We start from the raw sequence: 72,089 nt of genomic DNA, 5'->3' as shown, positions 1-72,089 counted from the left end.
AACAATATTTTCTAGGGACAGTGGATTAGTTGCTGCTGTTTTAAGAGGATTTGTGAGGTTTGGTTATTTTCTGAAGAATAGCTGAGAAAATTCCAACCATTTTTCTGAAGGAAATGTGTTAGTAATAATATTAGTATTTAACACAATTTCTTAGAAGGCACTTACCAAAACCAATCACTGAATAATTCTTCTTATCCTTCACCTGCTAAATACAATTAAAAAAGCTTGTGTATAATTTCTTACTATTGAGGGTGGGGGGGGAAACAACTAAATTTTAAGTTCCCATTTCCTTTTTTTTTTTTAAAGAAACCATAGCTTTGAATAATTCAAGATCAAAGAAGCACTTCTATTTAATTTGTCCCATGGCACTTGGTGGGCAATACCTGTAATCTAAAGGTTATTTTATTGCCCAGAGTACAGTTAAAATTCAATTTTCAAACTCCCAGTTCCTTTAGCAATATTAACTTGCCCTTGTCAGTTTCCCATTAAAGAAATGTCTGTGACTCAAAATGATTTGTGGTCAACTCATGTCAGGAAATTGTCACGAGGTATATGAAGAGACCATTAATCCATAGCACATTTTTAAATTTTATACCCAAATACTGTGAACTAGATGTAAGTCAAGATTAGTAATATTTCTATTCTATTTTACTCTATTGTAGAAAACGGATAAATATAATATTAAATATGGTGCATTATTGGTATTAATTTTTACTGTCATAGGACAGAATTTAAATAATGTTTTAATAACTAACAGCATTTTGAAAGGGTGCGCGCGGAGCTCCGCGCCTGGCCGGTGGCCCTGAACACGCCATGCGGGACCCCGCTAGGCTCGGGGGCTGCTGCAGGCGCTGTGCAGGACGCCGCGCCGGCCCGGGCGCGCGCGGTTTTGGACCCCAGGCAAGGCCGCGGCAGGAGAAAGGAGAGAAAGGGGGAGCCTTGCCAGCGAGCACTGCACCCCCGTGGAAGATGAGAGCACAGCTTCGGAGCACACAGAGGTTTGCCGTTCCAGGTTTGGGGAGGGAGGGAGAGGGGGAGGGGGACGGAGCAGAGGGATGGGTGTTGAGCTGGCCATGGGGGTCCTTCGACTGGCGGGTGGGAGAGCAGGGCTGTCCCGTATGAAACATCACATCACATGTGAGCAGTGCACCTGGAATTTGTGGTAACACAGTGGGGGAAGGATAAGGTCTGGGTGGACAGAGGGTTCTTTTGATTGATGGGGGTCCCGGCCAGGCTGGGGCCTTGTAAGGTACCTCAGCCCTGGACAGGTACGGGGGCCAGAACGGTTGGTCAGTTTGTTTGTTTGTTTGTTTGTTTGTTTGTTTGTTTGTCTATTTATTTCTTTCGTTTTGGCTCTCCTGCGGCTACTGCCCAGGTTTGGCATGTTCTGGATATATTTGCTTTGCTCTGTTACAACCTGAAAGAGTGGGCAGGACAAAGGGTTGTTACTGGAAATAAAAGACTTGCCCAAATCGTTCTAACAGGAACGTAGCCTATGTACCCCTGTGTGGTTGCGAGCTATGCTGGCGAGGGTTCATGCCTTCGGTAGGGTCGCCCATGCCAGACAGGTCAAAACCATAGGACCAGATAAACTACATCCCTGGGCAGGATGAGCTCATTAGCCTTCTGGCAGTCATCCTAGGAGAAGGACAACTCTCATCCCAAACCCGGGCAGATGGAGCTCGCTTAGCCCTGGAAGGCCATCCATCTCAGAGAAGGTCACTCTAATCAAACCTACGTCCTGAGGACCTCGCTGCCACCGTCCAAGCTTGCTCGGCCCTGGCAGATGAACCTCAGGATTAAAGGGTGGGTTCAGTTCCGCGCATACTGCATCTCACCTAAAAAATCCATTGCGCAGGCTTGAAGGCTTTACCCACATGCAAAAAGTCCTGTAGCGATGGGCGAGGGTCGAAACGGTAGGTGAAAGATGCACTGGGAGCCGCAGACTCAACCCTGCATACAGGCGGTTCAGGATATTGGTCATTTGAGACTGACGGAGATGAGAGTCTCTTGGGGCAGCACCCTGAACGACCAAGCAGCCTTTTCAAGGACAGCACTGCTTGCTCCACTCGGAGAGGGGCCTAGAAAAGGTGGCCTAAACAAAGCTCATCTCCACCTTCACCCGGTTGGTTAACCGCAGACCGACGGGCATCTTCTTCCAATGCGGTCGCACAAAGAGCAAAAGTCAAAGGCATGCACCTGCCTCCAAAGGTGTACTCAAATTAAATCTAGCATGTTGGAACATCAGAACCATGCTCGATTCTGCCAATAGTGGTCGTCCTGAGCGACGTTCTGCCCTAATTGCCCATGAACTGGGTCGTCTCAACATCGACATTGCTGCTCTCAGTGAAGTTCGCCTTCACGAGGAAGGTAGCCTCAGAGAACATGGTGCCGGTTACACACTCTTCTGGTCAGGTAAGCCCAGAACCGAAAAACATCTCTCAGGTGTCGGCTTCATGATCAAAAACTCCATTGTCCCTAAACTCGAAAATCTGCCGACAGGTCACTCTGACCGCATTATCTCCCTACGCCTTCCACTAAACAACAAGCAACACGTTGTCATCTTCAGTATATATGCCCCAACTCTCCAAGCTGACCCTGCTGAAAAAGATAAATTTTACACTGACCTGCGCTGTCTTACCCAAAAGGTGCCCGCAGATGATAAGATCATTATCCTTGGTGATTTCAACGCCAGAGTAGGTAAGAATTTTGAAGCCTGGAAAGGAGTATTAGGCAAGCATGGTGTTGGAAACTGCAACGATAATGGTCGACTTCTGCTAGAATTCTGTGCGGAGCAACAGTTCACCATCACCAATACTATCTTTCAGCAGAAAAATAGTCTGAAGACAACCTGGATGCACCCCAGGTCTAAGCATTGGCACCTCATTGATTATGTCTTGGTGCGACAGAGAGATGTCCGCGATGTCCTCCATACCCGCGTGATGCCCAGCGCAGAATGTCAAACAGACCATCGGCTTGTGCGCTGTAAACTCAACCTTTATCTCAAATTCAAACCCAAGAGGGGCAGTATTCCAAGGAGAAGACTCCAAGTTAACGATCTCCAATCAGCCACAGTAAGAGAAAGATTCCAGGCAAACCTTCAAACTAAGCTTGATAACCATTCCACAGATTCTGCAGTTTCCTCTCCCGAAACAATTTGGCAGCATATTAAAAGTAGCATCCTGCAATCCTCTGAAGAATCCTTAGGGTTCTCCCTCAAGAAGAACAAGGACTGGTTTGATGAAAATAATCAAGAAATCCAGGAATTGTTGAGGAAGAAGAGAACCGCCCACCAAGCACATCTTGCACTGCCTTCCTGTCACGCTAGAAAAACAGCCTTTCGTCTTGCTTGCAGCAAGCTCCAACAGAAACTCCGTGACATCCAGAACAAATGGTGGACCGATCTAGCTGCAAAAACTCAACTATGTGCAGATACAGGGGATCACAAAGGATTCTATGAGGCCCTGAAAACAGCATACGGGCCTACATACCAAGTCCAAAGCCCACTACTCAGTGCAGATGGTCAAACGCTTCTGACAGATCAAACCTCCATTCTGAATAGATGGTCTGAACACTTTCAGACTCTTTTCAGTACCAACCGTGTAGTACAAGACTCAGCAATTCAGTCCATCACACAACAACCAGTGAAATACGAATTGGATACTGCCCCCACTCTAGGAGAAACCCTCAAGGCCATACAGCAGGTGAAAATCGGCAAGGCAGCTGGGGTTGATGGAATTCCACCTGAAGTCTGGAAACATGGGGGCCTTGCACTCCATGCTAAATTTCATGAGCTTGTGGTGCGCTGTTGGGAACTAGGCGAACTACCTTCAGACCTTCGTGATGCAGTCATCATCACCTTGTATAAGAAGAAAGGTACTAAATCAGACTGTTCAAATTACCGTGGTATTACTCTGCTCTCCATTGCTGGCAAAATCTTGGCAAGAATACTCCTGAACAGACTAATACCCGCTATAGCAGAAGAAATTCTACCTGAAAGTCAGTGTGGCTTCAGAGCCAACAGGAGCACCACAGACATGATATTTGTTCTCAGACAACTGCAAGAGAAGTGTAGGGAACAGAACAAAGGTCTCTATGTAACCTTTGTCGACCTCACCAAGGCTTTCGATACTGTGAGCAGAAAAGGTCTTTGGCAGATTTTGGAACGTTTAGGTTGTCCCCCCAAGTTCCTTAAAATGATCATCTCACTTCATGAGGATCAGCACGGCCAAGTCAGATATGGCAACACACTTTCTGAGCCCTTTCTAATAAAGAATGGTGTGAAACAAGGCTGCGTTCTCGCTCCTACCCTATTCACAGTCTTTTTCAGTATGATGCTTCAAAGGGCCTCGGCAGACCTTGATGATCAGGACGGTATCTACATTCGATATCGTACTGATGGAAGCCTATTCAACCTAAGGCGACTGAAGGCCCATACTAAGACCCTAAACCATCTTGTCCGGGAGCTGCTCTATGCTGATGACGCCGCCCTTGTTGCCCACACAGAAGCAGCTCTGCAGCGTTTAACATCCTGCTTTGCAGAGGCTGCTGAGCTCTTTGGGCTGGAAGTCAGCTTAAAGAAGACAGAAGTTCTCCATCAGCCTGCACCTCAGGAAGTCCCCCACCGTCCCCACATCACCATCGGCCAGTCAGAACTCAATTCAGTCCAACAGTTTAATTACCTAGGCAGCCTCATCTCCTCAGATGGTAAGATTGATGGGGAGATAGACAACAGGTTAGCGAAGGCATACAGTGCTTTTGGAAAACTCCATAAACGAGTTTGGCGTAATAAACACTTGAAGAAAAGCACCAAGATCAGTGTTTACAGAGCCATAGTGCTGTCTACTCTTTTATATGGTTCCGAATCATGGGTCATCTACCGCCACCACCTGCGTCTCCTAGAACGCTTCCATCAACGCTGCCTCCGTACAATCCTTAACATCCATTGGTCAGACTATGTGACCAATACATCTGTTCTCGAACAGGCAGCAATCACAAGTATTGAGGCCATGCTCCTGAGAACGCAACTGCGTTGGACAGGGCACATCTCTAGGATGAAGGACCACCGCCTCCCTAAGATCCTGCTCTATGGTGAACTTGCCACTGGCTGCCGCAAGAGAGGAGCTCCAAAGAAAAGATACAAGGACTCCCTGAAGCAACAACTCAGCCTCGGGCATATTGATCACCATAACTGGTCCACTCTGGCCTCTAATCGGGAGGCCTGGAGACACACCATTTATAACGCTGCTGATGCTTTTGAGAAGGCACGCAGGATCACTCTTGAGGAGAAAAGACAACGCAGAAAGAATCGAACCTTGCAGAATATACCATCTAAGGAGTCTTTCTGCTGTGTCTTTTGCAACCGGACTTGCCTTTCTCGTATTGGCCTTTTTAGCCACCAACGCGCTTGCATGAAAAATGGGTAGAGCCCTTCCCAAATCTTCGTTCGCGAAGCCTAGCCATGATGATGATTGCATTTTGAAAGGCAGAAGAACCTTAAATAAATCACTGAATTTAGTAATCTAAACTAAATTGCCATTAGAGAGTCTTGTGCTGTTAATGTTGAAGTTGACCTTAAGCTGAAATATCAGTGGCTGCTGCTAGCTATGTCCACAGCTACCAAACCAAAAATCATAGTATACTGGCTTATTTAAATTATAGACTGCTGTATGAAATAATTTTCTGCTATTGCTTTGTTAGATTAGGTGTCATTTCACTGTTTAGGAGGTGTGTCAAGGAACAGTGAAGGTTAAAACATGAAATCAAGCTGTGTCAATAAATATGCTTTTTATTCTTAATTTTCTCTCCAGCCCCCCTAATGTGCAAGACAAGTAAAAATCATCATGGATAGATCTGCAGGTATTGCACAGGTTAAACCTCACAAGTAGTTTAAAGAAGCCCTTAAAGGAAGAAAGTTTTAGGAAAGTTAATGATCTTCTGAAGCTGAATTAGCTGAGACAACTTTTTTGCATGATTAAAAAAACACATTGTCAGGAATAAGCTGATGCTGAATTTGCTCATCAGGTAAATGGGGTCCTGACTCTTCTCTCAGTTACTTTGGATCAGACCAGGAATGACTGTAGCTGCTCTGGAGATTTGAGGGTGAAGCAGGGACTGTCACCCTTTGGTACTCACTACATGCAGGTGAGTTGACCTAAAAGCAGTAGGGACTACGACTGGATCACTGACACCACTCCCAGTGATGCCAGGGGGCCCCAGAGCAGCTCACACCTGGTGGAGGTGGCTGTGGGAGGGCTGCTGTGCAGTTCAGGGGGTTGTCCTGACAAGGAGTTGTCACTGGCAGTGCAAACAAAAGGCATCGTTGCTCTCGTAATAGGTCATGAAAACTGACTGTCCAAGCTGAATTCATTCCTTCCATGACAAATCCAAGGAAAACTTAACCCTGATGATGGGACTGGGGTGGGCACAGAACTCATATCCGTAACACCCAGATGGTCACTCCAAAGAGGTGTGCAATGAGGTATTTGACAAAAAACAATCATCAGGTCAGTGGTGCCAGGTTATCTTCAAGCAGCCTTACTTGGAGCTTGCAGTCTAGGAATTGGGAACCTATAAATTAGGTAAACCTCTTGTGTGTTAGGTCTTCAACTTACCTGGAAAGCAAATTTTCCTCCAACGCATTTTGAAAATAAGCTTTTATATCGCAAAAGTGCTACTGAATTATCCTCCCTATTTAGAGTGACAATATGGATGTATTTTAATTTTGTTTTTGTATTATTCTTATAATATTTTTAAATATTATGACACTAAAAAATCTGAATTTTTGAATAGCTGAATGTCATACATGAGCATTAGATTTTTTTAAATAGGAGGTGCAGAGGTGAAAATCATGTCGTGAATTCAGTTAATTAGCAAAGAAGTCACTCTTTTCCTTGCTTATGAAGAGATAATTACATTACTAATGTACTGAGCCATACGATTTAGTAATAATATCCGTACCTCTTTCATACAATAGCTTCATCTGTAGATCACAAATCACTTTATAAAGGAAGTAAATATAATTATCCTAATTTTATGCCACTAACTCTGTAAAGAAGCAGAAAAACCTCATAAAGAAATATTGTGCTGCAATTTTACTTATTTATTATAAAATTAATGCTACTATCAATCTTGTATTTATAACCCGTTATAGTTTAAAACAGTGCTAAGGATCTTATGATAATTATTTAATAACCACAGAAACCAGAATTAAGGTTTAAATTTTTGAATACTTTGTTTCTCTATTCAAACCTATTACTACGTAATTATTTCAGCTGTACTCTCAAAGCTATTAGTTAAGGTTCTCATAAGATTTTTATCTGAATCTGAGGTTTCTGTGTAGGTAAATAGCTGATATTAAGAACAAGATGATAAGGCGAAGTAGAATGTAGACTATTCATCTCACTTTGAATTCCGGTATGTCAAAATGAAGACATTTCAAATTCTTTTTTTTTTCTAATTGAGAAATGCCACTCCTGCTATGTACCTGTTATCCTCTAGCCTCTATAAAGCACCTTTAAGTTTGTTTAGAGAGGAATACGCATTCCATTGTGAGATGATAAAGCCCCTCAAAAAGAATAAAGTTCCAAACTGTAACTGACATGAAATATTGTGCTAATAAATTGCTGATTCTTTTTTCTTTTTAAACCATTCAAAGTACAGTCTTCTGGGGATTTGCAAAAGATTAAATATTCTGCTTCAATTTCAAGCAAGCCAAAAGTAATTAGAATTATTTGCCTGACCAAATTATTTTCCTACCCCTTAGTTTTTCTCTCCTCCTCCTTCCTCATGATCTCAGTGCCAGGAATTTGATCTCACCTGTAAAACCAGTACTGCTGCAAAGGAAATCTCAGCTACTGAAACTAAACCGGATCAGCAGAAATACTCACTTATTTGAAAACTTGCATCATTTTCCAAGTAAATGAATTCTGTCACTGTTCAGTATCTGCTTCATCAAGGGCAATATTTCAGTAAAGCTTTATAATTGGTAGGGAGAGAAACCTTTACTTCATTTTGGAATCTAGACATCTTTTCTTTATTTTTTCTTTATCAACATTTAAATATAATTTTTAACTGACCAATATTTTGGCCAAGTATTTCCAGTAGGAATTGAGAACATAATGTAAAGGGGTTGATTAGAAAAGAGTGGTGCAATAGTGGATACAACAGTATATGCAACAGTGGGCAAATATAATCTCCAGTTCTGTTCCTTGAAAAGATTTGCAGTTTTAATATCACTGCTGACGGAATAATCTTAGTGAGCTGTTGCAATATTTTAAATCAATGTGTACTTCTGAGCTCGAGTGAATTCTTTAACTTTGGAGTTCCACTTAATTATGCATTTCCTTGATTTATGCTCTTGAATTCTCTAAATACTTGGTAGATAACTACACTGCTATTTAGCAACTTGCACATGTTTATAAAACACAGTTTAGTTGCAGTCTGTTTTTGCAAATCATGGTATGTGATGGTTAAATTTATCAGTTTGGAGATAGGAGTTTTTTGGTATCTTAGGAGAGAAACGAACTGATTAAGTGAATTTTTGAGATCAGATTCTTTGTTGTGATCTCCACTGTCAAACAACTGATCAAAGGAACTTGGCAGAAATGACGATGTAAACATAACCTGTTGTTTCTATGGCTCTGAAGGCAATAAGGCATACGGATAGCTTGCCTAAGGAAGATAGAGAATCCTCCTAAGTGGGGACTTTAAAGAACAGGATAAACAAAAATCTGTCCAAAACAAGACAAGTAGAATTCATGCAATGATTTCCTAGTGCTGCCTGTAATTCTGTGATGAAATGACTAGTAGATCATTACGAGTAGCTAAAAACCTAGTTGTTCAATAAGAGTAAAGCAGTTTTTGTCTAAAGACAGGGATATATTTATTTCTTCTATAAATTACAGTGAAATAAACTATACTTTCCTGGCAATATTAGTAATTAGTTTATTTTTTTAATTCCTACAGCAAAGAGCACTGTAGTTCTTTATCTCTTTGAACACTGAGCCCTAAATTTTATGCTCTAGTCAGAAGTAATACAGGCATTTGCAATTTTCCGTGAAGAAAAATTTCTTCTGTACTAGTTTGTTCTGCTGACATTTTGGTGGAAACTCTTCTGGCTTCATCGTGTCTTTCAGCATGAAAGACATGAATTGGTGCAGCTCATAATAGACAAGACAGAAAATTGCAGGAAAGTACAACCTTTATGGGAGTGTGTCCTCAATTTTTTTTCTCCTTCCTTTTGCCATCATGGCTGTGCTGGTGTGTTAGTCTGCACTTTACACAGACCAGCTCTCTGTGTATTGGTGGCTGCTCCACTGCATCCCACTGCCTGGGGCTAGGGGTCAAAAGGAGTAGAATTTCATGAGTGGATGCAGTAGGTCTGAGTGTAATGTGCTTGTTTAGCAGTTAAACTCTGCCCTTCAGTGTCTCTGTGCTATGTGATGCTGAATGGTGATTCCTGGTATCCAGAAGCTAGAAGGTGAACTAGAAGTAGTAAGAAATGGTCTCCTTCAGTGTATTTCTTACATGAGAAAATTAGCAACTCTACTTGTTAGCACACTGAAGCACTCATTCAGAATAGCTTTTACTGAAAATCTGTTTGAATTGTACCATAATATCCTTTAACTAATGTATGTAACCAAGGGTATTGTTAGCAATCATAAGAAAATATATGCAGCTCAGTTGCTATGTAGAAATTGAGAACTGAACCAGTGTATGGAACCTTTTTGTAATCCAAAGAGGTGACAGGAGATATATATCTCTCTATTATATGTAATATGAACACTATGAAGAAAGGAAGGAAATGGCTTCTTTTGTCTTTTAAAATACAATAGGCAGTAAAACTGGATGCTGGGAATGATTCAGTGCATGTGTTAGTGTGTGTGTGTGGGGGGAAGTCTGAAATTGTGAGCAGATTGACTGTTGTATGCACAGCAATTCCCTTCTGACAGATAGCCAGAATGCTAACAGTGGCAGGTATACGTGAAGAAATGTATGAAGAACAGGCAAAGAAAACATACCTGGATCTGATCCCTACAACCAGGCAAGCTTTGTGAGTTGCCTCCTATAATTAAAGCATTCACTGATTCAAATTTTTCTCCAACGGCTCTAGAATATTTTCTTTTGTTTTTAGTTAATCTTTTTCAACATCAATTTTGTGATTAATTTTAAATATATATCTTATAAAATATATCCGAGTATGAACTTTCAAGGCTCATGAATTGCTGAGCTAGAATTGGCAACACTGAAATACTGTTCTTTCACTTGGCCACAAAACCATTATATCCTAGTTGTCACCAGTTTAAAGAGATGATTTAAAAGCAGTCAATTGGCCTTTAAATGCCTTCAGAGATCCCACATAATTATACAGATGCCAAGCTCTACCCACAGGCAATCTGCAAAATTTCCTAGCACTCATAAATTGCCTTCATCTAGACTGAAAAAGGAACTATTATCCTTGTAAATGGATCTGATTTTAAAATGATCTGGATCTCATGATAAATCAGTATTAACTTCCCTTCTTTGTTAATATTTAATATAAGAAAATTGATGAAATATTTAAGATCTTAAAAGAATTTATCCATTAAGGTAATTTATTAAAAACGGAAGTCAACATTTCGTTGACTATTTATCATTTGAGAAGGAATTCTTGGGCAATGAGGAGGGCAGTAAAGACATTATGCCAAGCGTCTTCATTAGCTTTGTACAGAGCAGATGGGCTTTTCTATTACAACAGTGTCTGTGGAGAATGTTTTAAAACCTTCTGCAAGAATGCTTAGTCTGAATTTCCTATTTCTTGTTTTGTGTTGATCCTATTCTACTTGCTTGCTTTTTAGGATCCATGGGGGGGATGTTGCCACATTTACTGTTATTTTAGAAATATCTTCTCTTTTATCCGCAGGCTAAATGATCAATGGTTATCACTAATAGTAAAGAGAGTTTAAAGAATGCAAGTCTGTCACTGATTAGTAAATAGTGGAGCTCAGTCCTCATACCCAAAGCAGGCAGGACTGAAAAAGGGAACAGAGAAGGTATTTGGCACAGTTAGTAAGAAGTGCAGAAAAGGCTTCTGCACTAGTTTATAAATACAGAAGCACGTAAACACATGATTAGCCATTAGGCTAAAGAAGATTTCTCTGGTCCAGACTTTCACTTAAGAGCAAGATTTGAGCCTGAAGATTTACTGTGGTTTCAACCATGAGCCAGGGAATCTCAACACCCTGTCTTAACAGGCCAAAAAGAAACGTGTTCTTTTTTCTCTTTTCCTTAGAGTCTGTCTGCATGAGCCCTTGTCTTGGGATTGACAAAACTTATAGTTTTGGAAGAAATACAAGTAGTTTCATTGCAACTTTTCTATAATTTGCAGGAAGCAAAACTTTGGTATGTAACTTACTTTCCACCCCCTCCCCCCATCCCAACCATAGAAATAAAGACAATAGAACATTTTGTGTTTTGAGACTGATGGGTACTCATCCTGCCCCATGCCTCCAAAAATATAGGCATTCAAGACATGCAAGCAAGCTCCAAATCTTTTTCTGAGTTGACGTGGTCTTGTGAGTTATTGCTATAAAAAAGTGCTTCTGGAATAGCTATTTTGATTTCCTTGAGTTGCTTTGGCATAAAGGTATTCCTATTTCCTGGTCTTATGGATGGCAAATCATGTAGGCTGCCAGATCCAGGCACAATAGTGAAGATCACCCACTAACCTGCATTAGCTGGAGTCCCTCTGGCAGCCAAAGGGAACATAGGAAAACGTGGCTTCCAAGAGTTCAGGTGAATCTGCAGCACAGACAAAAATCATAGAAAACAGAGGGAATTACGTCATTTAAGATTGTTTTGAAGGACCTGAATGTTGATGATGTGTAATACTGTTACAGATTAGCATTTCTACAGTTGTCTCCCATGTGGATTGATTGCTTGATCCTATTCTTGTAAATAGTTAAGTTCAGCTTAAAATAACATTTTTTTGTCATTTCTTACATAAATTTATAGTTGCCTCTTTGGCTGCTGCCCCCAAGAACATCTGATTACCAGTGTTCACTGCAATCTCTGTGGGAATAAAATCACAGCTAACACTGTGCTCTGACTGAGCTCATTCTTTTGATTACTGTCTTTGGCTCCTGATTGCAAATGAGCTTTTAACAATACAACCATACAAAAGAAATTAGAAAAACGTCAGGGCCAGATCCATCAGTCCCTCCTGAGGACTGCAGGATTGACAGAAATACTCAGTACAGATGATGAAATGAGAAAAATAATAGCTCATCTTTGAGCTCTGAGCTCTTCCACTTAGCGGAGCTCACATTTACTAGAGTTGTTTGTTAAAGCATCTCTTATCTCTGGTCTGTCTCTTAAATGCAGTTTAATCACATTTATCTACTTAATATTTTAGAAAGAGTAGTTCTGAATCTTAGGGAAAAGTGATACGTTGACTTTTATTTGACAGTTTAGTATATTGCAAAGGACATTGCATTTCATGGAAAGCTGACCCAGGGATGTCAACAAGTGCCTCTGAGTGCTAATTTAATGCTTCAGAGCTTCTCTGTAAGTGAAACTTCTCTAGCATGGTTTTTTGATTCATCAACAGCAATTCCAGCCACGTCTCATCGAACTCCCTCTTCCCAAATCAAATTGCCTTGCAAGTCATTAGCATGTTTACTCGATTTTTTAAGTGTTGTAAATGACAGTGTGGTTTTCAGGTATTGCGAATCTCTCTATGCATCATTCTCAGAAAATGCCTTAATGTTCACTGACAGAACTGGGCTTCTGTCAAAATAGCTTCTCCCTTCTTACTTTCTTATTGCAAAACCCATTAATGTGGCATTTAGAGAACCTAGATGCAGGAAAGAGAAGTTCAATTCTTAAATAAATCCAAGAGCATTAAAATCCCTTCTTTCAACCCCTGAGAATACTATTCTAACAGACCTGGTCACATACCATAGAAAGGTATGTGACCTCTTCTCCCCTTTCAGTTGTCTTATGCAGAAAATCATTCAGTGGACTGAAAGTGTGGTCAGGTTAGATCCAAACATTACAGACCAGCAGTTGGGGCATTAACCTTGGAGGGCAGTCACTGGTTCCGGTTCCTTCTTTCAATACTTTTTTAGAAATTAAATGAAACATTCCTAGAACATTAGCAATAAACTAGTACTCTACTTCTAGAACAGTGTCCAAATCAGTGAGCTTTAGAGCCATGCTCATGCTTGCCATCACTTCCTGATTCCACACAAATACACAAAAAAGCGTATTTGTGTTTCCATAACTGGAAAACAATTAAATGGTGTAAGATGAACAGGTTAAATCCCTATTTATGTAATGTATGTGGTTTTGCATTAAGGCAGTTTAAATTCTTCTCAGCAATAGTTGCATTGCTTGTCTTCTATGGAGACAGGCTTTTGTGATATCAAAACACCTTTTCTTTGTATGATTCATTTTGCAGACAAGGAAGTTTTTTATTGAAGGTTGATAATTTCTGAAAGCACTTATTTTGAAAGTAACTTATTTTTAATGCCAGCTTCTCAGATTCAGCAGATCAGGATTTAGATAATAACCTTCTTTAATTGTCTTGCATGGGATTTGTGTGTTTTGAGGACTGGTACTTATTCACAGACACAGCCTTTAAGGGCATTTGGAGCTGCTGCAATTTTTGGTCAAAGTTGTAGACTTGGTAGACCCCTTCAACTAGAGAAATGTAGCTTTTTAATGTCAATCTAAGAAGTGGTCATACATTTTGAACAGAATACTTGATATATTTTTATTATCATTATTTGCTTAAATGAAGACATTTTCATCCAAAGAAGGTTGCTTGATAAACTTCTTTGCAACCATTGAAAAAGAGAATCATTTGGTACAATGTGTTCCATAGTCTCTGGAGGCAAAAAGATGATAAACATATCTGCAAAAGTAGGAGGACAGTCTCTTAAATAAGCTTTTTACATTTTGTCTGGACATTCCTGGAGTTTTTAACTCTCATTTTCTCCATTAATATTTTATCCTGATAATGTGCGTTATTTTGGTTTGTCCTGAGGCTAAAGTTGAATTATTATCACCTGGGCAAACCCCTCTATATAATTTAGAAATCTTTACAAAATCAAACTAATTGCAGGATGATAAAATAATTAAGCTCCTCAACATTTATTCACTTAGAATAATCTCAGATAATAAAATATAGTAAAATGAGTCATTTTGCTAAAATAATTTTCTTTTGCTGAGCATAAAAATATGAATGTAACTGCTTAGTATTGGAGTATCTCTAATGTAATAATGTAGATCACTGTAAATGAGCTTTGTTTTGAAAACTCATTGATTTACAGGCAGCATTTGAAGTCAGAGTTTCTGCAAAGAGCAGAGGTCTCTAAGATAAGCAGTCTGTTGCCTGTGAAAAATATGTTCAAGCTACATATGGCTTACTGTAGGTGTGTATGGTATCAGTAGGCCATATAGTGATTCACAATTTATACATGAGTACTAGTCATAATAATGAAGCACAAAAGGAAAACAAATTATTCAGTTGCAACCTTTTCCTATTAACTTTTATTGCTACTGTTAACAAATTATTCAGTCTAGCAGTACATATGCAAATAGAGGGGGGATTTAAAACTACACATACTCAGACGGATTATGATTGCTTAAGGAATTAGACTTCATCTGAGTTTCCCAAGCACGAAGGAGATGAAGTACTGTCCAAACGACTCTCTCAAGTTCAGGATTTCCTGGTCAAACACACTACAACTGAAGAATGGGTGACAGCCTCCCTGAAAGGGACTAGAATCACACTCCTCTGCACTGTCAAAGCAAAAGAGAAACCAGTTGCAGCTCCCTGGCTGTGGATTTCTATGTAGCGTGCAGGGGACCTCCAGCAAGTGGGCAGCCATTTCTGTGTAGTCCTGGTCAAACTGTATTTTTCTGGCAATTTTTCTTTCACAGCAAGTGCTGCTACTTGTTCATGCCAAAGGCTCCTCTGATTCTGTAAGTGAAGCATGCTGAGGTAATGCCTCGTAGGAGTTGTATTTTACTTTCCTCACATCTCAGGGTTTTTTATGGCCCACGTAGCTGACAAATGCTTAGACAAACATTACCAGATGTGTCTTGCTTCCTTCACCATGTGCAGGGAAATATAACATTCATAAAGACTTGGCACATCCAGAATGAGATCAGAAGGCACCCAACTGCATTACTCGGGAGGTACCACAGAACATTTCTTAATCCAAATGTTTGAACAAGCAGGAGTAACCTTAGGGAATCATGGGGAAGAGCTCTTGTTCCTTCCTGTCAGGCTTAGAACATATGTATTCTCCTTGCACTCAGACTATAGAGCAGATCTTACCTGTGCTGATGTGGTTGATAGGTGATGGTGAGGCTGCTGGTTTGCACCAGCCTAATCTGGAGCTGTGTTAGCCAGAAAGGAAGGTACAGTTTGCTCTGTCCTCTGCTGTGTCTTCTGAGAGGCGCTTGGGGTGTTGGAGTGTTTGGCCTGTTGGAGTGTTTGGCCTGGGTGTCAGAATAAGCTGCTTGGAAAAGAGTGTAAAAGGGAGATCTTGGCATTTGTGGAATGTTGTAAATTTTGTGATTTTTTTTTTTTTAATGTGCACTTTATGTATATTCTCTACTTTTTCCTCATGGAATAAGCAGTAAGTGCGACATTAGTTACTCTTACCTTTGTAACTTTCTCCCATGAACCATTCTCTCTATTTTTGCCTCTAATTTCCAGCAGTACAATTATTTTGTAAATGACTGGGATTTTTTACAATTGTATTTCTTTGCATGGTCTATCTTGGCTTTGCAGCGTAGCCCTAACATATTAAACAAGTGTATGCTCTAAGAACTGTGTCAGGTTGATGTGACTGCCTGACATAACCAATGTTTTTCTACATCGTACATGGGTCTGAGAGACAATCACGTAAATCCCTGTCACTGCCTCGCCAGTTACTCACCATTTTTACTTCCCAAAGCAGTGGTTAGTAAGGTTAACTGAACAGAGCAGGACAGAACTAGCATTTGGCATGTCTCAAATATTCCAACATTTTAATATACACTGTAAAAAATGATGAGTTGGAAACAAAAGGGTTCCTCAACTTTCAAAATCAAAGTTGTAGCATGTTACATACTTACAGTATTAATAGTATACATTCATCAGGTAGAAGCCAGAAATTTATTCTGCACTGAAAAGCCATGATTTGTCCACCTTAACCACATTGCAGCAGATTCAGATTGTGCCTGGAAGTGTTTTTCCATCAAAAGAGCCAGGATTATTTAAAAAAAACCCCACAACCTGATCCTCTTCTGAAAGCTGTCAGCATCAGAATAGCAACAGTTGGGCTCTTTCCATCTGTACTTTTTGTTGCTGGATTAATTTTAGATATGCTGCATATGGATTATGCACAAAACGTTGCTTTCCTGTTTTTGTTGTTGCTGCAATTAACTCCACAGTAAGAAACTCTTCTGGGGATTTCAGGGTCCAGCATGCCAGCCTGCTCTGGAAACAGGAAAGTAAGACACATACTGAAACCTAAAAAGTAGTTATATGTGCATTGAAAAAATGGTATCAATGGCTCTAAAGCTACCTGTGGCAGGGAACAAGGGAGGCAGAGCCACCAGCACAGATTCCACCAGCCGTGTGCTTTGTCTGGAGCTGGGCATTGTTCGTGATGTGCTGGGCATACCTTCCTTCAGCTGAGGAGCCCTTGAAGTTATCACACTCTGGAACTCAAATTAATTAAGATGCAAATAGCATATCTAATTTAATTTTTTATATTTTTACCCCTCAGATATTTTCTAGTGACATCATAGAAATAGCAACTGACGGTTATATGACAAAAATATATCCTCTGGTAACTGTCATCTAGTTTTTCTATGTAGATTTCCTCTATTTTACAGCTGCTGGTTGTTTAAATGGTAATGCTGGGTCTATTGCCATTTACATTAGTCAATAATTCCTGAAAATTCAGCTAACACAGGGAAATAGGACTTCCGTTTTCTTTTATTGAAAAAGTTGAAATCCTGCTTCAGAAAGAAAAGCACCCTTTGGTTATAATATTCACATAAAGTAATGTAAATAAAGCCAAAGAACAAAATGTAGCCTTTTTAAACTTGGAACTCTTTCTAGTATTGCACCATTCTTGTAAAATATGTACCAAAATAAATACTACTTTTTTTTAAAGCACTTAATTAAAATTTTTAAGCATGGACCTTTTTATTTTTAAAATAAGGTTTTATTGAATATATCATGAATAAACAGTTTAAAATGGTTGTTTAATTAGTGGACTAACATTAGTGTTAAAAATCTCTTTGAGTTGAAGCTGCGGAGTGAGATTCTTCTAAAGTCTTCTAATGTCAGAGTGTTGTGTGAGTCCTTCTCTTAGGCACTACTAAGGGTTTTGTACTATTCCCATGTTTTGGAACACAAAAATAGAGGAAAGCGCACATAATGGACTTTGTCCTTGAAAAATTATGTTATCTTTTGCTCCAGCTGATGGCACTCAAAGGGAATGGAAGAATGGAAGAAACTCAAAGGGAGTTTCTTCTCCTCCTTTTTTCACTCCAAGGTGGAAGAAGCGAGGGCTTATTTCAGCATGACTTCATAAAAGTTTAAATTATGTTTTCTGTGTATGCCACAGCAGAACTCCAGCCAAACAACCAGAATGGAGAGCAAACCCACAAATGAAGTTATCACTGACTGTTCCTGGTGGAAAAGGGACATGGGTGTTTGACTTTCAACTCAGGGGCAGACTATATACGATGAAGGTGTGTTAACTGCATTTTGGGAGGAGCATATTGGAGGCATTTCATCAGCAAAGGGTAACGCTTTATAAAGTTGAGAGTGGGAGGAGTGCGAATGAATGCCACGTAAAAATGTTTGCTCTAGAGTTGTGTGAGATGGTGTGAGCTGATTTAACCATTCATCCTTTCGACAGAAGGGAGGCTCTAGATCTTGCTGGATCCTGCACTGAAATAGTTCAAAGGCTGACCCAGTTGTGAGCCATCACCTTCCCTTGGACAGCTACACAGAGATGTAGCTGCTTCTTTCCGGCCAGAGCGGGTCTCAGCCAACTCTTGCTGCCACTTGCAGCCCCAAAAAGTAATGGAGAGTGGCCACAGTGCAGGATGGGCTCTGGTCAAGAGAGACGAGAGGGAGGAGGGAAACCTCCCACTCGGGCAGGAATGAGCTCTTGGATCAGCTCAGCCATTTCTTGTAACTTGTAAGGTTCACTGAACCTCTTAAAATAGAGAAATGGTAAAATCACTTTTAGATGAGTGATTTCTGTACAGAGTTTGAGGGGTGGTTGATTCAATGGGTACTGCTGCTACAGAAGGACCAAATGAAGAGGGATAATGTGTTAACTGGCTTTATTTTTGCACTGAGCAATGCAAATTTTCCTACTAAGGGAATCTTACGGGAAAACAACGGAGAAAAACATAAAGGCTTGTAAGATAATGTATTTATCTTTAATTGATAACTTGTGACTACAGAACTTTCCTATTTCTCCCCCTTTGTATTAACTATATACATTTTTGGGTCCTATTCTGGACTCCCGTGTCTGTTGAGCATCACGTCCATTGCAGGCACACTTGTTTTTTCTACTTATCCTTGTCAGCATTCTGTGCTGCTGGTGAATATTGGCATTTCAGCATAGCACAGAAAAATCAAAAACAAGAATTAAGTTTTAGCAAAATGGATAAAATGCTTATTCTGTGCAACTTTTTCTCTGTATCTAATTTTTTTATTTCAAATCTAAATTCTAATTATACATGGTAAATAGGGACTTAAAGCCTGCTTTGCAGGGTAACTATACACTGAGCTGAATAACAATGAGGAGATAAACATTAAAGTAGTCTTTCTTTAGTGCTTCCTATTAATGAATGCTAATGTGTCTCTTCAGACAGCGTAGCTTTACAGTTGCATTTATATGCCTTTTTGGGGTAAAGTACACATCAGAGTAATAGCTATATGTTAAGTGACACGTCAAATAGTAATATATATCTACAATTCTTTTAAAGAAAATTAAGTTTTGTCTTATGCAAATCGTATACTAAGGCTTGTGTCCTCATAATGAATCCTCCACTACTGCTTGAATGCAACACAGAATGCAGCTTTTTCCTATTGTGTTCCCTGGACACTTCATTAAGTGTGAGGGCTGTTTGTGTAAGGCTGTTGCAAAATTTAGGCCCTACAGATTTCAGCTCATGCAGAATGATATGAATGCATGAACAACTTGGTACCACTCCTACAAATATTGGGAGCAGGCAAATGTCTGTCTAGAAATCTTCATTACTCATATTTGCAACATTAAATGTGTGTTTGTAGTATAGTACTGAATATACCTGCTATACTGCAGCGCAAGTGTTGTTACTTTATAGGTTGTGTTCTTCATAACAAGAATCCCATATATCATAGCTTATTTCCCTATAAATACTAATTACCAATTGGTCACATAGGAAATATTAGTGTATGTTGGGAAACACCCACAGTTTCCTGGATATGTCAGATTTTATCAATAGGATTAAACTAGAGTGGGTAAAATGCCCAGAGGGACAGATTGAGAAAGTGTGTTGATTATGTGAGAGCATGCCCTCAGCTGTCTACTTAGTAGTGAAGTCTCTGACTTATGGAAGACAGAAACTGCTATCATGTATAACTAGACTCATTCAGATAGAAAATCAGAAGTACAAGTTGATGAAAAGTGAGCTAATTAAGATTGATAGCTTAGTTCTTCCTCCAGTTATTTTGTTCTGTTACACTAAAAGTGTTTTCCTACCTACTTGCTGATGCCCTACTCTCCTCCTTAGGATGAAACCTGAGTTGTTCTGTGACATTGTTGCTCCAACCTAAAGGCTACCACCTCACCCACTGCTTTGGGGCAGCACGATGAGTGGTTTAGCCCTAGATTTTTGATGTTTAAAGGAGCATCGAAGCTGTTTCTTCATAAGCGGACACATAGTCCCTTGAGAAAGGAAATAAGTTCTTTTTCTCCTAGCATTTTCCAGAGTTGTGCTCTAAGCTGCTCCTTGCATTCCCACAGGATATCAATATAACAACTCAATTTTCTTCTTATATAGTAAATGACAGGGTTTTATCTCTACCATGTGTGTAGGTGAGCTAAGTATAAGAAACTGTCAAGGATGTTTTTGAGGGAACTCAGGCAGAAAAAAAACATAATGAGAAAAATCATAAAGTTTCTCTTATGAGAGAAGCTGAGGGGTGAAGCAGAAGGGTGGACAATAAAGACCCAGGATGCTGGCACAGTGATGTTAGAGACGACCATCACAATGGGATACTCAATTTTGACTTGGAAGGACTAAATGATACAAGGAGTTAATGGGCAATGAGAAGTCTTGCGAGGACAAAAGAGTAACCAGGATTAAATGGTGAAGCATAGATGATCTACACAAATTTCCCTGGCATTGTGTTGACTAGAGAGAAAAAAGTTGCTAGATTCAAGGTTTAAAAAGGGTGAGTTTAAATATAATATGTTGAGAGCTTGGAGATGCACATGGAACAACAGAAAGGATGATGCAGTCTTTAGGAATACTAGGTACAGAAAACCAGTAAAATCTGGAAAAAAGCCTAAAAGGGCAGATCAAGAGGGCTTGTTGAGGTTATTAATAATTATTAAATTCTAGGACTATTATAAAATATTTTTGAAAATAGTGAGATTTTTCTTCATCTGAACTGGTGCAGTTGGGTTGCAAAATGCCCACAATAATTTTTTGTCTAAATCAGCACTCTTGACATATGTGAATTTATTTATTTCAAATATCTAAAGGCCATTTATATAAACTAATCACCCACCAGTGAAATATCACTGAGACATCTGTGAGAAGAGCAGACTGTACTTGTAGTTTACAAAATCAAACAAAAAAGCAGTTCATCCAAAATACTTTTTCTTAGACTATTTCATTTCAGCGCATGCAAGCTGCCTTCAAATATATATAATTGTGAGATGTTTTTAGGAATATGTTGATAGTAATACACCAGCTTATCACCTTGGTTAGAAACATTTCTCTACAGAAAAGCTTTCCTTAGAGAAATGCAAAAATCAGATTCCCAGTCATGATTATCTCATCCTGACAGCTAGCACTGTCACTGCCAAGTAAGTTATATCACTTCATGGTCATTCCTACCTAAATAGCTAAATGAAAAATGGGCTTCTTTGTTTTTATAATTTTCTTTACATCTTCCTGTTTTTCTATTCATTCTCTAATATTCGCAAAATATTTAAGACTCCGACTTTTATTATAATTTTGCTGCCAGAATTCATGTATATAAGTAAGTTCTTGTTTTTAATGTTGGATTTTATTTAAATTAATTTTTAAAATAATTTAACTAGTAGATAAATAATATGGAAGAATGTTACCCTGACAGTTAAATGAAAAACACGAATAATTTAACACATTAAAGATATTATAAAGTGAACTGATACATGCAAAAAGATAACAGAGAAATTAAAAAAATATGAAAAAATATAAAAATAAAACAAAAATACAAAAAAAAAGCTAACTTTCTTTTTTCAAGGTTGCTTTCTAAAAATCCATTGGCCTAGGATCAAAGGTCAAAGTGTTTTACTAAACTGGAGGTCATCCTCTTTCCCCATCTCACGTTGATGCCTCTGTATAACACTCAAGATATCAGAAGTTATTATTGGCTCACAAATAGCTGCAGAGTTGGGTTTTTTCTGTGTTAATGCAGAGAGAACCCCACAGTTACAGTCTCATACAGATGCTTTTCCATTTATTTACGGCTTTGAAACAGGATCCTCAAAGAAAATACCAAACAAACAAAAGTTGTCTTAGATACAACCATATTAAATCCTTTCTCTTTCCTCATTTTAGCCTAATAGGGCTCTGTTTCATCTGACCATTTGAGCTCCACTTACTCTTATTGATTTTAATGAGACTGATATGTGATTAAATGCATGCTTATATGCTTTGCTGACTAATAAGGGAATTAAATATATGCTTAAATAATTTACTGAAGCAGAACAAGGTTCTTTGCTTGCTTTTTAAATATGGAAATGCGTAAATATAATTATCTCTATAGATAAAGATGCATGTATATAAATACAGTCATGCACACTCCTGCTCAGATGCCTAGCCTTCAGAGCAATAAATACATTCAAAAATTTCCCAGAGCCAAGTTGGTTCAGGACAGGAGTTGTACCTCACCAGACCTTTGCAGCATGGACTGTTTCACTATTAAAAAGTGGTCCATGCCAGACTCTCTAGGGAGGACAATTTCATAAGTCTTCTTCCCTCAGTCAAGCCTAACAGCAACACTGGATAAAAATTCAAAATACAGTAAGTTCTGTTGTTGGCTAGATTTTATGTCAGGAGGAAGGGATTATAATAATGATGTCAAACTTTATCATGTATGACAGGGTAATCAGATATCACCTCATCTTCTAGTAGGTTTATTTGATGTCTGGTAGCTAAAAGTATATAATATTCCTGAGAAAATGTAGGAGAGCTCACTGGCAAACCTTCTGTTTCCATTTTAGAAACTGCTGCAGCTGTGCTTTAGTTCTTTTCTCACCTCTAAATCTTCAGGTTCTTGGTATTCTGCATCAATCTTCATACCTTTTACATCATGAATTTTGCCATTCTGGTTTCACCGTATACTTCTATTTTTCAGTCATGTTGCTCTTATAGTGTCCGGTCTGTTTTCAGGTCAGCCTGCACTTGTTTCTTTGCTTCCATCATGAGTTATACCTTTCTGTGCACCTTCTTTAATTTCAAGCCTCGTTTATTTTATCCCATTGACTGATTATATACAGTACTTAGAGTACAAGCAGTAGCATACATGTGATATGCCATCTGTAAGGCCCTGTAGCATTCATACTCAAGAATTTATTATACTTTGTAGTCTATAACATTATCTGAATGAAGGAGATGAATTTGATATTTGGCTTATGCCACATTTTCTTGTTCCATTTTACTCCAGGTGTTTCCTATTTTTCAACAGTCCTTCAGAGTTAAGGAAACAGATCACGTTTCTGTGATGGCAACTCTCCATGTATATATATCCCCCAGCAGGTACATGCAATAACTTGATAGAAAGATGAAAACTCTGCTCAGCCTCTCTGAGAAGGAGTCTGAAGCTGTCCAGGAGGAGTACTGGGTTGTGCTGCTCTGGCAGGTAAGCACACTGGTGTTGATTTATCCTGCTACTATTATGTACCTTGTCCTGCAGGACTGTCATGTTTGAGTTTTAATTGCTCTGCATTGTGCACTGTGAGCATCTTCACAATGAACTCATTCAGTTTCACTCAGACTCTCAAACAGAGAAGTGTTTTTACAAACTGCTTGGTGAATTTATTGTTGCAAGCTCTATCTTTGCCTGCTTTTCTTGGTCTTACCCCTTCTGCACATAAGGCTAGTCAGGAGGCATTGGACTTGAGCTGATGGGGAAGTATGAACCTGGAATTATCAGTACAAAAAGATCAATAATGCACTAATCTGAAGCACCAACAGCCAGACACAGCAAGTTTAATAAAAGTGAATGTGAATGAGAGATTTGGTTTATAATACTGGGCTAGAAAAACATTAAATGTCATAAGTTTTGATGCAAGAGAGCTCTTTATGAATGAAGAATGAAGAATGAAATAAAAAATTCTTCCTTGGAGATGCAAGGGGGTTGATAATTAACCTCTAGATGCTAAATTTTCTATGGTGACTCAAAATTGAAGTACCAGTTATTAATACTACTTCCTACACCTTCAGCAACAAATAATTACCCATTATTGAAAAATAGCTTCATAATGTGGTACAAAGCACAGAGGAGTTAAGAAAACAGCAGATGCATGTGTTAACAAACAAACCTTTACAAAAATTGTTTTTCCAGAATGCTATTCATTCCCAAAGGGAATAATTAAGTAGCTTGTAGCAAATTCAATTTTGTGTCATCCTTCAAAGTAACTTATGCTGTTATTACACACCTACATTGAATATCCTGCTTTATTGCTGACCTAAGTTAGAAAGCTTAAGCATAAGGCCACAGGGCACTTCTTTAGTGCAGTAGTGCAGAAACCTCTGGACCATAGCCTTATCAATCTACATGGCCCTGTACTTTACTTTCAATAATAGTGAAGAGTACTGAGACAGGTTTGATTTATCTCTGAATTTTTAGAGTTCTACTTATAAATGTACAGATTCTGTATTTTCCCTGCTATTATAAATGTGGGTTTTGCCCACAGGGGATGTTTCATGTAGACTGAGTTTAGATTTAACATAGCCCTCATTCACAAATTTCTGCTTCCTTTTCAATATACAACATGACTATTAAATAGATAACATCAATGAAGGATTCATTTGTGGAGGTTATATGGCAAAAAAATCCAAGGGTAATCAACATATCAGCCTCAATGGCCTGTGAAAAACTTATTTACGGTTTAACAGTATCAGGACAATGCTTAAAACAAAAAAAAAATTATGTTGGAGTGAATCCTTTATCTAAAACCTTCCTTGTTAGGTAAGAAGATACTTTTAAGGTTCAAGAAATCACAATTTTATCAGTGAGAGCCTATGGTATACATTTACCACCACTTTGCCTTACCAAGGGTCATACCATTGAGTTAGTTGAAGTATCAAAATACAAATCTGGTCACAGTGTTTTTAACTGCCAGGTCATCTTTTGGTAACCATGATCTCAGATAAGATGCTCTGTTTTGAATGTTCTTGGTTTAATTCACTGTAAAACCAGGAAAGCTTCTTTTCTTTTTTGAACCTGTAGATAAAGTGTGCAATTATTTGTTACCAGTCACTTCTGAAATACTGAGGAATAGAGGGACCAGGAAGCTATTTATTCAGCTCATTAAAATACAGGTCCTGTTACCATAGGTTAATAAATCACTTAGTTTTAGATGTGTAGAACACCTATAATCCTTTCTCCTTTGTGTTACATAGCAAATCAATTATAAAGTGGTGTTTTTCTTCAAATCCATTAAACTTCAATTTCCATTCTAAAAACAGTTTGAGGTGCAACACCAGTTAAAGCATCTTTAATCTGCAGCCCAGATCTCTTATTATTTAATAAGAAATATCATTCACCTGTTACAAAACTTAAATTTTAAGATTCTGAGTACATGCACATTAAACTGTATAATTTCTTGAACGTTCACATCATGTCCTTTTCATCAACAAAGGCAGGTATCAAGTTTAAAGTAAAGGCTACATTTATCTGCAAATCTGTACATGTTAATAATTGATAGTTATTGAAAACTACTCCTTTTGAAATACAGCAGAAAGTACAAATTTAAAGACTACAACTGGTCTTTTAACTCAAGACTTTTTCCTTGCTGGTTTAAATCTGAAGTTAAAAGGCAATTTAAGAATTTCAGTTTACCAGTATTGCACAACCACAAAAATTGGTCTAACTGCTGATTTTTAAAATCATTTTAAAGAGAAAGTGAACTTCTGAAAGTATAAATTTTTTTTGTGCTGAATCATCATCACAGAAGACCAAAAGGAGTTAAGGAAGATAAACTTTTCTGACCTTTGTGACTTTTTCAGTAAGCATAAACTAAAAGTTATTAATGGCTGCTAACATGGAGTACAGGATACAGGGATGCAGAGAGATCCACCCAGACTCAATTACACAACCTATAGTATGTTTTTATCAATCGCAGGCCCATCATCTTGAGCTAGTTGTGTCCTGGAAAAAAATCCATAATAAAAAAAATCCATAATTAAAAAAAAAAGTGTGCTCTGATTGCCTCTTCCTATAAGGAAAAATTAATCCTCTGTCTTCCAATAAACAAGTTTGCTTCATGGATCCTTGTGGATTTAAATTAGTAGGCCAGCAGACATATTTGTATGGCACCAGAAAAAGGCAGAGCTGCTTCTACTATAATCCACAAATGGTCAGTGTTTCCCAGTTTCTTTCAAAGCCTTGGCTAGCCAAGAATAAAAATTCCATACTACAAATTAAAAAAGGTTGAAATATATCTGTCAAATGTCAGTTGGAGGACAGAGATCCCTGTATGAGTTTGTATCCCAAGTAATCTCAGGACCATTTTCTCAAATAAAGACTTAATCTTTCTCTGTGTTTTATCAGAACTAGTCAGTCTTTTCTACTACTTGGTTCCCTAAATCACAGTTTAGGCTCTACAGGCTGTAACATGAAGATAAGAGTTTGAAGTCTAAATGGAAAAAGGTTTATCTATGTGAGCTGCAGTTTATGGAACTATAGCAGATAAAGAGAAATATATTTTTGGAGCTCATTCAGGTTATTTATCTTCTAGGTACGTGTTTTGCAATCTGCTGTGCTGCTTAACCAGCTAATTAGGTAGGCCAATTCAAGGAAATTGAGAAAATTCAATCTATTTATAGCCCCTTCTAGGTGATAATTTAACAAATAATATTTTTTCACCCTGTCGATTATCTGGGACAGTTTTAAAGGGAGAATTTTAAAGACTATAGTGTTCCTTTGTGACAACAGAATAATTTTGAACAACCATTTAAAACTTGCTTAAGATAAAAGTTATCTTAAATTCTCAGGTTTTCAATGTTGTATTTTGATATTTTTTAAGCTGTTACATAGGCTTTCCCTGCCAAATCCAAGCTTATACTATGTAAAATTTTAGTGTATTATATGCAACAGGTACTTTTTTAGCTTCAGTTATGCTCTGTGAAAGTATTTCTGCCATCTAAACTTTTGTGGACAGCCAGGAATCAGGGATAAATTCACTAGGATGAATCCAAATAAAGGAACTTGCCCAGTTTCTGTTATTATTTCCAACTACTGAGTGTAAGGATGCCAAATATTCTTAATAAGGCCTCACTGAAGCAGTTAATATCACATCAATATTAGTGTAATGGCTGAAGAAGTACCTCTGGTCTGAAACCCTCCCTGTAAGTTATATTTTTTGGATTGTGCTTAATGTGTATTCATAACACCTGCACAGTTTTTCATTAATAGGCAAAATATCAGTGCTTTCTTACTGAAACCTTGTGAAGTTTCAGCCATTACTTAGATATGAGGAAACTTCACTTTTGCATTTTGAGAGTATATTTGTAAATTAGAGCATGGACTTACACTGTACTAAGCAACCAGAGCATAGTCATAATCTCATATACAGCCTTTGGAAAGTAAATATGAACTGGTAATTCAAACAGCAAGATGAAAGTAGAATTAAAGGCTTTAGATTAATGACTTAAATATACATATTGGTTGATTTTGGTTTACATACTTAAAAACTTTATCTGCTATGTGCAAAATACCAGTAACACTGAGGATTTTTCTTATTTACTGTAACTCCAAAATGTATCATAACGAAGGAATTACTACTTTGCTGATAGAAACATATCTTCAAACACATGAAAATGAAAAGTTGTAAATGAAAGTTTGAGTTGCCTCTGGTAAACTATATTAATTAACATAATCATTCACCGTAAAATAATTTCTATCCCTGTGCAAGCTGCACAGTGGTTCTATGAACTTACTTATTTTCATTGCATCTTAGTTGTTCCTCAGAGAGAACAATATAATTTTATTTTAGTTAATTAAAGTCAATAATATAATGATTCCATCTGTATGTTCCAGCATACTTTGAAAATAATTGCATCAAATCCAATACAGGGCTTACCTTCTTGGGTGCCTGATGACCAAAATAAAATGAAAATGCTGATGTTAGGTATATAGGCTTCTTCTGCAGTGTCTGAGGAGGGGCTGGCAGACTTAGGATGGGATCTGAAAGCAATAAAATTTCATTCAACTAGCCAGTGTAATACCCTATGTTACACTTAAAACAACTTTCTGGAATTAGGATATGCCTACTATTTTTTGGGTTCATTCCTAGAGATGGGCACCTATGCTCTTTCCTTTCAAAGATTTCAGGGAAGATCTGTGTTTTCTTTGAAAAGGCAGTTGTATTGTGGGCATAGAAAAAAGTGTTTGTTTACGACACTCTCTGCAGACAGTGACACTTAATGTAAGAAATCTGATCTGCGGGTGCCTCTTGATAAAGCACTGAATTACAAAGGTCTTCTGACTTGGTAGTGGAAAGGTTTCCCACCCCGCTGTTGAAGTAATGTTCTTTTATGGGGAAAGATTTGAGCTCTGTGGACCAAACAGAATCTCTAGAGGTTTGATTCTGCAAGATGGGATGATGAAGCTCATCTGGAAAACAGTAAACTTGAGTCCTGGTTTCTGCTCCCAGAATTTTGTCAACAACTTTGAATGTACTTTTACAATACATTCACTGGGTAAAAAAACTCCTTAAATGTAAATTAACATCTGAAGTACTGGGCTATGGAGTCATGTACCCCTTCAGTTCCAGTTTGGTCTGATTAATATTGAATTGCTTTCTGCAAAGGGTCTTCCCCAAAAGGGACAGACAGTGCTTCTGTCACTCCAAATAGCCTGCTGGCTGGAGCACTCTGGGAGTAAGGAGATTATGGATTTGATGTAAGCCTCGATGACAGGTTTTTCATGTGCTAAGTGATCTGACCACCTTAAAAGAAACATAGATACTACCACTCTCACAAACATCTCTAAAAGGTGGTGACCGAATTTGTGACATGGAGAGCTCTAATTCTGGTGGGTACACAGGCCACGTTCTCAGCCTGTGTTGGATTGACACCTTGGACAGTTCATAAGGGCTGGCTCTGGCTGTGCAGACCTCTGTGCCTTGCAGGAGTTTACAGTCAGAGAATTGGCTGTTCAGAGACGTCCATGCTGTGATGGCAGCTAGGTAGGGTTTTACTGGATCATAATTTTAGAAATATTTCATTCAATCTCACAAAACTTTTCCCCTCAGGATAATTTTTATTATATACACCATATTTCTGATCAAAAATTACTATTTCTTGATCATATATGTGTAAAAACTAGGGCTTGGTTTCATTTTGTTATCACATTCAGATTTGAAAACAAGCTTTTCTAGTGTGGCAGCTCTTAGTGATTTGAAACAGGCTGCAGCTTTTCTACTGTTTTTCTCTTTGCTTGCTTCTTGCCCTTGCTGTCCTTTTCAAGAAACTGATCACTCACCATATCTTTATCTTCATAATGTTTTAGATGAGAGATAAGCTTGTAGTAGGGCATTTTTCTCTAATGATTCATCTATAAATCGTGATAATGAGTAAAGTAATTATATTTAGTTAATTGCCATCCAGTTGTAAGTTGTTATTAAAATCCAGTTTCCCACCAGTAATTACTCCTCAGAAATCATATTTTATTCAATCTCTAAATATACTGTGCTGTTCATAGTGCTATTATATCTGTGACATTGTACTAGCAAGAGTGAAAATCAAATCAACTTTCTGCTGACAGAATAAGAGTAGTAAATGTCAAACTAGTCAATATGGAGTGGGCATATGTAAATGGCCTAGGAGAGCAGAAAGGTTCTTAACATTTCTCATTTTAAGTGCAGATCAACCTGAGTTTCCCCATGTGAAAGATTCTTACATTGTTCATCTGCACTGGCTATAACTTGATCAGAAATCATTTTAGAAAGGGCTTCCTATTCTTGCTAAAAACTTAGCAATGGTTAAAAAATGTTCAGCTTGACAAGAATAAATTAAGAACTGGGATAGCACAAAGATTCCTTTCCATTCAGTAATATGACAGCTACAATCAGAAAGGTGGGAACTGGAGAGGCGAGGCTTTTTGGCTCTGCTTCGTTCGCACCAGCTGCTTCCTCAGAAGGAGCCGGATGTGACCTTTCACTGAGGACACTTCTCCAGGAAAAGAGGGTAATTGTGACCTGTTGAGCCCTGGGAAAAGGTTTGGTGACCTGACTTTGGGAGTGGGTCCTTAGGGCTCACTGAGCTCTTATACCTCAGCAATCTGTGCTTTTGGGGAGAGATGTGTCCCAGAGCTGACCAGAGCAGGACACATGGTGTGTGCTCCATCTTGCTCAGTGCCTACCCTGCTCCCTTCCTCATGGACACAGCACAGGGAATGGTGCTGGGGAGAAGATGTGCCTCTTTCATTTTCCCTGAATCTGGTAATTAAAACCATAGGAGAGGAAGTTTGCTCAGAACAACTCAAATGGCTACATGCAAAACTGATTTTTTTGAGAACAGTTTCAAAACACTCTGTCTTCTAAAAACCTCATTTATGATATGTTGAAAAAAGTAATCAAATTGTCATCTGTGGCTGTCTCATCTATCAGTTTATTGTAACTCAGATGGAAATAATCTCTGCTTATTTGACTAAATACCCAACTTAGATACCTGGTATTTTTAGCAAAATAATTCAGATAGGTAGTCAACTATAGGAGAAGTTGTTGGCTAAAGAAATAACCATTGATTCAATAGAGAAAAAAGAAGAAAATGCTTGCATAAATTAAATATATTAAAAACATCTGAATATTGTTTTCTGAGGATGTCCCAAGATTGATGCCCTCTGTGCATTGAAGAGATTATCAGAGATGAGATTAGATGTTCATGTAATTCAAGAGATTGGACAAAATATGCTTTCTGTCTTTCAATATCTTTTAACCTTCTCTGGACTGAAATGCAAATAAAATTTCTGAGCCTTTCCCATTCCCTGAAAAGGATTGAATAGATGAAATCAGCTTCTGTTTAGGGGCAATCAGTCTCGACCTGCTCAGTATGGCCTGAGCCAGTGCTCCTTGTAACAGTGCCTGTGCTGAGCACACCAAACCACCCTTTCTTTAAGAGAGTCATTAACATTTCCTATCTCTCATTCTTTCAGTTCAGGGCTATTCAACAAATGTAGATAACTTTCTTTAACATTGATTTTAATACAATAAGGATTTTAAATTGCTTGAGCTGAAAAAAACAGGCATTTTTGCAGATGAGAATATCTTCCATGAATCTAAATTAAAATCACTTATACAAATGAATTCTCTATTTTATGTAGCATTAATTCAAAGAAAGCACATGACACAGGGATTAGTATTCAGGAGACTTCTTATTTTATTGTATAAAAGTAATTACCTTTTAAATACTATCCAAATTAACATTATAATATTCCTCTGGGCTTATACATTTTAAAAGCATAATATAACTCTGTACCTAATACAGAAGAACCATATTTCCTTTTCTGCTAAATTAGTCTGCTGTATAAATTTGAATAATTTGCAATGCAAGTGGCAGCAATTCTCTTTTTTACAAATAAGACTCATATTACAACAAAGACACTCTGCGTTTTCAGCACAGACCACTTAGAACTTGAAGAGCTTCATTTCCTTGTATCAGTATTTCTTAGTAAGCTACTTGTGGGACATAATAATTTATGTTAAATGTTTTTATGTTTTACTAGACCTCATCAAGGTAAAATATATGACCGAAAATAGAGTTGTAACTCAATTCTCTAGTGACTTTTGCATACTAGAAGTCCCAGCTGACTGAAATAATATATAGAATTCACTTTTACCTATTAAAATTATCAAGAACATCTGACTGGTTTTGTATTGTAAATAGATATGGTTTTCGTGTTTTCACGTAAATTTTTTCATCAGTGTTTCTTGTGATAATAAGAAAAATTTTCTTATTTTATCATTGAATTTATTTTTTGCTCAGGTCTGAAGCAAATTAATCACTTTCTCATACAAATAAAACTAGATAATTTAGCAATAACTCTACAGTAAAATAAAGGGGACAGCTAGGAAAAGGCTTTAAATTTTTTAAAGAACAGATCAACCTGGACAAAGAACAGGTAATGAGGGAAGGGCAAGAGAGATATAATAAAGGTGTAGTAGGCTGGTCCACCAAATATCTCAGTGGTCTGTTCACCCCAAGAACATACAGGGAACAAGACAGGCTGGGGTGATCAAGGGGATTGCACATTTTTTTAAAAATTAATTTTAAAATTAATTTTAGTCATTAAAACTGACAAATGCAATGATATCTACCATAAGGCAGCCCTGTGAAAATGCAAACTACTCACTGTCACACCCCAGAACAAGATGCCAGAAAGGCATCTTCTGCAGATCCAGAACAGTGAGTATGAGCCTTGTTTCTGACATCATTCACTCTGATGGTTTTATATCTGCAGCCTGGGGACTTGCATTCTCTGTGTGAGGCAGGTTTGTGTGCTGCCCTTGTGCTACTGGCTGGAGGAACTATTAAAAGCTCAACTCCTTATCCCAACAGGTCATCCAATCACTTGACTTCTTTTGATCAGCCCTATTTTTTTCTCTAATCCTCTTAAATATTGTATGCATTATTTGCTATTATTGAATATGTCCTTAGCCTTGAGTGACTTCTAGTTACTGTACAGGTTAGTGTGTTGGTTTGAGAGGGGACAGACCTGGCAGCTACAGCTGGAAAAAAATGAGCTTCATCTTGTGTGGCAAAGCATCAGTATTCTGTAGTTCCCAATTTTCTCTGGGTTGTTTATGTGTCTGAAAATTCCTGGATGAAAAATTCTTTATGGAAAAAAACAGGTAGAACTGCAACTTTATTAGGTCCATGATGCCACAACCTATCCTAAAATATCCTCATAATTTCTGCCCAATTCTGGGAATGTAATAATATTAAAAGAAACAAATGTTTTATCAATATTAGTTTTATTGCCTTCTTTTCATGAGGCAGTACCATTCTAAAATATGAGGGATAGATGTATTATATATCTGTATAGTTATATCTAACTGGAACTTTAGCTCCTTAACAGCTCTTTCTGATTCTTTTGCCCTCCATTAAGTTTCTCCTAAAACATGTCTTTTCGCTTAAGCTTAAAATAATGACATTAAAAAACCCAAAAATTTTCACAGAAAAATTTCATTGGTAGCATTTTTTTATTTGGGTGGAGGTTTTAATCCTTCAAAATATTCTCATGACTTATAATTTTTCCCTTTCACTTCAAGTTAAGGTTTTGGCACAATATTATGAACAAGGAAAATGACTGTCTAATTCATCAAGGTAAAATTGATTCATTGCCCTTGTGAAATGGACATGCAAGTTAGACCGTAAAGCTTGAAAATGAGTTTCAGAGTATGACTAGTGCCCTTCATTTTAAGGTTTGGGTTTTTTAAAAGAAGAAACACCTTTTTTTTTTTTTTTTACTGTTACATTTATAGATCTATCCTCTCCCTTTCTCATTAGGTTAAGTTATGATATTGTCTGCCGGTGTAGTTTTGCCTTCAACTGTTTCTCTGAATGCATTCTCATGTAATGCAACTAGAAATGGTCCATTTGCCATTGACAATAACTGTCCCATTTCCTGTTAAATACTTAAGGCTAACCAAGTAAAAATCATTTCTGAGTCATTCCATGGGGGAAATAAAGCAAATTATAGGACTCATTTTGCTTCAAATACAGAGTTCATAGTAGTTAGTTTTATCAGTGAAATACTGAAAAGAGCCTTGCTGATCTACTACAATGAAAATATGATATTCTGGTGCTCTCTTGTGTAACCACAGGAGTTATCTTAGGGTCTCAGGATAGTGTGTAGAAGATGAGTTAGGCTCTCTGTTCTAGGTTTTACATAGGCTTAACATGTATTGATTTGCTTCCAATACTTATCTCCTGCCAATAAGAAATGATTTGGCCTGTCCTGATATGCCTGGTAACTCTTGTGAACTTGTATATTAACTTAAACAAAGGAAATTAAAACCATGGTGCAGTGTGGAGTCAGTGGGTGATTTACCAGCCACATTTTGGTTAAACTGCAAGTAGGAGACCATGTTATCACAAATCACACAGCTATGGAAATAAGGTAAGTGCTCTCTGAGATGTACCTTTAAGGAAGATAGCCTTTAGGAATGGGATATGCCACTGCCTTGTGTACAGTATAACCATGCATAGTTTAGAAACTCTGTGGGGAAATGAATACGAGAAGTTCAAGAAAATGTTCAAAGACATATATTAAGAACAATCTCTTGAATCAATTTTCCCTTGGACAAATGTTCATTAAAACTTGCCTATTTGATTTTTGTCAAGCCAAAGGGATCTATTTTAATTATAACAAAAAATTGGCAGAAATAACACTTCTTAAACACATTTTTTAAAATAATAAATGTTTCAATTCTCTTCTAGCTACCCAGTAAGACAGAAAGCAAAGTACTACGGACATTCTCCATCCTTTTATACTAATTTGAGTTGAAATTATAGAAATTTGTAAATTGGCAGGTCATGAAAATTACATTAAATCAAAGCAATCATATTTGTAAATTAGCTGTGGTGTAATACATGTGCATTCTAATTCTGTCCCTTAACTTTTGTCACAGCATAACTGAAAGCAGCTTTTTTAAAAGGTTTGGGAGAACAAACCACATGTATGTTAACAAGTAACAGACATTTACTTAGTACAATAGAATGTTTGAATGTTTTTACAAAAATTGGTCTTTTATTGTTGTTGTTCTCAATCCCATTCCAGGTGCATGGCATCTCTAACACAAGCCCTGAAAGCATCCATAGAGCCAGCATTTGCCTGAAAACTTCTTTTTCTAGTACACCAAAATACATTCAGTATCACTGAAAATCCCTGAATATTAATACTAATGTTATAATCCATGAGCATGGTAAACATATGTGGTAGAAATCTGTACAATGCCATATCTTTGAGTTTTAGTTGCATGTTTGTTTCTCAGCCCTGTGTGCCAAACTCTTATTGCTGAAATGGCTTGGCTTTCTCAGGCAGAAAACTCTTTTCATTTGTGTATAGCAGCACTTTCCTTCATAACAAACAAGATGTGACTACTTCCAACAGAAATGTATTAATGTAATGTATTGAGCTCATGGAGTATTTTTAGCACATTTCCATCAAAAGAGGATGAAGTGTGTTTCATAAATCTATCCAGATCTTTAGAAGCCAACTCTTCATTTTTCTTCTTCCTGTTCTGGCTTGGCTTTTTCTGGCTGCTTTAAAGCACATTTGGTCATGACTCTTTTTCCCTGGAGAAATCAGAACTTCTCCTGTATTTAAAAAAGTGGATGAATTAGATGAGAAATATCCTGGAGCAATTAAAATTTCTGATACATATACCACTGAAACTTTCCTTAAGAGGCAATTAGATCATGTCTATAGAGATAATTCTCAGAGGTGCCATACAAAGGAAGAAGCTAGGGGAAAGTGGAGCATTCTAGGGGCCTTCAGTCCTTCGTACTCATTATATTTTGGGTTCTTGTGAGAACTGAGGAAGTTCCCAGTCCATTTTATGGAATTCAGTGTGAAAAGCCCAAAAATATTTTAGAAAATGTAGGTGATTTTACTGAGAGCCCTGCATTTGGCCCAGCCTTGCAGCCTCCGGTGGCAGCGCTACGCGAGCCACTGCTCATGGGGACCTCACGCGTGTGAGAGAGGGAGGAAGGAGCCAGAGCAATAATGCAGACTTCTTCCTCAATTTCATAAAATTGTCTGCAGACAAATAATGACTGCAAAAGCTTTGCTTGGAAAATACAAATTCCTGCCTGTCTTCCAAAGTTTGTTAAAGGGAAGAACCAGTCTTCTACAGCTACCAGGCTGAAATGTTGTAACAGAAACACCTGTGAGATTGCAAGACAGGTTTTCAGGGCATCCCATGTCCAATTTTGCTTGGATGTAGCATGCAGCAAGGTACTGTTTTGTCTTTTTATAGCCTCCCTGTTGAAATCATGGAATTATTCATATCTTGAATGTATCAGGAGCAGGCATTTTTACAGACAAACCTGCATTCTCACTTATTTCAAATATTTTATTACATGAAAACACATCTTTGTAAAAATTGATCCAAATTAAAGGATGGCAAGTAATTACATTCAAGTTCAAAATTAGGTATAAAGGAAAGATAAAGATATCTTCAAATGTTATGTTTTAGCTAATTGTAGAGGTTTTTTTTAAAGCCAGAAACAAATTTTGGACTTTATATAATTTGCCCTAAGAAACATTATTGTCTGTTAGATATCACATTAATTGGATGAGCAACTTTTAAGAAAATACATGGAAAAACCCCAACGTGTTATTTCATGATTATGGCTAAAAGTTTGCTTTTACAAATCATTCCAGACCATTTTAGTGCTGATGTTTTTTAGGCTGTTTTCTGGGCTGACAGGAGATTATTTTGGAAAGAGAATACTAATCTTAAAAAGAAATGTTATTTTGTAGCATTAACTTTATGTGTCTAACTGAACATTGGGGGTTTTTTCTTGTAATGACAAGTAAAAGGTCCTTAGCATGATTTTCACTTGCTGCATTTACTTCTTTTTTTGAAGACAGAAATAAAATTTATGGATTTGTCAAGAATACTTACTGTATACAAGCCAAGAAAAAAATAAATATTGTGGAAGGAAGAGAGAGACTCTTTGTATGTTTGCAGTGAAATATCCCAAACATTTCAAGTTCTCTGTATGTGTTTGTTGCCCATGTTACTTTTATTTATTCCTGTTATTTCTTCAGTATCAGGATAAATATTTGGGCTTCTTTAATGCCCTTAGCTTGGAGAGGCAACAGATACCTTGAGTAGGTTCTCTATAAGATATCAGTACACAGAAGGTGTACATCCTCCTCACAGCAAACACATGCTGTGTTTAATACGCTGTAAAACCACAGCATTGCTCCAGCATTCCTTAGAGAAAGTCTCTATTAATTGAATATGAAAGGAAAAGTCCTTAAAATTGTTGGCAAGTAGCTCTAACTCAGTTTGAAAACATACTATTAAGGTATTAATTTCTGTATTTCTACGAAGCACCTGTAATATTTTGTCATTGTGCTGTTTCAGTCTTCAGATTACAAGAATATCATCATTGGTTTTACTTACTGGGTGGAGCTGTTTTGCTTTTGCAACTATTGCTGGGAAGTAGATGTTCACTTAATTTGCCTAATTTTGTCTTTTCCTTGCAACCATCTTCAGGATGGTAGATTTGACTGAAGAATCTCTGCTGTTTTAACGCAGAGCTGCTGAAATCCTGTTAGTTTGGCCAAAGATGCAAAGTTCTCTGAGACAATAGTGAGCTTATCCAGATGCATTCTTCTATGTTTTTCCATGCTTTAAAACACAGATTCTCCAGAAGGGCTGAACTAAGTATATTACAGTGGTTTGTTTTCTCTTCTCTTGCAGAAGAAAATAAGTATACTGTAAACAGAATTTTCTGAAACTAAAAAGACCACACAACTACTGAATTAATGAAATATTGTTGGTTTTGACTGAGTAGATAGAAAACTAAAAGCAAAATATTTATTCAGTCTGGTATGTTGGTTTATGCATGGTCTCTTCTGGAAACTTTGATACATCTGTATGCTTTTTTTCTGAACTAACTTGACTAGTTCTATGCAAATGATGACAAATGATAGAAAAAATTTTAATCAGTAAAGTCACAAAGTTATAAATCATCAAAATTATTATCTCCAACAGCAACCATATATTATTATCTTAAGAAAATACATTATCTCAATGGGTTTTCTTTTGCTTGCAGCAGAGAAAATGAACCCGGGAATCATAAGCATCTTTTCAGTTTTCAGCAAATAAAAGCCATTCTACCCTTTTGGAAATATGACTTTATGAGAAGGGATTTGGCAATACAGCAGAGCAGCTGGGTAGTGAGTGTGGGGAAGGACAGGCCCACAAAATGTTTAGAAAGTGGGTACAGAAAGCAGTACTAATTCACTTCAAACTCATGCTGAAGCCACTCTTCAGCACCAATAATTATTTAGAGATTTAAAACCATGAAGAGTGATATAAGTTTGGTTTTTTGCACATTGTAAAGATTGCAGTGTTTCTTAGGCTACTTTTAAATTTACTTACTTGAGTCCATCTCTCAAATAAAAATCTAGTTCTCACAATTGCTACCTCCTCACTCTTTGAAATAAAGGGTGTCTTCTGTTCCAGGATGTTAACAATTTTGTATATTAAGACCATTCTAAATTTTCTCCCTTCTCTCTCCCTATGTCTTCCTGAGCAACATTGTTTTAAAAGACAAGAACTGATTCTTAAGCAAACTGTGAAGAGGATTTGATGACACATTGATCTTGCACATTTTCTGAGAATAGTGTAATTTGAATAGTTTTTCCTGAAAGATAAGAAAAATAATATGAAAAGTTAAGGTTATAGCCAGGGGAAAGCAAGAGAACAAACAGCATTGCTTCCAACACCTTCTAGTTATGTAACTGCAGCATCTTGGTCAGCAATCAAAACACTTAATAATGTTCTTCTAATGATGCTGCACTGCCTGGAGCAGTGGCTGCCTGGAAAACCATTTTTGTGCTATAAATCAGGGGTGAGGGAGTGAATGTATATTGCCTGCATTACTTATAGTATTAATTTGATAAATAATTCTCTCCTCTATGTCTCATTGTAGATTTATTTCCCACTGTTTGACATCTTTCTACAGGTGGTTCTAGCTAGTAAATCTCTGAACAGAGTATGAAAGACATTGTTTTTCTTTCCATGGAACTGAAATGTGAAGCAATAGATGTATAATAATAAGATATAATCAATTCACGTTTTACTACTCTGTTAATTCTATTATTACCCAGTAAGACTCCTACTAAACAGAGGAATTTGGTAAGTGCCAGTACTGTGTTACAGTATTAAACCTATGGGCTGGTAAGTGGCAAGAGTCTCCCTCAAAAAAACAGTATTAAGTGAGCGGGGGGGTACAGTTTTCACAATGTATTGATACTGCCACAAATCTTTGAGTTTTATTTGAACAAGGAGGAAAAACACCATGGGAAATGCTATGTGTTGTTTCTGCCCAGTTCTACTGCAGGTTAAGTGCTACCATGAAATGGGAGTGGGGTTTACAATAGTATATTGTATATTTACAAAGGTAGTTGTCAGCAGGAATGGCAATCAAGAAATACGGTCCTATGTGGCCCTTGAGAACCTCTGAGCAACAGTTACTGATTTGACTCTGGGTAATTAACTGAAACCAGAGGTGGGAGGGTCCAAGGTGAGCAGGAAAGGCTGCAAACTGGCCACACTAAATTGTTACCTCAAACTCTGATCTAAGGGCATATACTGAGGAGATTTATTCAATCTAAGTCTATTGATCTGAAGCCCTGTTCATTGAGGAAAATTGACATAAATGTGGTGCATATGAGCAGGATGAGAGAGAAGGAAACAAGGTGGCTTCCTGGTAAAGTAAAATCTGTACATTGGGTGCTTTATTACTGGTGTCAGACATGATGTGGAAAGACTGTTTCAAGTAAAGAAGGCTCATCCAGGACCATCTCATCTGGAATCCCTTGAGAGTTAGTGTTACTTTTACAGATAAATTATAAATAGGGTATTGCTAAAACCATATAATGAGCTGTGTAAGAGGAGGAGGGGAGTGGTTTCTATGCCTTTCAAGCTTTGCTATTTTGCTTTTATTTTGGCCACAGGTGATGTTTATCTTGGGTCAAATGTGCTTGTGATACTGAAAAGTGGACTTAAGGAAGGATCTCTGACATAGTTGTGACTAAAATTCCTTTTAGGGAACTACCTCACTCAATGGCTACTCTCAAGCACTTTTATATACACTTTAGAGGTGAACAAAGAGTTGTATAAAGTAAACTAGGTCTAATTGGCATCATCCTGTGTTGATTTCTAGATAATTCTGGCAGCAATTGAAGATCTTGTGCTGCAGCTGAAGGCTGTGACTGAGTGGCTGCTTATGCTGGATGAAGAGGAGGTCTAGATGCTGCCAGAAGCTGCACAGCTACTTCCTGATTTCCTTAGCTCCTGACCCAGGCTGTGGTAATCACTGCATTTCCCAGTATCACCCTGGCCATTGGTCCCATTTTCCTGCCACCTCCACCATCCAGAAATCCCATAGTGGCTAGAAACCAATTTCAGAACTACCAGCTGGTAGGAAGATGGTCTAGGATGTGCAGCAATATGACTGAGGTTTCTAATCAGAAACACTGAATGGGGGTCCTGTAGCTAATAAAAAAAGCTGCCTTGAGTTTCTGCAGGCCAGTTCTGCACTATAGTAAAAGGGCAATCCTGTTCTCTAGGATAACTTTTTCCATGCTGTCTTGTATTCCAGACTGTACTGCCCTGTGCATCTAAGGAACAACCCCAACCTTTCCTGTCAAACACTTCAACTTACACAAAGTGACATCTACCTTCATAGAAAACCTGAGATTGTCAAATATTTTAAGATGGCATACTCTGTAGTTAATGTGGGACTTCTCACATTTCAGACTGTGGCTTAAGGATGAGACAGCTGAAATCCTCCAAACCTCCCAGGAGCGGGGTTGCAGAGTGAGCTGTCACCAGCATTCACATTCTTCTGTGACTACAATTTGTGGATTTAGACAACATGAACTGCTTCTTAAATAAGAAAGATTGGCTTAGATTTCACATCAACAGATCTTCCCTAAGGTCAAGATTCTCTTCATGCTGCTAATAATTTTTTTTTTTTTAAATAGATTTTTGTTAAATCCAGAGCAGCGGTGACCTACAGAGCCCAGCTGTCCTTTAGGCAGTGAGGTAGCAACAGCCTCTTCACCTGCATTGTCCAAGCATATTTTAGAGAGGTTTGTGTCTTTATCTTCAATTTTTTGGATACGTACCTTTGTTGCCTCTATATTTTTGCACGTTTTCCGAAAAGTAACTATCACAAATCTGAAACTCAGAACTGCTTCCATGTCTTGCTTCCAATATCTCACCTTTCTCTTTCTCTCTCATTTAGTCAGTGTTATGCTGGTTCCTTGTGCTCTGGATGGTTTTTGGAGTATTTTATAGAGTATTTTTCACAAAACCATCTGTCTAATTCACCCCTTTTGCTTTCTTCTAGAAACAGGTGTAAGAACACACTGATCAAGAGTGCAATCTCTTCTTGGGTTTGGTAGAAGCATGTAGCAGGCTGCACACATGTTGATGTAGACTTCTCTCTCACCCATTCATATGTTACCCCCTTGTCAGATGTGCAATGAGTTATCTAAGTTAAAAAAATGCTACTGCTGCATTTAGATATTGTAATGCAGTTCTATTTATTTATCTTTTAAAAAAGTAAAATGTCCTGTTCATCAACCCAAGCAATTATTTCCTTGTCTTTCCTTCCTTATCTAAGCCTCTTTCCATTAGAATTCTGTCTGAAAACTTTCTCCTCTGTTTCTTTTCTTTATATCTGTGTGCTTTGGTAAAGGGACATTGTTCTGATCTTGATTCTCTACTTTTCCCCTCAAAACATCCAACAACAGCTTCCATTTGTCTGTGTTTTAGTTTGGGTATATGAATAAACTTGGTGGTGGTTTGTTTTAGTTTCATTTTGTTTTGTTTTTCTTTTCTTTCCAAACATATCCAGACATGAAAGGTGGATGTTTATCTCCAAAAACTTCAAGGATTGGTACACAGCCCAATACAACTCTTATTCTTTCCTGGGCTCTCATTACCTGAAACAGATGATAGAGGAAAACTGGAGTCCTGCAGGATGTGTTCCCTGAGGAAAGGAATTGCCTTTAGTGACAGCTGGGCAAATATCAATTTCTGACTCATAAGACACACATTTAATTAAAAAAAAGAAAAATCTTATTTGGAGGGAACACAACTTCTCAGACTTTCCTGCTGAATAAAAATGCTGAAACTTCTGCCCAGAATTCTAAAATCACCTTCAGAGGTTTTATAGTTCCACTTGGAGTCTTCACAGATATGTTTATTTGTATATATTCTCTTGTATATCCTTACACAGAGAAAAGAATTTACAGAAGGCCTTGAAAATGCCTCACTTAGGCTGGAAACCAAAAAATTGCTACTCTGATAGGTAACAAAGAAACAAAAGTAATTTCATGTTTAGTACGGAAAATATGCTTGAATTAACACGAGCTCTACTCTGTACTCCAGAGCTTGTGTATATTCTGGGCCTAAATATCTTCTTGTTCTTCTGTACGTAATGTTGGAATATTTAAAAGAAACACAACTGTTCCAAATCAATTTGAAACTTCTTTAGAAAACTGTTTTGAAGCTGGGATATTGCCTCTTACTATTACAAAACTAGGATTCTTCTCTAAAAATGAGACCAAAATTTTCTTCCTACTGTATGTATCCTGGTGTATAAATGCATCTAAAATGACTTAAGCATGTTTCAGTACACATAGCTCAGCAAATCTAATCTAGGACTTAATGTATCTGCTTCTTAAAAGCTCAGGTGTTTGCAATCATGTCTGAATGCTTTGAACAAGGGATCTGGCACAAAATTCTCACTACTTATCCCAAATTAACATCACTGAACTCATTTAAGTCATTTTGTCTTCATACTGGAGAAAGCAGGGACAGAAGTTAGCCTAAAGTGCGATTTGATGCTGAGGCAATTTGAGAATGAACATGTCTCCTCACTGATGTCCTGATACCTGAAAAAATAGATCAAACACTGAAGCAGTCTCTGTTCACTAATATACCCAGTTGCTTCATCTGGAACACGGTGTGCAGCGCAAACTCGGTCCAGAGAAAGCATTTTGATCTTATGAGTTATTTTATATTATTTTAGGTTCTTACAGTAATACCTGATGCATTCAGTGCATATTATATTAATAAACTATAAAAAATATATTATTATAATCAACACATTCATAATTAATTTTTTAATAAAAACACTGTTATAATATTTGGCCCTGCTCCACTGAGGGAAGAACTTAGTTACCAAAGTCAGGAGAAATAGGGTCACATACTTGGACAAGCTGCAGTGGTGGTAGAAAAAGCTAGAAACAGTAAACTATCTTGATTCTTACAAAGGACAAGACTTTAAATTACTTTAAGAAGAAGTGATGATTAAAATTGGTTTGTAAGGATGAAGTCCAGATGCCTCTGAAGTCATAAAGTCTTAAGTTTATTTTTTTCTTACTGACTTCAGAAGAGAAAGAAATCCCAAGAAGAAGAGCTTTCAAATAGACAGTAAATTAGCTACTGAAGTGGAACAAGGACTAACCATACATCAACAGAAATTACTTGAGCACAGACAGAGTCTCCATCTAGATTAGAGAAGGGCTCAGCTAAGAAAGCCAAGAGAATTAAAGACTGAAGAGATGGACAAAGATCAGACAGATACTGGAATAAAATGTAACCAGATATATTTTATATGTTAGAAATGTAGGACAATATCTTTACCTGGTGTAGTTAGCATAGCAGCACTGAACTAACTGTGCTGCATGACTGTATGCAGCAGTAGAAGTTGGTCCTTGTGACTTTACTCAAACTCTTATACTCACATTCGAAGTATAATGTATTCTTTCAGTGCCAGAGTTGCTGTGCAAAGGCAATATTAAATTTCACAACGTAGTTCATTTCCAGGCAATCTAGTAAATGAATGTTTAATGAACATATGGCTTTTTATAATAAAGAATATTTCTAAGTGATAGAAGTTCTTTGATCCAGCTTCTTCTTAAATGGTTTATTTTTATGATAACAAAGTGGAAAGTAATGGATTACAGTAAACTTTTCACCATTCTCAGGTCTTTATTACAGCAAAGAATCTCTAGGATACAAGATGCATCCAACATTCAGACCTTCAGTTGTTTGGACCAAACAGGTGGGTTAGACCAACTTTGCTCTTTCCTCACTAGCAGCTCATACATCTTGCACCTCATTTTACTCTCCTTCTTTCTCATATTCCTCTTGCACCCAAATTCTTCAGATGGTGGTCTTGTTTTTCCAGGCTCACGGGTGGGCTCTACTCTGCTACCTTCCAGTTTCTTGATGACTGCATTAGCAGTCCTCAAGAAGCCTGGTTCTTCCTATAACTCTTCTTTCAAATCTGTGGGGAAAAAGCTAATGTGATAAAACAACAAATTATCGTAGTAAGGGATGAGTGACCTTACAGAACAAATTCTGGCTTTTCTGCAAGCTTCAGAGCCTCATGCATCCCTGCAGCTGATAGTTTCCGGTTGATATTCCTATATCTGCACTGCAGGAGGTTGCGATAGGTTGTCCTCAAGTCTCGATTGAAGAAGGCATATATAAAAGGGTTAATGAGAGAGTTTGCATAGCCCAACCATAGAAATGTTCTCTCAACCCAGAGCGGGATACAGCTGCATGACGTCCCGCAGATGAAGGGCCTTGCAGTTGAGAGGAGGAAAAAGGGCAGCCAGCAGACAGTGAAAGCTCCAACAATAATCCCAAGGGTAGTGGCAGCTTTCTGTTCTCTTTTAAAGATGGAAATGTTTTTCTTGTCGTGCTTTAGGAGTCGTGAAAAATTAGCACATTCTTCAGATTCCTTGTGCAGTTTTACAACTCCATTCATAGAAATCCCTTCCGTTTCTTCCAGACGAGGAAAACCAGTAAACTTGTGTTTAGCAGCACTCCTCTTGGCAGCTTTGTAAATCTGATAGTACATGAAAAGCATCACTGACATGGGGATATAAAATGCAACTGCTGTGGAGTAAATGGTGTAGCCGAAGTCTTGACTGATCAGACAAACCTTTTCGTCATTCACATTTTGGGCCCAACCGAAGAGCGGGGGTATAGTGATAGAGGCAGATAAAAGCCATACACACAGGATCATTTTGGCCATACACTTCCCATTCTGCCTTACAGGGTACGTAAGAGGTCTTGTTATTCCCAGGTACCTAGAACAATAATATAGAGTTACTATATTGTGCAGGGGTTAACTGTTAAAAGTTATTTAATGTAGTCTGGTCTAAACCAAAATCTTTTGCTAAGTTTTCTGTTTTATATTTTTCAATCCTCTCTTTGCATGTATTTCCAACTTGTAAATTCATTTGTCTTTCATGTTAAAATTTGTTGTTGTTGTATGGCCAGTCTTCGCGAATGAAGATTTTGGGAAAGGTCTTTTACCTTTCCAGCCTGCGCAATGGATTTTTTAGGTGAGACACAGCATGCGCTGAACTGAGCCCACCCTTTAATCCTAAGGTTCATCTGCCGGGGCCAAGCAAGCTTGGACAATGTCAGTGAGGACCTCAGGACGTAGGTTTGTTTAGAGTGACCTTCTCATAGATGGATGGCCTCACAGGGCTAACGAGCTCCATCTGCCCGGGGGACTGGGAATCGAACCTGGGTCACTGCGGTGAGAGTGCTGCTGTTAAAATTTATAGTGTTGATATTTATATAAAAGGTCTTTTACTCTAAAAAGAAATTTCCCGTTGGCCCTAATGGGCTGTGATTTTAACCAATTTGTACAATCTTCATGCAGATAATTTTTTTTTTTTTAGCTTTTAAGGCAATTCTGAAACCTAAATTTAAATTTGTTAACTTATGAAATCTTGGAGTATAGATGAATGCTCAGTCTACAAAACCTACCACTTTTTGTATTGAGCAAATGGTTAAGTTATATCAAGCAGACATTCATCTCCATTCTTCTTACATATTCAACAGTTAGGAAGATTCCTGCCACTAAGCTGAGACAATGAGTTGTCTTTCTTACCTTCATGTTTCAGACGGGAACAACCAACTGCAAACTTATACCAAGAGTAGATTATTTCAATATTACAAAATTCTTTTTATCATCATTTAATCAGAAACAAACTATATTTATTCAATGTCCAAACTTCTACCAAACAAAATAAAAATCTATCACAGTTCAAGAAGACTTGGGGAAGAAAACACAATTTTACAGACAAGAAAAATATTTTTAATGTGTCAACTTTTTCATAGAAAAAAAAATTAGTCTGTTTTAAATATCTATATTTCCTATTCTGCAGTATCTTAAACTATGAATAATTTTCTAATTTAAAAAATATGATTATGGCTCTATATAGCTGGGCAATAATATCCTAAGTTTGAATTTACTCTAAACTACAGAGAGTTTCCTCTCTAGCTATGGGAATTTTCTCTTAGATGGAATCAGATGCTTTCTTTTTTACATCTAACATTTTTAGTTTCAAATTTGTTTCTGCTCAGTTGAAACTTACCGGTGAGTTACCATTAACTTCTCAAATTGTTCTTTTTTACTTCTTCCAAAAGGAAGAGTTTTGAGAAAATCAGTGTGATTTGCTTTGTTACTTGTAAAAGAAATGGTTTCAAATCAGGTTTCAGAATAATGTTTTGGTTTCAAGAGTTACCAGTGTTTACTCACACAATTAGAGTTCTGGAGGGTAACAAACAAGAAATATAATAATAGGATTAAAAATATTTTTGGGGAGCATGTTTTCTCTCTCTATTCACTTAGCAAATCAAATATGAGATTTGTCTGGCTCTGGGGAATGCTGCATTGTTGATTTTACTGCAATGCAGTAAATTATGGCTGGTGCTCTTGCTTTTCACAAGCACCCAGGTATGCTACAGTTATGGAAGTAAAAAGCAGCATCATTTAATGATCTGTTCTGATGAGTAACAAAATGTCATTGATTTTATATTGTTGTTATGATGAGTGTTGCACAAAGGACAGACCGGTTTACTGTGCCCTACTCTCAACAGGATGCACAAGTAAATTACAGCAGGCCAGTATTTTGCCAGTGAATCTGTGCCTGGAGCTAAAAACTGTTATTAAAATTGTCTGGGATTAAAGGAGTGCAATCCATGGACCATGATGTTAAACAAGGCTGCTTCTTGCGCCCCTCACCATCAGCATCAGAATATAGTCACTGCTCAGTTCCAGCAGCTGTGGGCAAACTGCAGAGATCACGGACTTCTCTGTTTTACAACAGCATGGTCAAAACCATTTGTGCTCCCAAGGAGCTGAGAGTTTTTCGAGGTGCTCCAAGATATGGAAAGGCAGAGTTAGTGCAGTAAAGTTTCAGTTTAACTACCTAAGGGATAGATCACAGTGCTTTAAAAAATTTAACAGCAGCAAGGGTGAGTTATTAGCTGCAGCCTTTCTGGGATGAGTGGCACACCCTTAAAATTTGTCCAAGAATAACACAATGTAGCTACAAAACAGTCAAATACATCCTTTGTGCCGAAAGACTACTTGCTGTTTACAATTTGTTGTTTTCAAAAAATCTTTTAAAAGTTGGTCTGAAGTATGCATTTTTCTAGCTATTACCCAATTGGTCACTAAAAATAACACACTTCTGAGGTGCACTTTATTATGTAGCTAAAAAAGTTAAGCTGGATTTCTGTAAAAATCAGATCTGTGGGCTGCATGCTCTGAGTGCCTGCTGATGCATTCTCATACACCAGAATATAACAAAAAGAATTCATGAAATCATAAGTATACTGAAAAGAATTAAAATTCATTAGTTTTGCCCTGGCACCAATTTTTTTGGAGTCTATCTGAGCTTCAGAAATGCTATTTGAAATTAAAATACATTAATTAACATAAAAATATACCGGCATCCTTTCTGCCTTATTCGTTTTGCTAAACGTAGTATAATAGGGGGAAAGAAGTCACCAGGCACAAATGAAGGAATGTTATCTTTTAATCTCTCTATATGAAATCCATTACCCTTGAAAACTTATTTGCAACTCCAAAATAATGTAAATCACTAGTGTTGTCTAATACAGTGCAGAGTGTTCAGGACTTAATAGATTCATGAACTTCAAAAATATTGTGTCAAAATCAGTGTAAAAATATGCTTTGTAATACTTACTCTGTAATTACTACCCTGAAAAAAACCCCGAAGGCAAATCAGCTGAACTTAACATATTCAAGAATATGTAAGACCTTGAGGTCTTATTGCTCGCAAAAAATGAAGTCAGAGTCCCTAAAAAGCCCATTTCATGTATCTCAGCTATCCCCCACATGAAAGAAATGTCTCAGACTTGTTATTCTGAGATTTGTTTCTTCTACATGCCACAGATGTTCATTTTGATCTTGGCGACAAGAAACTGCCTCAGTTCTCACTTGTATAAGAAGGGCAATGCTATTTTGTATTCTTTCTTCTCTGAATTTCATGACTATACAGTTCTGCCAGACAGGGCATCTATCCATATTACGCTCAGCACAGTGAGGTCTGTGTCTAGGTAACTCCCCAAAAGCACAGTACTGCAGACGAAACAGCCTTTATATTTCTTATAAACTGGTCATGGCATTTCTCATTCAGCACTGCCTTGTGCTGTATGCAGAACACTGAGGTGCAGGATGCTGTACCAATTGGGCAACCCTGCAAGAGGCACAAGACATACAGCAGTCAGGTCCTGCTGCCATTCCAAGGGTGCTGGGTGAGTGAGAACAGTGAGAAGGAAGAATCTGGCTGTTAGACTAGTGTCTAATGGATACAACAAAAAAGGATGATGAGAACCTTTTTTCTGCTACATCACTGAAATCTGGAAAACAGCCCCTTGCTCAAATACCAGACAGCACAGACCAAAAAAATGGCACATGGTGAAGGACAGAGTAAACTTCTTTTTAAATATGTGTAAATGCATGAGCACATCCCCGTTCTGGGTTGGTTTCTTGTTACTTCTTCAGTGTCTCTTCTTCCCTGTAGGAGCATTGGAAACTGGTTCCTTTGCTGCAGTCTCATTCAACTCCAGGGAGGAAAAATTACCCTGCACCATCTTTCTGGAGCTCTGTTCAAACATGGGAGGGGGAGGGTAAAGAACTCCCTCCTTTGTTGGGGTGCTATTGTCACCTTTTGTATATAATTGCCATTTCCCACATTCACATAATGAACACCAACAATGGAAAAGGTAAATGAACAAGTTCTTTCCTTTTGCTTTATAAAATTCTGGCTCCCTCTAATCCAGTATTCTTTCCCAATATCTCTGAATTGTTACCATATAATGACAGGCAATTGTTACAGACAATTTAATGTAGAACCATTATAACTATATTGGGCTGCTCCTGAGATCATTCAGTTTGTGGGTTTTTTCATTCTGGCTTTTCTGATACTGATGCATTACAATGGCCACACAGAATAGTTTTTATTCTACAGTCCTAAAAAAAGTCTCCATTGTCACTTGAACTGTAGATTGCACAGGCAGTTCTTACCATAGTGTGTTTTATATATTAAATGCTACAGTGTGCATTAAGATGTAACACATATAGATAATAGATTGCTATATAATTTATCTCTCTGTGATTCTTTGTATTGCCTCTTCCTGTCTTCATTTGTTTTAGTTATTTGCTCGTTGTGATGGCTGTGGCACCTTGGTACCTCACAGCTTGCACAGTGATTATCAGATTGGAAGCTGGACTGCCAGCATGACTCACTAGAGGTAACTATAAACATGAGGGTTGCAATACAGTTTCTTTTCTTGTGAATATATTTATTTCATTCTCTAATCTAGGAAATTGTGAAAAGTAGTTTGCTTTATCTGCCCAACAGTGGAGTAAATTCACATAGCCATCTACTTATCATCCACTAGAATAATTTTCAGGAAGATCTTTCTCAACACCTGCATATTAATAACCTCCATTTGTAGCTGAATTGATTAGTAATTCTCTAGATGTAGAGGATATCAATTCTTCCTCCAGGAAATAAAAATCAGGAGTGCCAGGCATTGCAGCATTTCAAGTAAACCTGGCATGAATTTTTTGTCTGTATGTGTGTGGTGTGAACCTGATTGTTTTTTCAGCAGTAGAAAAATTAATTTCCTTTTCTTTGTGGTTGTCATGGTTTAACCCCAGCCAGCAGCCAAGCACCATGCAGCCCCTCACTCACTCCCCCACCAGTGAGATCAGGTAGAGAATTGGAAGGGTAAAAGCTGGAAAACTCATGGGTTAAGAAAAAGACAGTTTAATAGGGAAAGCAAAAGCTGCATGCAGAAGCAAAGCAACATGAGGAGTTAATTCCCTGCTTCCCATGGGCAGACAGGTGTTCGGCCATGTCCAGGAAAGCAGGGCCCCATCACAGGTAGCAGTTCTTTGGGAAGACAAACCATCACTCCAAATTCCCTCCTTTTCTCCTTCTTTCCCCCACTTAATATATCGAGCATGATGTCATTTCCCTGCTCATTTTGTATGTTTGTATACGTTATTCTATTTAAAAGCAAGTCCAAGGGACAGAGCATCTCTTACATTGTGTAAACACATCTTCTTTGAAAAGAGAAGAATTTCTGTTAGGTGTTTTGACATAGCCATAACAGAAAGTTGTAAAAATGGTGAATTTTTCATTACTATGTTGGAAACTTTGAGATGACTGTAGTCCTCACACCTTTTGAAATATCCAGAAAGCAAACTGAGACTTAACAGCTACATTCAACAATAGAAAGAAAATAGTAATAGATGGTCCAATTTGTGATCATGTGTCCAAAATCTTTCTTTCTTACCTTCCATTCTATGGCTAAAAGATAAAGAAAAAAAGTAAAAGGACTAGTCTCTCACTGTGAGCAGTCACAGAGCGATAGAAAACCTAACAGCTAGAAGCATTAAAATAGTTCTGAAGCTTGCTGCCCAATTCAATAATAAATTGAATGCACCATGACATTGACATCACTTATGTGACTTCTGTATCACACACGTAATTCTGTTGTCTCTGCTCTCCATGTATGGTATAGGCAGATAGAATTCCATTCTAATTCGTCCACATTTCTTTCTTGGAATTCACCGACTTGATCTAACAGATTCCAGAATCAGATTAGTGTCTTTCACTGTCTGACTTAGCTTTTATGAAGCAAATTGGATTACTACGGAATAGAACTAGAAACATTGTACTGGAAATTATACAGATGTGTATTATAGCTATTTCTACGAGGAATTGCAACATATGGTTCTGTTATCACTTATCATTTGACTTGGAGGTGTGCTTAACCTGGGGTTCTTTCAGTTCTTCCTACTTTTGTATTTTAAGAGTCATAAAACTGTTTTATTCCAGAGACACAACAATGCTTACTCCTGTGCTTTTCTCCTCTTTCTCTAGTACGGAAGCTTTCCATCTTCAATACATGTCTCCATGTATTGTTTTCTCTGCCAATCCACAGCAATAGAATCCTGTCTGGTGATTCACCTGCAATAATAATTTATTCTGAAGAACGATGCTGATCTACTGATTTTTCTTCAGTGGTTATGATTATCTCATAATCTTTCATAATTTTTTTCTGTTTGATTCAGTTCAACATTAATTACGTTGTGATTGTGAGATACTTCACAAGAATAGGAGCAAAATGCCATTCTTGAAAGCTATCCAGCATTTAGAAATATTCTTCCTAGTACAGTCATTGATCTAGATAATTTTTTTCCTTGTACTTCGATACATTAAACAGTAAGTCAAATGTAAATGTAACAGGTTGAAACAATTACCAAACCTATTCTTTCTGTTATGGCTCTGTCAAAACACCTAACAGAAATTGTTCTCTTCTTTTCAAAGATGATGTGTTTACACAATGCAAGACAAGCTCTGTGCCTTGGACTTGTTTTTAAGTAGAATAAGATACACAAACAAAAAAACTGATCAGGGAGATGCTATTCCCATCACATATTTAAGTAATTGAGATGGAAGCAAATGGATAGAAACATGAAAAGACCTAAGTCCTGAGACATGAGTATTACAGTGCTCAGCTATGGTGCTATAATGTAACAACTACCTTGTTAATTATTATACAACAGTATTGATCCCGGCCTTTCTGCAATACAGACTGACCTCACAATCACATCATGATGACTGCCAGTTTATTGTCTTGGAAGAGGAGGATATGTCAGAGGCATTTCCTTACCAGAAGTGAACAAAATTACTGATTTCATTGCATAATGAAACCTTGTAGAATATGAATTGGGTCACTTTAAAACCTAAATATAGAATATTGTGTAACCTTAGAGATGGCAAAACTAACAAAATCAAACCGTTACTCAGTGGAGAGAAAAAGACTTTGACTAATTCTGTGCTCCATCTAGTTAAATGTTGCATCTTTTCTATGCTGTGAACTAGTTCACAGTTTATAAAAAATCTTAGCACAGTGGCCAGCTTCCACATCTTAACTGCATTTGCTGGAGGTGCTGGAAAGCTCTTCTTCATCTTTCTCAGTTGATGGTGAATGCACTGATGTGAAAGATCTTAAATTAATGTTTTGATATCTATTCTTTTAGATGATTATGCTTCACATTTCATATAATTTCAAAAGTATTCTTATTGTTGAAACAGTGATACTTTAATTTTGATATTTGGAAGAATGAGAATGAAATACTTGTTTTGTTTTCAGTAAGGTTAACACTTTCCATTATTCCCCTTCTTATTTTAAATTAATTGTATTTTCTTAAATTCTTTTTATAATAGGATGACATTTATTACCATTGCTATAGTGGGTACATATTGAATTTATTCTGCCTAGTAAATGTCTGACTTGATTTTTCTTTTTGTCAAAAATCATTGTGATGGAACTCAAGAAGTGTAGGCTTTCCTGGCAGTTGTTGATGATTAAGTCAATCAAAATTAAATATCTATTCATTCTAAAGGAATGTAATTTGCATAGTACAAGGTTCTCCTCTCCTACAGTTATTTTAGTTTCTCTGAACTTTCATGGACTTTCTTCCTCTCATATTGTATAATTTTACAGCTTCATATTTTTCTTATTTATTTTAGCTCATTTTTTATTATTTTATTTCACTCATTTTTATTTCACTTTCTTGCTGTCTTGTTTCCATTTCTCTGTTAGCTCTGTATTTTCCCTTCTTCATTTTTGCCTACCAGTCTAAGATATCAATCCCATGACAGGGAGATGTTTTCTGCTCATTCTAAGAAATACTTAATAACTGTATTGCCAGAAAGAGATGTGCAACATCTTTCCATCTAGCTTCTACTGTCTTACATGCCATTTCTGAAACCATATTGTTCTTTCCTTTCATTCTTTGGCAAATTTCTTTCACCTGCCCTCACCCTTTGCCTTTCGTTTTCCCCCTGCATGACTGACATGTCAAAGTATTTATCACCTGTCACAGCCTTGTTCTCAGCTCCTTGACAAACCAGTTTGGTAGCCTTTTCTTTTCCTCTGCAAATTGTACCCTGTGAAGAAAAGTTCCCAACATGCAGTTGTTGATGTTTACTTTGCAACACTGCCTGAATGTTAAATAATATGTATTTCCTACCCAATATTTTGCAATTACCCATATAAATATTCTGTGTTATAGACTGAATGCTCTTATTAAATCCCTTTGAAGAAAACAGTATATGTATATTTTCCTTTTGTCTATTTTCACCAAAGACATAAAGGTACGAGACATAAGAAGGGAAGTGGATTTTAGCCCATTTAATCCTTCAGCAGCCTCCCATAAACTAGATGCATTTGAAAGCTAAAAAGGTTTTGAGCATGAATTATTTAGAATTAAGTTGCACTCTGCAATGGAAGACTTCCTATTTTTAAGTTTTTCCAAGATGTCTGAACTCCAACTGTTTGTGTTTCATCATTCCTAGTTTCCTGTATACAAGTGTGGTTTGCTTACTGAGTGCAGTAGGATTAATTATATACAGAGCTCAAAAGTGCTTCTCACCCCACTTCTTGACAGATAATCTGTAACACTGCAAAAGCTCTCTAAATCTGAGCAAGTCACACATAAGAAGAATGTATTTTTCTTTACACTGTTCAACATTGTGAAGGTTGAGGGAAAATTACAAAATCATTTCATGCTTTTCTAAAAGAAAATGTATAACTCTGTTGCGGACACACTACCCATTTCTGCCCCTTCACCACCACCACCTCTCCCCTTCCCAGATTTGCAAACTCCCTTTAATTAATGTAGATGTATTTTCTGTGGAAGAAGTAAGAGAGTCAAAATGCTCTTCCTAAATTTGTTGTTCCTTTCAAAAGTAGAAAATAATAATCAAAATAGAGGGTAAACTATAATTTGCAGTACACATCAGGAGCATTTTAGGAATATTCCCTAGGGAAAAACTTCTCAGGCTTTTTAAAAATATCTCAGTTCACTGAAAAATTCTTAATGAAATTCATCATAGTATACACACAAACTGCTTCACAAGTGCAGATGGCCAGGGCCTTGTACACTGTTAGAGATTCAGACCCTGTGGTCTGATTTACAGTATTTGTTAAGTAATTTTATCAATCAAGGAGAAAAAGGAAAAGCAAAACATTTTCAAAGATGGCAGTTTGTTGCTATATTCAGTAAGGTGATTTATATCAGAAAACATTATTTTGATTAGAATTTACATTTCAGTTTATTCCACATTGAGTCCCTTCTTATTATTCCAAAATATTTTAGACTCACAGAAATGCAGTGCATTTGCGTCATGTCAACTGTTATATCTAACTAAATACCTAATTACTTGTAGACTTGTTACTATTTTTTCACCTTTATGTGTTTCATGTAGTATTTAATTTTACTAAGTTATTATAAGATGCCTTTTTGAGGGGGCAGAGAAGCTACCTTAACCTTCTGATACTATCTGGAGACTAAGATATGAAAAGGTTTGCTCTAGAAAAAGAATTAAAAAGAAATCACATTCTCATTTATTTCAGTCTAGTTATACTGCAATGTTCACTAGAGACTGAGCATGCAGGAAAAAAGTTCAGGTTGGAAGGAATCTAGGAAAGAGGTTTTATCTCACATAGTCTTTTGTATTTTACAGGACAACTGGTTAAATCTGAAAAAGGAAAATGAATCTGAGTAAAGGATTTGACATGACTGGAGGGAGGTGGTGCTGTCAGTGAGCTTGAGGAGCAGCAGAAACCTTGAGCGTGAGTGCATATAGTTCAAAAGTTACTGAGGAAGGATGTGGCCTGGCTTGAAATATTCCTTAATGTTTTACATGGGACTTACTCTCCACTGTGGGGGAGAATAACTTCAAGTAAAGATGTGATTTCTTGAAACACCAGCTCAGATGAAATCCCTACTCTGTTAAACAGAGACAGTTCCTGAGCAAAAGAAAACAGAGAAATGGAAAATAATATATTTTGCAGATAGGAACTGGAAAATCCTCATTTTCCTTTTGTGTTCCCCCCATCTTAACCCTCTTGTTCCTCACACCCAGGGGTATTGCAAAAGACAATGAAGATTTCATTTTTGTCAGTCTGCAGCACATCTAACATCCTTTTTCTCCCCCTTAATGTCTTCAGAAAGGGGTTTAGTTCTCAAGCTCACAACTTACTAACAGAGCTCAGATCTCCCACCTTCCCATGTCCTGACTGATGTTGTCCCAAGATGAGCAGTCATGATTCCAGGCCAGTCTGCTGGCTGCAGCCAGGCCAGAGGAGATGTGCCAGGAGACAACCACCAGACATGCCTCAGTCTTGGAGCCACCCTGTTCTGTGCAAGCATTCAAGTAGGCTGTAATGAAAATTGCAATGTGATTTCTCTCAGTTCTGTACTGTTCAGACACCAGCACAAACATCCCTTAGGTAAGCAATGAGGTAGGTTGGTATTCCACAGGATTCTGTGTCTATATTTTGACCAATGTATCAGTCTACAATCTTCTCCTTCCATGTCTGTGCAGCCATACACATATACACACACCCCAGATGACCCCTTTGTATTGTAAGCACGGTGGATCCCAGGACGTACATGTAAAAAAACGTTGAATCCAGAGCAAGTCCTAGGAGGACCTTCAGAGAGGGTACGGAAGTACCCACCAATGCACATTGCACAAGGGAGGGTGCCTATGTGGATGCAGCTGAGGCAGCCTGGAGACTTCCTCAGGATGGAGTCAGGCCTTTAGATGGTTCTCAGGAGGAGGAGGTTGCCAAAACAGTACTACGTTGTCCAGTTCAAAATAAAGAACTGCCAAGTCCCTGCACCCAGCTGAGCGCTCTGGCTGTTCCCTGGCTACACACTGGCACATGACCCAGGCCTCCTGAGCCCCTTGCTTTTTGCAGGAGAGAGCCTAAACACATGTGGAGCTACAGAGATCTCTGCTCTGGGTGATCAGGGAACATAAATTTCAGGATTTACCCTGAGCATATCAGGCTGTCATTTTAGGTGCAGTTTAAGTGGCCTGCCCAGAACCACAAAATAAGCCTATAGACCCTGATCACAGGGTCATCACAAGCCAAGATTGCTGCTTTAGTTACATAACCATTTTTGTGCGTGTTTCTTGAGGCCAGATAACAGATACCTGCAACTAAAATGTGCAGAGGCTCAATTTCAGAGCTATGAAAAACCATCTGTTCTTTTCAAAACAGCAAACCCTCACCAGACTCCTCTAAAGCAGAAATGGCTAAGGTGATTTTCTCCAGCTTCATTACATGAGTCACTTGAATTGACACTAAACATCAGCTTAAAAGGAATTATTTTGAAAGTTATAATGGTGTTTAAAAATGAAAGCCTCCCACAACTTTAACTACAATATCATGACTGATGTCTTCAGTACAATTAAATGAAGCATTTCAGAAACTTCCATAGTATAAGTGATGAATGAAATGAAAAATCACAGACCATTGAACTGATCATACCACTATATTAAAACAAAGTATCTTCAGGAATTAGCTGTATAAATGTGCTGATATGTATGTCTCTTCTATTCCTTCCTTGAATACAAAAATTTAAACATAATATCTCCAGACTCAAGGAACAACCCTCTCTAGAATACTTCTTCCCTCCTCCCCCTTCTTCCTCTTCCTCTCTCTGAAAAGACAGGAAAAATACTGGTCCAGATTCTTCTCTTTGCTTCTCCATGACAAGAGCCCTAAGGAACACCTATATAGTCATTATGGGTGAATCTCAATACAGAACTAACTTTCTTGCACATTTTTGACTTTTTCTATAGCTGTATTGGCCTGAAGGCAGATCTGAATTTGTCAAAAAGCACACAAAGATTTTGCTATGTTCCACAGGATCAGGTATGTGAAAATTGTAAATGTTGACCTCAGGCTTTAATTGCTTGTCCAAGCTCAGACAGATAAAAGCCAAAGAATATCAGTAAACTGTTTTAGATATCACAGGAAAATCTAAATCTAAAGCAGGTTTAATTAGAAGTCTCCTTTCAAAAACTTTGGGATGTGCAAAGCATCTTGTATAGGGTTTGTCCAGAGTTCAGTTTTCTCTGCAATGGTACCTGTGGAAATGTCATACAGAGGTACCTACTGTTTCTAGGAAGTAGGCACCATGGGTTTTAATTTCAGTCCTTTCCTTAAAAGTCTTTTCTAAATATTGCCGTTGCAGTTCAGACTAAAATACAATTTTCACTAATGTAATCCTCTCAATGCAAATAGTTCTGAAAGCAAGAAGAAAACCCACTAACAGAATGAAAGTGAGTAATTGCAACTTTGCAATTGTAACTGAGACACTGAAGCAGCCAAAGCATCTAAATAATCCTGTTTCATAAAACAGTCCAGGATTAAAAAGGACAGTGTCTCCTCAAACACGAATATGTTTTGTCTGTCTAACTTGGATCAGTGATGCGGCAATCAAGCAAAGAACTATCATAAGGCTGAGCCAGTTAAAAAAAAAAATCACCAACAAACAAAAAACCCAAAACCGAACAAAAAACCCCAACCCCTAAACATGAGGTAGAGATTTTGTCATAAATTTCCAGTGTGTGAGCAACTAAGTACAACTCTAGTCAAAGCACTAGAAGAATAAGCTGCTTCTGCCTGAAGTCACATACTGATGGCTATCTAGCAGTGCTGTGTAAAGAATGAACAGTCATGTTGTGTTTCTGGAAAGCTTTAAAATTGGTCTTCATTCTGAATTTTATGAAGGAAAAATCCAAAGTTTTTTTTTTTATCCTGAATTGACTGGTTAGAAACACAATGGTGCACTGAACTCTGCTTTTCACATACAAGCAAATGAACTGAACCAGCTTGTTGTGAAGTATCAAAAGAGGACATTACCAGGAGATAACATTAGTTGTGTTACTTTAAAAAACCCCACCACATTCTAGCAAAATCATCTCAATATTTCATTTCGTAAAATATTTTGATAATAGAACATCCCATTCTGATCCCCTGTAATACCAGTTGTTTTTTAAAGATGCAGACTGGAGTTGCTTGTTTCCTACAGCAGTAAAATAATTTCTCTCTTCCTAATACAAATAAATCTTAACACAGGAAAAAATCATAACTTGTTTTGGAAGGGGAGGCAGTGGGCTGGAAAGAGCACAGCATGAGGGAAAGCCATCAAGGAAGGAAAGCAGGAGGTTAGATCAAATTGTGTATGTATGAATCAAGAACCTTTTAGAAAACTGCTATTCACAATCCTTTCCAACAGAAATTTCTGGTACAGGGTCTTATTAGATAATAAGATGATTCCTTCCCTGTAACTTATAAAAACAGTTATTTATTTACCATTTCTTTATATTTCAGCAGTATATTTTCTGCTCAGTATGTGGCACAGAATGAGGTTATCATGTCTCATCATTTTTCATGTCAATGAATGGAAGGTTTACTGTAGCTACCACATTTCTCAACCATATGTCATTTATTTCCTTAACACTCATTTTAACTAACATATTTATTTACAGCATGCTTGTACATCCCATCCCAAGTTCTCCCTTCACACGTAATCCTCCTGCCTGCTGTCATTTTTCTCACAAAATGTCTCATTCAGTGATATTTTGGAATTTAATATCAATAAATCACAGAATCACAGAGTCAGAATCAGAGAATATTCTGAGCTGGAAGGGACCACAAGGGTCATCCAGCCCAACTCTTCAGTGACTGGCCCATAGGGGGATCAAACCCACAACCCTGCGGTTATTAGCACCATGCTCCAACCAACTGAGCTCATCTCGGGGTCAAAAAAATAGGTCAGATTGAGCTTTCCTCTATAAACAGGAAATAGAAAATTTGTAGGAATTTAATATTACTTTACAAATATAACTGCCCCTTGCAGTCACTCATAATCCTTAAACACACAGCCTCAGGTGCCCTTTAACTAAAGGAGAAGGTTGAAGGGGAGAAAGATCTAGTGATGAAAAATAACTGCAGGAAAGCCCAAATTGCAGTGGCTAAAACTCTATGTTCAGCCTTCTCAACCTTAGTATTTAATGGTTTGCTTATAATATTTATTCATATTTGCCAGCAGGCCTGGGAATGAAGAAAGTAATGGCCCAATGGGCACTACTTCTTTCTAGCTAACTAGTCCTCCACTCTAATGAACTTTGAACCTCCTGGGTCTTGCTCAGATCTACCAGGCTGTGGTTCCACATAGCTGGCTTTTTCCAGCTTACTGCTTCAGTAACATTTAATCTAAATCCAGAAGTCCATAATCCCCATTTAAGATACCACCAAGTCTACTTTTGTAAAGGCAGCTGTAAGTAAACTTAGAGAAACCTGAAAAAAGGAGATTAGCCAGGATAGTGTGTCCTCTTTGTCTAGTTGAAAACAGGCTTGCCCACCAGTTTCCACTACAGTATATTCTTTTTTTCAGCAACATCCTTCATATTTTTCCTTCTTTAAAAATCATGCAAAATCTGCAAAGCTAAATATTTTTAAAATGTAGAACACATTTCAACACAAACTGCTACACCAGCTTCACAGGCATGAAAACATAGCACATCTACAAAATGAACCTCTTGTTTTTCTCTTGTCAAGAGAGGAGTTTCTGGCCCTCTTCGCCTGGGCTTTCTGTATAGAGTGACAAAATTTGAGGTCAGATCCAACTATTGGTTATCCACAAATAACCATTTGTCCAGCTTAGTGTGCGTGTGTGTGTGTGTGGTCACAATTCTTTCACAATGTCTTTTTGTATTCCCCAGAACTTAGAGTTATACCTCTATGCTAAAACAGAACTACAGCTGACAACAGATCATCTCCTCTTCCAAAGTCTTTAAAGATAGCAGGATTTGGAGATTATCAAGGATCCCAGAACTCTCTTCTATATTCATTTTACAGATGCTACATCACACATGAAAGCAGTGAAATAAGTGAGATCAGCAGAAAGAAGTCTTTCTTCTCACCTCTCAGTGAGGTTTTTCTTTCTCAGCAGCAAGGTGGCAATTCTAAGGTTCTTCTGAGTCATGGTGGCATCAACTTTGTGTGGATAAAGAGTAAAATACCTAAGGTTTACTGCTATGCCTACAGCTTCCAATAATATCAGTTCTCATTGCCAGGCTGAAAACTTCAAACATGCATTTGAATTTAGGAGCAGAACTTTGGCATCAGTGTGGGATGAATCACCACGGCTGGCCTATGGACATCTCGGGTAGTTCGCTGCAAGCTGTAGGTGTTTAGGATATTTGATAAGAATCTCCCTTCATTTCAACACTTAGGCAGCAGTGCAGAAGCTTCCCATTAAGTAACAGCCTTTAGAAATGTTAAGGTCCTTCCTGTGTTGTTTAATTCAAAGGCAAACATTCCACTATACTATTTTAATTTCAGTTATTTTTTTAAAATGAAGATTGTGTTCTGCTAACAACCATACTCATTTTTTGCAAAAATAGCAATATAGGACAATACACTCTTGAGACACTACAATCAGTATTGTTGTTAAAACTGCTTCTGATAAGAAGTGGGTCTTCAAATGCAGATACTTAAGGTAAAAGGGAAACTGCAGTACGTAACAATGCAAAAATTAAGTCTTTTGAGCCAAAGCTGTACTATTTTTAGCATCAAAATGTCTTATTAGACTATTGAAGAAAAGCTTTGCATCTCGTCAGCAGCTGTTTTGGGTCATGCATATAAATACTACCAAGTAATTTGTGACCAGACAACACACTCTTTGTTCATGGATTTAATGTTTCAACTATTTGCTAAATGTCAACTTCTGCAGCAAATAAACAAGGCTTAACAAGCCACATCAAAAACAGCTTACAGAAAATTATTCTGGCAAATGGAACTGTGAAATATTTCATGATAATCACAACATGTTTTCATGGTTTATATTCATGATGACACTTATGTTGCAAATTCTCCAGTAAGTTCAGATAATAGCATATACTTCTGTTATCTGTACTTATGCCTTCCACTTCTACCTTCTAATATTTATACCTATTGCCAATTCCTGAACACCGGTTACTAGAGTAAATCTTCTAGGGCACTATTCTTTACTTTGATTAAAAAAATCCGTATATTTTCTAGCATGGGATCAGTCCTCCAACTAGTAAACAGACACTACTGCACAGACTTGGGTTTTTTGCAGTTGCCTTTTGTGTCCCTCTCTAGAGATCTGCAAACCAAATGTTGAAATACATTGTCCCCAGACTCCAACACATCTCTCATGAAAAGCAAAGTTTATAAATAAGGTACTTAATGAAAGTTCTGTATTAGTAGCTCAATTTCACTTCCAGCATCAATAGGCCATATTTCTGATTGCAGGTACTTGTATGGTTGATGAGAAATGATGATTCCAATGCCACCAGGTATATTTCAGCGGGAAGGAAGGTGGCCCAGCTGCATGCCAGGTTATCGGGAGGAGAACTCATGATGTGTTTGCCCAGATCTCCAATTACCATCTCTCCCCAAAAGACTGGAGTGTTTTCAAAGCCCATTCTCCCCCCCCCCCCCCCAAAAAAAAATTATTTAAATGAAAACTAGACATTTGATCTGTTTAAATACAGAAAACTTATCACACAGTGAGTGAGATGTAAAAAGGTTTGTACATAATTCTGCCACAAAAATGGTGTTCTTGCAGGCAAGCTTTTGCTGCCAGTTCAGATTTTACCCAACTTGGTGAACGTCTGAGATACAACAAGCTCTGTCCAGCCTCCCTTGGTCCCTGAGCAGTTTTTCCACCATTATTAATACGTAGCAAGCTGCTGCTTGCTCCTCAACCTGCTACACTCTGCAGGACAAATAGCTCCCAGTGTGAGAAAAGTGTTACCTTTCATATGGCTCTGCCTCCACTTCCCGCAATCTCCTTAAATAGCCATAAAAACTGTACACAAAAATGGATTACCAACTTTCCTTGTGGTTATATCTTACACTTCTACAAGCTAAAAAACTTGGCTTTGAGTGCTTAACAGTTCCAAAACCCCACCCGTTTCCTTGATACATCTCAGGAAAAACTTTGCTATCAGTTTTTTCATCGTGACACAATGTACCTCTAAGAATAGACTTTGTCCTGGTTTTCCTTACTTTAAAAAAAAAAGATATTTTTGTAATATCCCCTTTTGGTTTTGTGTTTTGGGTTTTTTTTAAAACAATCATACCATTTTGCAGTGAAGTAGCTATCCACAATGAAGTTATCCCCCTCCAGTGGTCTCTTCAATTTGATAGCAGAGATCACAATAGACAGAATATACTCAGCACTGACTTGATTTCCCTGTTCATCTCTGTTCTGGGCTTTTGGAGAATTCATACTTTTCTGTACATTACCCAAACCCCTTGTTTAGTGTTAGAGGTGAATTGCTACCAGAACTGCATAGATGCTCATATGTACGGGACCACCCACATGTATCAGATAACCTAGATTTCTGTATAAAGCCTTGAGAAACAGCAAGGTACAAGAAGAAGATCATAGCTGCTGCACTCTTTAATTTTGTTATGTCAGTTCAAACAGAATAAAAACAAATTTTCCCTATGACATATTTAATTACTGGAGTCTTTTGAGAAGGAAAACTTAAACTTTGCAGTAGGAGTTGGCTCAGAAAAATTCAGTTGCTTTTTTTTCTCTTTTCAGTATACATAGGAGGAGATATAGTATGATTCAATCCTTTAGAAACAGTTGGCTATCCAGTACAAAAAGGAAAACTAAAACTTGTAAGCTTTCCAGGTGAAAGAAATTATCCTCACCTTACAAACAGTAGTGACCATTAGAACAAAACTGCAATGTTCACTGCTTTATGATACTTGAGCTTTCTACATCCAGATATCAGAATTTGTAATTTGGCTCCCCAGTCTTTCTTGTGTGACAGCTACACTTTGGCAAACTCAACTACTTCTCAGGCTCTTTATGTTTGTGCAACCTACTATGGCCAGCTCTTTCTTCAGAGTTTCTAGTCCACATAGGATGGACCAGATCTGTGCTATATACTGAGAGAAAAAAAGAGAGAAGTGTTTGTAGCTGACAGACAGCGCCATATGTACATATCAGCTGCAGATGAAACAAGGTGTTCTGTTTCAAAAGTTGCCACAAATATTTCTGATAAAATGTTTCCAACTCAACAACAATATTATAAATAATTCTGTGTTCCTTTTAAAGGAATAAGATATTTTCTTTACATCATTTTCAGGGAGTTTTAGAAATAATTTTCAGAGAAAATTATTCCAAGAAAGTGAAAACATTCCCTGGTTAATTTCTGTTCCTCCAGAAGCTTGTGCGAGCATGCTACTACTGATAGAGTAATCTTGCTTCAAACAGTGTATAATAACTACAAAGGCTTTGATGTGTCATTCTATGATACTCATCCATTACAAGAAAAACACTCTAGGAAAATATATTTTGATATGAATGTACACAGGTTACACTACACCATCGTGCCAGTATGATATGCATCTGCATTTTGGTGATTTATATTAAGAGATGTTTTTGAAAGCTCCCTTCAAAAACTAAGAAGAGTGTTTCTAGAATTGTACTTTTGATGTGAATTTTGAAGCAAATCCAACCTTACTTATGGAAACTATTTTTATGGCCTTGGCAGGAAAAAAATCACTTTTAAAATGTCTCCAGAATTCCCTGCTTGGTAAAAACACGAATTAATGTTCCCTTACCTCTGACTTATCAGGATCCTTTGAAATGTCTGGATGAACCCCCAAGAATTAGAGACCCCAAAATCACTTCTGAAAACTCATCCAGTGTTAAACCCTGGTAGGAGCAAACAGAAGATAGTTTCAAATGTGGGGGGAAAATGAAACATCCAATTTCAAGAAAAGGCATTCAGGTAAATGTGGTTTAATTTAAAATTTCCTTCTTCTCACTGAACTATAATTCCCCATGCATGCATATCTTGAAATGTTACCAACTGCAGTCAGCTTTTCACTGCTACCTCTAGATTATCTTGCATCTCCACACTTTGTAACTCCCCTTCAGTAACACGACTTAAATGCATCCAGTATATAACAGCAATAGAATAATCAAACTACAGATTTTTGTTCTGTAACACCTTCTAGCTTCCTAAACTTTTTCAGCTTCTACTGTGCAGCCACAAGACACACCCACCAAGCTTCAGGTCTTATGCCTGTTCCCACTGCAAAAGGACAAAACTACCACTTGTTTTGGTGTTCAAACACCAGAGTTTACTCCTGAGTTAAGTCTTCACAAAATAGTCCATCTGCTTGATAAAATATATTTTATTTGTTGCTGCCCACCTTACTTATTGTGCATCTGGCAGTGTGGTCATGAAGAATTATGTATCTGTAAAGACATAATAAAACAATACTTGTGGCTAAGATCAGGTTACTCCGTAAGTAACTGTGTGTCTTTCAGGCTGCCTATGTGACACAGGAAAATATACCTGAGGATGTCACAGAAAGGTACTTAAAGAAGAGGGATCATGTTAATACAGAAGAATGCCCCAGCTTCATTTACTCTTTTGGAGTGGGTTCTGGGTGACAAATACACATTGCACTGCCTTATGCTACTTAATGCATCCAACTTCCAATTCAACTACTTCATCTCTGGATTTGGGATCAAAAATTTGTGTTGTTCCTCTTTTCAAGATAAATAATAAAATGGAGACTGCAGAAGTGTTCAGCAATTAGTTCTTTGCAAAAAGAAACTACATTAACTTGAGGAACATTCTTTAAGTGGACTACATTAGAAAAACTACATGGAAAGGAATAAAACCAAATCTGTTATTTTTCACTTTAGTTTATCAATGCTGTCTGTATCTTTCATTAGCTAGACAAATTACTTACAATCTCAGAAAGAGTACTGCTGTTTATCAGGCTAAACAGTGGAAATAATGGCTGTTGCAAGGAATTAGCTGCCTTCTGATCTCAAAACTTTCTTCAGCAATATGGACCTTAACTGCAGTAACTCCATCACACACTTTTTCTATAGTTCCTTTTATGTTTTTCCTCATTTCTCAGTTACTTCTGTGCAAATATATGTACTGAACAAAATATCATGAGTGGCACTGCTGGTGGGTGCCCGTGCTTATTCTAGATCAGAAATATATTACAATGAGAATTTTTTCATATCTAGTGTAGATGTATATTCTACGTGTCTTTTGTGAACAGAATGGACCGCAGCCTTTTGCACACTCATTGCAGAAAAAGTTTCATACTGAATAGGAAGCCACACAGGACTGTTAGGTGCTGTTAAGTTTAGAAAATTGCTGACAGTTTTCAGGTCATATTATCGGTTTTGGATGTAGGTAGAATTTAGACACCTGGATTCTACTGGAAGTCCTTGAGTGTTTATTTAAATTTAGTTCCAACTTTGAGGAAGTTCAATGCCTGCTTAGTTCTCAGGCATGGAACAAGGACTTGAGAAGTGAGTGAGCTCTAAGGAACTGACACATTCTCTAAGGAGAACCATAAGTACTCACACGTGGAGTGAGGCAAAACAAGGAGAAACACAGAGCTGATACTTGTGTATAAAAATCTCAGGATCAACAAAAAGGCCCACTTGCTTGCATATAAACTCTAAATCCTCATCAATTTAATGGAAGCCTGGAATACTCATGAACTGTTGGCTAAGATACAGACTGGAAAAGTTCCCCAAAAAGTGTTTCATTACTTGTGTGGGTGTGGGGAAAGTGTTATAATTCATCAACTGTATCTGAGTAGTTATGTTACTTTATCACTTTCTAAGCCAAAGAACTATTTTTAAATTGAATTAAAAATTGCTGCTTATGCAGTTATCCAGTGGATACTCTCCAAAACAACATTCCTGTAGCTATCTTGGGTCAGAACAACATGATGAATCAGCATGCAAACACCACCAGTTCTAATACAATTAATTCCCTTTATTTGTTCATCCCCCCACTAGGATGTGGTTTGTATCCACCCCTCATAATTCACTACTAATGTCTGCTCACTCTTAAACATAAAGAATGTAAAGGAATCTAAATATGATATAATTTATTTAATTCAGAATCAGAAAAGTGGAACTTAAATGCAAAAAACCAAAACAAAATGCACACTAATAAGAAATAAGAAAGGCTTAAAGGAGACTACTGTTCTCTAAGACCCAATTCTGCTGCCAAAATCTATGTAGCTCCTACCTTTCTACAGAGCTACTCCTCATATCATGGATGGCAGGAATAGCAAAGGTAATATATTGACTGTCTGAGTATCAAGCTGTCTTGCCTGTTTAATCCTCATGAAATCTGAAAAGGACGAAATTCTTTTCTCTCCATCATATATGTTTTAGTTCTGACAGACCTGCCTGTCAGCAGATAACCTTCTTCCAAAGTGGGGGCTTAAATAAGACAGAGATGCCTAAAAAGTAACGTGTTCTTCTGAGGTCACCCTGATAAAGATCTGTGAAGATTTTCATGTTGTGAAACAAAAGGGAAGATATGACCTAAAAAAACACATAATAGTCCAAATCTTGAATCTCCACAAATTTAGACCTTTTCAACCTAACTTCTTCCTTGTGCATCCTGTGCAAAGTCAGAGATCCCCATAATAGCACACTAACTTCTACTTTGCACCCCTAACATTTACACAACTTGGAGGAGAAACAATTTAAACAGTATAATAAGTGCTTGATTTGTCTAATTAGGAAAAAAATAAAAGGCTTTCCAACAGAATGAAAGCAGCCCATTGGTAGATTCCAGGCTAATCTGCATCTTTCAGAGCTTTCCAACTGATAGATTCAGTTGAAAAACACATCCGCCACTAAGGGCTGTGCATTAGAACATCTCTGTGAGCAATAGGCCTGCCAGCTGCTGGCATTTCAGGGCTCTCAGTGGCATAAGCTGAGTAGCACATATTTGTGCAAGGGAAACAAATCAAAAAGTCTTTTCAATTTACTCATCCTTTTTGGAAGCTCCTCAAAGCCTCTCTTTTACTGACCTAATTGTTTGTTTAATAAAAGATATTACTTCTTCTTACACACCTTGCTTAGCAGTTTGTAACAAACTCTTTTTTTTTTTAAGGTTAATTCAATAGTAATATTGTCAGCTATTTACCTGATTCTCATATCTGCTTCAGAAAGAACCTAAATATTTAATAATTAAATTTTAAAATGGCCAACTTATTTCCTGCCTGCAATAACCTCATCTTTCTCTTCAGGAAGGTGGATCCCAACAAAGGTTTCCTAAAGTGTCCTAAAGAGCCAGGTGACAGTGCCATTCATAATTATTCTTCAAAAATGTTCCTATTCCTATTTGTCCTGTCTTAACCTTTTCCCTATACAAATATCTCCCATGTGACCCCAGGAAACTTAATTGTGCTACAAAGTTCAAGTACATCTAAATGGCTCTGAAGGTAGTGCCAGATCGAAGGAAAATGAATTAATTTAAGTGTTTCCATCAAACTCATGGAAAAATGGACCTTGTGAAAATCTGACCCTCTAATGCGCTATATACATGGTGATTTGCAGCTCCAATACCAAATACAATGCTTAATCTGGAGGTATGTGATTTTTCAGAGATAAATTTCCCTCACTGATCATTCAAGGATTTCCTAACTACATACATGTAAGAGCAAGTGCAAGTAGGATAGCTTTATTAATTAAAATTAAATTTAAATTAGTGCTACACTGGCAACATTTCATCATTCACATTTAATTTTCCTAATTTCTCCCTGGCTTGCATATTTTGTATGTCTTCACTATTCCAAGATTAGTTCATCTCAAACTAATCTTAGCCCTGACTGAGCAGTGCTACACCAGTATAAGTATATTTATTTTTAAATAGGATTAGAAATCATGGAAATTTCTTTTATTATTGGGTAGTAGAGACATTTTGCTAATGAATTACTGGCTTGTCTCCTTTTACTTATGATAACACCTATCTTAACTATATATAGATTTGGGTGACAGAGGTTAAAGCATCATAATTCACAGAATTTTAATTTCAAGTAGGGAGTAGACAACAGTATAATGAATTGTAAAGAGATCATGTTCAACAAACATTTAGTGATAGAATTGAGAATGCAAAGACAAGAGGAAAATAATTCTAGTTTAAATCAGCACTTGGTGTTGAAAATCAGTCATTCACAACAGGTTCTAAATACAGAGATATATCTCTCTAGTATTTTGCAGGGAGAGGGGAGTGGAGGGAGAATAATAAGACAGCAAAAGACGCAATCACGACTGTGACCAGTTCAGTCAAAGCCCCTGTTAATCATACAGCAGTGACCTCAAATGTTAAACTAAGAAAACACAGTTCTACAGTGGGAATCAGTCACATATCCCTACTTCAGTAAGAAAGCTTAAATATGTTAACCTGCCTTCAAAAGGTTGAAATGGAGGTGGAGAGCTCAGACATGAACATCGAGAACGATCAAAGAATGGGAATACTTTATGGGGAGAAAGCGGAAAAATGAAATCATCCTTTTTAGAAATAGGTAGTACAGAAAAACAGAGAATAATATTGGGAAGGCAGATAAGCCTACTCATATTTTCTTACAGTATTGGAATTAAATTAAAAAATAGCAAATTTCAAGGCAACACCAATTTAAAAACAAACAAACAAAAAACCACCCTTCGACACTCAGTCAAACTGTGTTTGTAGATTTCATTGCTACAAGATGCTTTGCAGAATTCAGATAATACTGCTCAATATAGAAGTTACAAAAAAAGATCATTGGAGAAGGGGATGCTTATACAGAAATTAAAGTTTTGAAATTAATACAAATCGTGGTGCTCCTTGGAATGAAACAACCTCCATTTATTGTGGGAAACTTTTAAAAGACTGTTTCTCTGCTGAAACCTAATGCAGAGTTCTTTCCATAAACTTTCTGAAGTAAAGAGTCAAGGTTGCTGTCAGATATTAGACTTGGTAAACTGCTTCTACAATCTAGTTATAAAGTTCTTCAATTTCTGCCAATTGTGTGGAGTTGTAATGAAAAGTTACCCTCAAGATGCCAAAATTCTTGGCGTGGAATTTAGGCTGTGCAAGAGGGAAGCTACAGGCTGCAATTTACTTCAGAACAGGTCCTGCATGGAATAAAGGAAACTGTTAGCCTTCCTCTGCAGAGGAGAGCTCAGACACAGGCAAATATGAGACCTTAGGTTTGGCCCTGACATCACAACTGAACACCTAAGATCCTCTTCTGTGGTCTGTATACACTCCTTGTTGCCCCAGTGCCTATATCTTTTGGAAGTAGCTATTTAGTCAACGAGCATAACCTGATTTTTAAGAGACTAGGTGAAAACTTTTAAAAAGCAAACATTTAAAAGCAATTTTTCCTTATAAAACATTACTTGTCAAAAATGGTTCTGTTGGTTGAAATTGAGCTATTCTGGTGGTGTCCTAGAATAAAGATAAAACCATAATAAGCTATAATTCTTGCACCTTCTCTGGTCTGGTAAAACTCCACTGAACCCAGCGAGGTTACATTGGCACCAGCTGCGGAATAATCAGCTCAAATCTAGCTGTGGTATAAAGCAGTTTAAATACATATGTTTCAAATAATAACGTGGCTGCAAATGCCTCATTACTTGTATGGAGCCACAGTAAACGCTAACAGTTTAGGTTCAGTTTTGCTCTGACACCTCTGCTCTGTAGTGACAGCAGGGTAGTTACCCAGAGGGATAACCGGGCACCTGGGCTGGGATACGGGCGGCAGCACACCCTGCTCCGGCGGGCTCCTTCGAACAGAGAGGCTGAGGGCTTGCACTCGCCTCACTCCCTGCTCTGAGCACGTCTGCGGCTCATTTCCAAGGGACCCGGAGGAGGAGGCAGGAGACGGCTGGTGGGATCACTCACGGCAGGTCCCCGCACCAGCACCACGGCCGTCCCCGGTGCCCGGGGCTGCGGAAGGGCAGGGCGAGCCGCGGGGCTCCGGGGCGCTCTCACCTGTCGATACTTATCACGCAGAGGGTCATGATGGAGGCCGTGCAGCACATGACATCCATGGCGATGAAGACGTTGCAGAAGAGGCGTCCGAAGATCCACTCGCCGCCGATAAGGTCGGTGACGCTGACGAAGGGCATGACGGCCAGGGCCACCGAGAGATCTGCCAGGGCCAGCGAGACGATGAGATAGTTGGAGGGCTGCCGCAGCTTCTTCACGAAGCAGACAGAGATTACTACCAGGCAGTTGCCGGCGATGGTCAGAAGGGTGATGAGGCAGAGCACAGCCCCGATGAGAACTTTCTCCACGTTGCCGTAGCTGAGGATTTGCTCTCCGCACTGGGAGTCGTTGGCGGGGAGAGGGCTCGCCGTGGGCAGCGCCGAGGGGGCAGGAGACGGACCGAGCTTGGCCAGGCTGCGCGGGGGCCAGGAGCCGGCGATCATCCTGCCGCCGCTCAGCGCCCGCGGGTCCTCCAGGACCAGGGGCCGGAGGTTACCGTAGAGGTGGCTGCCGTTGAGGGCGAGCACCATGTTGGCGTGAGCAGCCCATGAAGCCCCACCGCCCGCCGCCCGCTCGCCGGCTGTCCCCGCCGCGGGAATGCTCGGGCTCCTCCTCGGGCGCCCGGCGCCGCCCGCCCCCTCGCAGCCGGCCGAGCGACCCGCCGGGGACCCAGCCTTCAACTTCCCCCCTCGCAGCCGGGCTCGCCCACGGCTCATCCCGGGTGGCCGCGGGGTGGGCACGGCGCCATCGCCCCCAGCCCGCAGGCAGAGGCAGCGGCCGCTCCCACCCGCGGCTGCTTCCCGAAGGCGACGGGATGGGAGCCGCTCCGCCCCCCTCTCCCTCCTGCCCTCTGAGCGGCAGGTGGGGGAGCGCCCCTTCACCGCAGTCCAGGGCGCCGGTCCCTCCTCCCGCTTCTCCGCGGCCGCCCCAAGCGAGGGGCTCTCTGGGAACCCCCTGAGTATATGTATATATGTGCATATGCATATATGTATACGGGTCGCATCCGAGAAGCTGCGGGCGGGTGGCCGCGGCTGGAGCAGAGGCTCCGCAGGCTGAGCTGCCCCGGCGCAGAGCGGTGCGAGCCTCTCGGCTCCAGCGCAGCTCTGCGGCGGGATCGGCTGCTTCGGGAGCGCCTCTGCCCACGCTACCGGCATATCCGTGCAGAAAGATTCGGGACCATGACTGCTGCTAGAGTTAATAGTGGCCGCTCTTTTAAGATCTACTGCCCAACAACACGGTCAGCGGTGAAGTACTTCTTTGTATCCTCAAGCTTGCGGATACTCTTTCGTATTAAGTTGATGTGAATCCCACCACCTATGTTTTCTCTTTTATTAATATTTATATACCATTACTTTCAATTTATTCACTGTTCCATGTTTAATCACTTCAGTAAAGTTAAAACCAACAAACTCCCATTGCTTTGAATTACCTGCTTTTCTTGCATGTTCCCTGAACTCTGAGGCTCACTAGCTTTCTCAATTCTTTAAGTCATTTCACCCTCCAAGTGGAGTGAAAGCTAACTGTTTGAATTGTCAGTTACCCACGGGATGCCAGCAGATTACATCTCTTGGTATAGTAACATGCTAGATAGTAAGGATTAAAAACAGGAAACACCTGCTCCTGAACATTCCCTTGTATTTTCAACAAGAGACAGAAGCCAGATGAACTACAGAAGGAGAAGAAATGAAAGGAGGACCATTGATGCCACATGGATCAGTAACCAATGTCAGATATGTTTGAATGAAGGGGGATTTTGCAGGTAGCAACAATATAGCAAGTTTTATTTAAGTATGCACCAGTCAGAAGACAGAACTGTGTGTGAGACCCAGCAGTAAGAGAGTCTACAGCATGATCTCACATCATATAGAGTTAAAAATCTTCTTTCGAGACAGGCCTAATTAGTATCTAGCAATTGGGAAAAAACCCTCAACTGACAGTCATAGGCACCACTGAAACATAAATCCATAACAAGTGAGGCTTCCATACTTGGCTCACGGAATGTCTTGGGGCTTTCCAACATGCGTGACTGCATTGGCCCATACATGAGTATGCCTAGGACTCAGGGGCTGGAGTCAGCTGTGCCTGACACAAGTTGAGCATAGCAGAGCCTCTGATGGTCAGAAACGCAGCAGGCAGCGAGTAGGTTTGGGAGTTTAGTTGCTGGCTCTTCCTTCCACTCCCACATCTTGATTTGACTAAGATAATAAAATAAGCAAGTTTCATGTGTTAAGGATGAAATCTAGTTGGGCAGCTCTTTGGCCATTACCAAGTTGAAAGTGTTTTCCTATTCAGTCACGTGTTTTCCTAAACTTCGTTAGTTGCTTCATCGCGTCTAATCACAATACAAGCTTTCCTTGTTTAACCACGGAGAATGTGTTCATGAGCCTTGAGCTTCAGGTGAGTTACCCCTCCCGGTGATGAAGCAAGTCCTTTTTCTGTCTTCCTCCGTTAAGGAAATATTAGGAAGAAAAAGTTCTTTAGAAATGGCAAGGGTACGTTAAAATAAGTTAAAGCATTAAGGCAAAACTTGGAGAAAGGAGAATGTTTCCTCAATGACCGAATACATTTTTTAAAAATAGTGTCTGAATTACAGCTAAGGAGTTAGGAACCGAGTAAATTTTGTTCAAAATAGATTCATATCATAAAAGCTAGTAATATTGTACAATATAATACTCCCAGTAAAAGCAATTTTTCAGTTGCTTAAAATGTCACTAAGGCAGAGCAAATTATAATCTGGTGCTTCCTGCAAATGTGTTGACACAGTTCATTAAAT

The 72,089-nt window shown here is 38.2% G+C and overlaps 1 protein-coding gene across 3 annotated transcripts; it reads right to left on the bottom strand.

The window, feature by feature from the left end:
* Positions 1 to 34,441: 34,441 nt before the first annotated feature.
* HTR7 (5-hydroxytryptamine receptor 7) lies at positions 34,442 to 70,216 on the bottom strand. 3 transcript variants are annotated; one of them, XM_027672293.1, is made up of 3 exons: positions 69,320 to 70,216; positions 43,617 to 44,368; positions 34,442 to 34,821 (listed from the first exon to the last, which is right to left on the bottom strand). In XM_027672293.1, exons 1-2 carry the CDS (start codon positions 70,030 to 70,032, stop codon positions 43,618 to 43,620), a joined length of 1,464 nt encoding a protein of 487 aa, XP_027528094.1. In that variant the 5' UTR covers positions 70,033 to 70,216; the 3' UTR covers positions 34,442 to 34,821; position 43,617. The 3 variants fall into 3 exon arrangements, with proteins under 3 accessions (XP_027528094.1, XP_027528092.1, XP_027528093.1); XM_027672291.1 differs by having other exon boundaries at positions 43,622 to 44,368; XM_027672292.1 differs by lacking the exon at positions 34,442 to 34,821 and having other exon boundaries at positions 43,183 to 44,368.
* Positions 70,217 to 72,089: the final 1,873 nt, after the last annotated feature.

This window comes from Neopelma chrysocephalum, unplaced genomic scaffold, assembly GCF_003984885.1.
Source record: "Neopelma chrysocephalum unplaced genomic scaffold, ASM398488v2 Primary Assembly neopelma1_97390, whole genome shotgun sequence".
Taxonomy (NCBI): Eukaryota; Metazoa; Chordata; class Aves; order Passeriformes; family Pipridae; genus Neopelma; species Neopelma chrysocephalum.
The sequence above is the reverse complement of the archived record's forward strand: the minus strand, read 5'-3'. Positions and strand labels throughout refer to the sequence as shown.

Bases quoted from the DNA above. Each gene is read 5' to 3' on its own strand.
- HTR7 (XM_027672291.1), bottom strand. From the start codon at position 70,032: ATGAGCCGTGGGCGAGCCCGGCTGCGAGGGGGGAAGTTGAAGGCTGGG. The intron at 44,369-69,319 runs GTGAGAGCGCCC...TTATTGTTCTAG, and splicing joins TGCGTGATAAGTATCGACAG to GTACCTGGGAATAACAAGAC. The intron at 34,822-43,621 runs GTAAGGTCACTC...TTTTAAATACAG, and splicing joins GAAAAGCCAGAATTTGTTCT to GAGAAGTTCTGATTTCTCCA.